Genomic DNA, 66,548 nt, shown 5'->3' with positions numbered 1-66,548 from the left:
ATGATAAACAATGAAGCTCTCACCTCTATTTATATTTTTCCTTCACCCTTCTAGAAGGAAATAAAATATTGAATAATTGAATTCTCTAGAAGTTTCTCCCTTTCCAATAATTAATGTGCTTTTAGGAAATTAAATTACTAGAAGTTTCCCCCTTCGCATAATTAGTGCACTCTCAATTAATCAAATATAAAGTCACCTTTTATTTTAATTTATTTAATGACTTTATAAGAAATTAATTTAATCAATTTCTCCTTATTTCTCCACTTAGCCTTCAGAGAATGTTAAGGGTAAGAACTCCACTGAGATGCTAAAAACATGGGGACATTATAGCTATCCAGCCCCATTGTTTGCCATGGCTAGATTTCAGATGCCATCATCCATACCATATCTATGCTTGTGTGTATATACCATCCTGATGTCTTTTCCTCATCTTTTTTTTGTGTTGTGTTAGGGTTAAGATGATTAAGGTACAAAAATATTGGATGTAGACATAGATTTCATGTCATAGTGAATGCATATTTAACGCCATTGTTGGGACTTCTAGAGATTTGACGTTACAATTGTAGGGAAACGAGTCATCAATACAATTGGAGGGATTTCGAGAAATAAATTTGAGGTAATGAAGAGAATGCATCAGTATTGTAGTTTTTAAACCTTGCTTCCTCTATTCTACCTAGATCGACCTATGCACAAGGTAATTCTTATCTTCTTTTAGATTTTTTCTATAGGATTTACATCGCAAATTAATAGTATATATATTTAAACTTAGATTTTCATTCTAAACTCTTAGTTAATAGTCTAAAATAATCAAAATATAGTTATTTAAATTTAGCTAAGATTACATTTTTTTTATAGAATCTGATATGGCAATGGACACCATCTAAAATAATCAAAATATAGTTATTTTAAAATTAGTTAAGATTGCATATTTTTTACAGAATCTGATACAATAACCAACACCATCTGCTAAAGTTTTTCTATGTTCTTAAAGGTACGTAGACCCTCCTCTTCTCTTCCATAAATATTCAAATGTAATCCTCCTTTTCAAAAATTTGGTAATAAAGAAGAGTTAGATATCACATCTCTTTAAACATTATCAGTAAGTAGAAACAGTGAGATATCTCTTTAATTTTTTGTCATTAAAATTTTCATAGAAAAGGCCATAATGAATCTTAAAACCAAAAAAAGCTCAAAAAATTCCCTCAACCCTTGGATTTATTTTTGTATGCATAATCACATAATCACCTCACAAAAATTATGAAGCATTCTAAGAATCAATATAATAAAAGGTATAAGTAAAATTTTGTTTTTTTATTCAGAGTGGAAGAGTTTGATTGTTTATGAAATTAGGAAAAACAATTTATTCAACATTCAAATAACACTTTCATAGATCTATTAAAAGATAAATACAATATAATAAGTTTTATTTTATTAAATAATATTAAACAATGAAATGTTTTCTTTTTATTATATTAGCCTACATTTTATATTTAATAATTATGAACTTCAAAAGCAATCAAATTTCTATAAGTTCAAATATATTAAAAGATATAATTAATATTCTCATTATTAAATATCCTTGTATTAGCATTAATAAAAAAATCATTTTGTAACATCAAAAGTATTATGTATTCAATTTTTATCTAAAATAAAAATATAATTTAAAAGAATATATATCATATTTATGTGTTTAATTGATTTTATCAATAAAATTTTAAAATATTTAATTATCTATTTAATATTTAATAATACTCATTTTGTCCAAGTGAGTGTTTATGATTATGCAAGGTCTTTGTATGTCAAGAGACATTCTATACAATGGAAGTACAAATGCCCACCACAAGATTATGCCAAAAAAAGTTCTTCATCGATAAAAAAGAATTGGGAGCAGTTACAAACTTTTAAATCATAAAATACCAAAAACATTCATGAAATAATAGCTCACTCAAATAACACAAATCTAAATGAATTTAAAGTAAAGTAGAAATAATAGGTGGTCAAATATTAGAAAGCCAAACGGCATGCCTGGATTAATAGGGCCCAAAATAATAGGCCTTCAAAAATTACTTAAAATAAGAAATAAAACTAATAAAAAAAATTAATAGTACAATTTAGGCCACCTATAAAATAATTTAATAATAAAAATATTAATATTTAATGAAAAATGTGTGTGTGTGTGTGTGTGTGTGTATATATATATATAATTAAATTAAAATTAAATTTTTTTTTAAAAAAATTAAAAACAATATTCAAATTATTGAAACCCACAGCGACTGTAGGGGTTATACCTTGCATGTCGTGGGTGATGACAGATTGTCACTACTGACAATAAAAGTAACTGTCGCCACTGACATATGTCAGTGGCAGTAGTTACTATCACTGTCAATCTTGATAGTTCTACCAAGGTGGTGTGTGCATGTAGTGATGGTGGGTGTACATGGCACTGCCATGGTTTTTATTTTGTTTCCCATTCACATTCCCTCCTTCATGCATGTGTCATTTTGTTTCCACTTTTTCCAAGATTGTTTATGTTTATTTAATGCATTTTATTTTATTGGCTATTCAATTTTTAATAAATGAATATGCCATGCAAAATATTACATGGCGTAGGAGACAAAAAGTTTTTGTGGGGGAGAGGAAGAGTTAGTTTCACTGATTATATAAGAATGTTTCCATTTCATTCTTATGTTGCAAAGAAGAGTGCATTTACAGATAGTACAATAGAGATTAGAATTTTTTTTGGAGAGTTTGAGTAGGATAGAAAAGAGAGACAGTGAGTAGACTATAGATTTTTTGTGAAAGATTACAGGTTGCTGAAGAAGAGAAGAAAATTGCATATTTTGAGATCATGATTCAAGAGTCACATCAAATACAAAAGTAAGTTTCTTCTTAGATTTTTAAAATTTATTTTGGATTATGATTTTTTTTTATTGGTAAGAGGCTAAAGCCAAGATTAATTATTATGTGTTGTGATTAATTATTATCATTATTTATTAAGTGTGAATTGATTCAAACTCAAGACCTCTTCGATAAGAGGCTCACAATTTACCGTTATGTTGTAGGCTCTTGCCTTATTACGATTTTATTTTATTTAGATTGGTATTTTGATATATAAAAGTAGATATATTTATATTATTTGTTAGATTTACATTACTATTTTCATTTATAATAGTCTTTTAGTTTAGATTACTATTTAGATTTTGAATAATATTTAGATTTACAATAGTATTTTGATTTAGATTATTGTTTACATATTATTTTTATTTAACTTTTATGCAATAATTTTTGAAAAGTGGAAGGAAATGCCACCATTTTTCTCATATTATATTGCTAAGTATTTTATTGAAATATTTTTTATGCATAAATTAATTTAATGTTTGAACAATTGTTCAAACATTCTAAAATGGAATTCACAATATTCAAATTAAAAATATTTACTCAATAAGTTGTCCAAACATTATTAAAATTCTTAAATATTATTCAAAAGACACAAAACCTAAAATAAATGAGATACATATATATAATTTAGTATTCATCTATTTTATGCTTAAAGGAAGATATACTAAAAAAAAAAAATTCAAATTTATTTTAAATTTATTGAAAAATATGCATCAAAGAAATTGTTTGAAAAATATTTTATTTTAGAAGATTTTATTTTTTTAACTTAGATCAATATATTTTAATTTTTGTCAACTTTATTTTAAATTTGTTGCAAAAATGTGCATTTAAAAAATTGAAATTTTTTTTATAATACATATTAGAAGACGTGGTAAAAATTTAATTGTTGCATTTTAATGTATGATAAATAGTAAGAGTTTAATTTTTCTTTTGAATTTTTTTGATTGATTAAATGTTAAACAAAATAAATCATTCAAAATAACCCTATCAAAAAAATATTAAAATAATGTTCAAAATGTGTGAAAGCATCAGCCTCACTAAAGTCTTCCTTATTGCTAGCTAGTACTCAAATTTCATTTGTATGTAGCAGAATATGTCAACAAGCATAGTGGTGTATGAGGGAAAATGTCTTTTACATAACATTGTCTATATATTCAAAATTCAAAAGACTTAAGAGATGTGAATAGGATTGTATCTAATGACTACACTTTTTTTAGTGTTTGCAAAAGTAGAAGATACATAAGTTAAATTATACATGCATGTTAGTGCATTGGTTTATTATTATTTCTTTTTGGATGCATTGGTCTGTAGAATAGCCATACCCTCATGATATTGTAAATTATATCAAGTGATCTCAATACAGTGGATCAACAATCCATGAAACTCTATCAAATGATCTCAATACAGTGGATCAACAATCAATGAAACTCTTGGGCCTTCTAGGTACAAGTGCTAGTAAATACATTTAAATTCTATTACATGTAAAAATAAAAGTAAATGTGTGCAAAATTTCCTCTCAGTGGACTAAAAGGGAAAGAGTAAAAAATATATGAATTTGGTTTTTAAGAAACTTATGTGTCAATTTCATGTTGTGCAAATTGAGCTCACACATTAGAATATACTCAACACTATTAAATTCTAAGGTTAATATAAGTGTTAAAATTATATGCATCAAAGGTTATAGTATACATACCAAACATGAAACTCATAGTAGAATATGCATAGACACAAACAAGAAAAGATTTGTTAAGTACAATAGTATTCATGGTAATGAGATAAGTACAAAAGATAAGAAAATGAGTCCAAAATTGCATTGACCATACAATTTATTGTCATGTTACTACACATTAATAAAATGTAACATGTAATTATGATAATCATTCGAATGTGTTTTTCTATTGAAATAAGTAATCATACAAATAAATGCAAATTAAAAAGAAGCTAGAATAAATTTTACTAGAATTTTATTTCTAAAAGCATTTTTATTTTCCAATTTAATATTTCATTACTTTACTACATCTTTGACCGCCATTTGATATACACCTTTTGTGCATATTTTTCTTTGTCCAATATTCTATCATGAATTGCTTGCAAACCCAACATAACTTGATAATTAGGGAGCCTGGATATTCTTGTGTCTTGAAACTTAGTCTTTTATCTTAATCTGGGTAGTTGGTTCATTATACGATCTATGTCTCTAAGCTACTAACTTTTTATTGGTTTCTAGCCATTGTTTTGTAGTGTTTCTTCCTTTGTGTCTTGAAAATTAGTCTTTTATCTTAATCTAGGTATTTGGTTCATTATACAATCTATGTCTCTAAGCTACTAACTTTTTATTGGTTTCTAGCTATTGTTTTGTAGTGTTTCTTCCTGTCTAATTGGTTGGGGTTCAAGTCCTCCTTAAAATCTTTTTGTAAAGACTTTCATGTCCCTTCAAACCCTATTTTTATCCTAATAAAAAATGTACTATCATGAAATTTAAGCTAGGACTTATTTGAGTTCTTGAAATATTAATTATTTCTTCCTAAAAATATATCTATACTAAAAATATTTGTATGAATGCAAATATACATTTTTTACACATAGACAAGGTGAGTAAATATAAGTCTAGATACCTTTTCTAATTATTATCCTTTGTCCAAAGTGCAATCTTGGAATTTAACTCTGGATTTATTGAAAATTTGAAATATTCATTCTCACTTTTAAAAATAAATGTTTGATTAAAATACTCATGTGAATTCAAATATTCATCCTTTACACATGGGAAAAGAGTTTCAATATAAAAGACCTAGGGATTGACTTTATTATAATGTAATGGAAAATAAGATACTCATTATAATAAATAGACCTATATACATCAACATGTGTACTTGAATGTGCACAAATACACACAAATGTATAGTTGTGATCTTATCTATCATAATATTTTAAATAGGAAATGTGTTGAGTTCTACTTCATAAAGATTATCAAACTTTATTACAATAAAAATCAAAATATATTACAATAATTTTTAATTCAATAGTAAATTATACTTGTGTAAATTAACAGTCAATCAAGTTTTAATCTACAAAGTGCAACTTAAATTTGTAATGAAATAACTTTTTCATGAAAAATTGTGATTAATAGTGCAATCTTTTGAAAATAGTTTTGGAGGATGGAATATGAAGAGGAAAAAACTAGTTTAAAATAATCAAAACTATAGGAGGACACATTCTTTTTTATTGCATTGACTCTAGGTGGGAGAAATCTAATTATTGAAAGTCACAATTAGCATTTTGAATATTTGAATAGTTGAAGTATCATTATCTATGTGTTGTGAATGAGATGAACTAAATAAAATTAATAATCTCCTAAAGAATCTACATTGGATGCATTAAATTTTACAATGAGCTAGATTATAAAGTAACATTAAAAATGAAATCATTTAAGGATTGATGTATGAAAGCATAATTTGAGATTTAAAATTGCTTAAAGGTAAGACAATGTTTTCAATTAATGTTTGAAATTGTTATTTGAAATAGTTTTGAAATTATTTTATGTAAACATTATAAAAACACACTTCTCTACTGTACTTAACCAACGTCTTCTAACTTGGACAACTAAAACATCATTACACTAAGACTTTATTTCTAAGTAAAAATATTAAATAGTTGAAATTGACTTACTTTTTCTAAACTTAATTTTTTCCTTAATAGATAATATTTAAGAATAGCTTGTGGTTATCTAGCCAATTATTTAGACAACTTACAAAAGAGAACTTAATTTTTTCTCTATAAAAGAATCTCCTAGATAAATTATCTAAATGACTGACTTATAAGTTATCTAAATAAGTAACTGACTTATAAATTATCTAAATAAATAACTGGCTTATAAATTATGTAAATACATGACTTATAAGTTATCTAAATAAGTAACCAGATAAAAGTATCCCATTATAAATTATCTAAATAACTGACAAGATAGCGACTATCCCCCTTCTGACCTTGCCCCTACCGCATAGGTAAGAATGGGTTGACTTGCTTTCCACATAACCGGACGCAATGACTCTATTTATAAAGGACGAGGAAGGACAATTATAATACATTTCCAAAAGTCCTCTGCTCGAAAGAGAAGTTGTTCGAAATGACGTCGTGGTGACGCTACATCATTAGACTCAAGCCTAATGAGAATACTGTCATTTAATTGCTTGTCGTACGCTGCCTTCTTTGGAATTGAGTGAGAGAAAAACACGTTCATTTATTGGGTTCGGAATATCCTTTAAAAATCAGATGTAGGATGAGAGATGGTCGAAAGAGAGACATTATAATAATGGAAGCATTTGTGTGTTTATCTCGGATTTTAATCAGCTTGCAGAGCAGGTAGATGGTGAGGTTGACCATTATCGCGATCTGCAGTTGGTGGAGAAGATAGCAGCACGTTGCGCTTCACTTGCGGAGGAGATGAGTAATCAAAGTACAAGGTGTTCAAATGCTGCGCGGGCCGAGAAGTTTACAGGGCTAATGTAGTCTGCAAACGCAACCAGAAATCAAAAGCGAGGCTGTTACTGTTCTTGACACGGGATAAGCCAGGCGGGTCTATCGATCCCATCCTATTTCAATTGACCTCCAATGTGCAGAACGGCAAGAAGGAGAAGCCTATAAATGCCAATCAAACCATGAGGCTTTCATCATCAATGTGGCGCTTGAAAGAGAAAGAGAGAGATAAAGATATAAGTAGTGAGAATGTCGCTGGGGAATGGAATTGGGTGTGTCTGGGCTGCGACGCTCGTGGTGTTGAGCATATGGGTCTGGAGCGCAGCCGGGCAACTGGCAGTGAAGGTGGGGAGATGGAATCTTCTGGTAGAGAAGGGCGGGGTGTCGGCCATGCACATGGTCACCACGTACAAGAACACGGTGGTCATGTTCGACAGGACCAACTTCGGGCCCTCGCAGCTGCTGCTAGCGAATGGGACGTGCCGTGACAATCCGCAGGACCAGTACCTGACCCACGACTGCTATGCTCACTCCATCGAGTACAACATCGCCACCAACACCATCAGGCCGCTCATGATCTTCACTGACACCTGGTGCTCCTCTGCTGCTTTCGCTGCCAACGGTACCCTCGTTCAGACTGGCGGGTGGCGGGACGGAGCAACAGATATCCGCTACTTTGTTCCTTGCTCCGACGCCTCCTGCGACTGGGATAACTCTACGCCTGTCAAGCTTCTCAACAACCGCTGGTACGCCGCCAACCAGATCCTTCCCGACAACCGCATCATCGTCGTCGGGGGCACGGGCGTGTTTAACTACGAGTTCGTTCCCAGGAAGGCCGGGGAGGGAACTTACAACCTGCCCTTCCTCACCCAGACCCGAACCAGCTCCTCAGTGGAGAACAACCTATATCCCTTCCTCCACCTCTCCTCCGACGGCAACCTCTTCATCTTCGCCAACAAGGACTCCATTCTCCTCGACTACAAGAACAACGTCGTGCTGAAGACATTCCCCACGATGCCCGGCGACGGCCCGCGGAACTACCCTTCCACGGGGTCCTCCGTGATGCTGCCGCTCTCGGCCTCCGATGGGTTTACCAAGGTGGAAATCCTCGTCTGCGGTGGCTGCCCCGACGATGGCTACGCCGCCGCCAAGGCCGGCAACTTCACGGCCGCCCTGCGCAGCTGTGGAAGAATGGTCATCTCGGACGCCAACCCCTCGTGGAGCATGGAGGACATGCCCGGGCCAAGGACCATGTCGGACATGCTCATTCTCCCCAACGGTGAGATTCTCATCATCAACGGAGCGGCGAGGGGTGTGGCCGGGTGGGACATGGCCGACACACCCGTCTTCACGCCCTACCTCTACAGACACAGCCTCCCTGCCACCCAGAAGCGCTGGTACGTTCTCGCGGCTACCGCTATTGCCCGAATGTACCACTCCACTGCCAATGTCCTGCCTGATGGCAGAGTTATGGCCGGTGGCTCCAACCCCCACTTCGATTACAAATTCACCGGAACGCAATTCCCCACGGAGCTCCGGTTGGACGCCTACAGCCCTTACTATCTGGAGAGCGTCTACGCCGTCCTCCGCCCCAAGATCATCACGGTCTCTGCCCCTGCACCCAACGTCGCCTACGGCGCCACCTTCACCGTCACCTTCTCCGTCGCCTACGGTCTCACCAGCAGCAACGTGGTAAAGTTCAACGTCTACGCCCCGCCCTTCACGACCCATACCACCTCCATGAGCCAGAGGATGCTCTCCCTCTCCACATCCACACCCCTCGCCGCCCCAAACTCCAACACCGTCTATTCCTTCACGGTCACCGCTCCCCCATCGGCCGTCGCTGCTCCTCCCGGGTACTACATGTTCTTCGTCGTCAACGGCGAGATCCCGAGCGCTGGCCAGTGGCTCCACTTCTCCTAGAATTGCCACCATGCACCGAATAGAATGTGGTATTCCATTCTCTAATAACAGTGCAGCTGCGCATAATGCAAAGATAACATGTATGGCAACCTTTTAATAAAACAAATGATGAAGCATGTCGATTCTTTCTGTGAATGTGCTTCATGAGGCTTCCACAATTCCTCTCTGCATGGCGTGCTTGATTTCGAATACATCTGAATACATTAATATACCACGTATACTTTTATATTTCAATTTGGCATCTTACATGTTTTGCATATTTTACCACAACGAACATATATCTGTAATTGTAAAAAGGTGGGTTGATGCAGCAGGTCAATTTCAACTCACATAGAAATTAATAATTCCATAACAGAATATAGAATTCAAAAACTTTCAATTCATCATTCCTTCCAAAAATTGCTTCTATATGGTTCTCAAATTCTATTAAATAACACTAATACAAAAAATAGGAAATTTCAGAAATTTGGCAGATTTCGACAACAAGAGAAATATGCCATTTTTGATAAGTTCTTAAAAACCCCGGAAAGCAATTTTGAAGATTCCTAAATCTACCCTTTAATCTAAAAAGGTGAATTGCCAACTAATCTCCAAAATTTAGAAAGAAATTTCAAAGTTATTACAAACCCAAAAAATCAAAAAAACACCTAAGCTATTTAAAAGTGAAATTCGGAGGTCAAGATGGAATATCTGGCTCTCAAAAAAATAGTCGAAACAACCCCAACAAAGCTAGCTTAGCTGGAATCCACCTCAACTATATATTTTTAAAAAAACCTAGAAAAATCTAAGAAAACTCATATTCAAGTCAAAAGTTATGACTCCCCAAACTCCCTGCATCAATAGGGAACTAATCCTTGTTTCACTAAATTAATTTTTATAACCATGTATTTCTAATTTTAAAATAAATTAATTTTTTAGTCGTTAATTCTTCTTTTGGATTGCCAAGCTTGTATTTTCCTAGGGGTGTATTTGTTTTTTAATTAAAAAAATATTAAAAATATAATATCTTCTTAATTTTTGAAAAAGTTTCGGTCTTTTTTCAACTGCTCCTCTCTTGCATGATCACCCTTAAACATCACACACTAAATCAATTTTGATTTTTTAAGACTTTTAGTTTAGGAATCAAGACTTAGTTTGTGATGATTAAGTTGTCCCTTGTTGGCATCAGCTTGTACATACTATGAACACAACAAGTCATAGTTTTCTAGCTAAATGTCTCTGATAATGGCAGTATTATTATGTATTTTGGCACCGTCATAACCTATGATGCTTTGTGTGATGTCTAGTGTTGGTGGATTCTGCCAGAACTTTCAGCAACCAGTTGGAATCCAAATACTTCACAAGTAACGGTGGTCATTTTCTAGAAACGACAACGAATGGAGAAGCAAGAGATTGTTCCTCACTTGGCCAATTTTCAAGATGAAATTTGCAATAGAACATAAATACAACCAAGCTTAACCGACACACTGGAACCATTGACTAATATTGGGTAGGAGTGGGCCTAGCCACTCTTAGCTAATAGCTTGGGGCCACTGTTATGCATTGGTCTTATGGTATTGGTTAAGAGTGGTTGAGCCTACTCCTAACCACTATTAGTCAATGGTTCGAGTGTGTCGGTTAAGCCACTCGCATAAATACAGGTAGTGTGTAAAATTTCATTCATCCCCAATTTGAACAAAAGAATCAGGGAATACTAAAGCAAGTCTGGCCCCTCCACTGTTTTTTAACTCCTTTTCAAATCCGCAACTCTTTTCATCTATCTGTGTGCTCAATATGCTTTATATACTAATTTGAAAATGTTTGGAAAAAGTTCTAATTTTTTTATTCTTCTAAAATGGCCCATTCATTTGTCTTCCTTGACTTTTAATTCAAACTTGTTTTTTAATTGTAAAAGTCTTGCCCACATTTTGGGGGTGGGTAAACACACTCTTATTTAGAAACGCAATGGTTCTAAATATATTATCTCAGTGATAATATTAGTATACTAAGTTCTATCAAACTTTTAATTAATATTGTTAGTTGTAATTGTTAATAAATATATAATTTTTTCCATTATACAACATAAGGATTTGTAGGTCAATTTCAAAGTATAATATATTATTAAGTTTCTTATGACAAGTAATAAAAATATATAATCTAAATTATTTATGATAAACAATAAAGAAATTATTTTGATAATTCAAATTGTAGTAACTATTTAGTTTTTCTTTCATAATTAAGATGAATAATTTTGTACAAGAGTAAGTAAAAATAATTTAAAATGAAGTAAAAATCAATGAGCTACTAGTTTTATTTTAACGTAAAAATATTATTTTCAATCTTTTTTGGAAGGTTCAACCCTCATCTCTTTTAGATGTTGGGGGCTCATTGTGAGCCTTTCAACTTCACCATTAGATTCTTTTACTATTTTTAAATTGTAAATAAATTATTAGTAAGTTTTGAATTTATTTATATACCATTTTAATTTTTAAATTTGAAAAATAAAAATAATTGAGATAAAATATAAAAAAAATTTCATATATTTATTATTTTTCTTCCTAAATATTGTTAACATGATATTTTTCATATTTTTTGTCTTATTATATTGTTCTTGTATTCTTCATCTTTTATAAATATTATTAATGATTTGACCATGCTATTTATTTAGTTTCTAAATTAAAAAATTACTTGAGAAAGCAATAAATGATTTATTCTTAATTGAATTCAAAATAATGAACAACATTCTAGTTTAATTATTATAGGAAATTATATCTAGTTAAAGGAAAAGTTAACTCACACCAATTCAAATTCAAAGAAATCTTCATACGGTGCTCGAATGTAAGCCTCATGCTTGACCCATTGAATATCACCACAATATAATAATCTAAAACACTTCTCAAATCCTATTCCATTTATAAATTCTTATAAATTAATATTATTCAAGTTCTTGGCATTAGCACCACTATTGTAAATTGAGTTGTTAACACCTCACAGTATGTGTTGTACAATGACAACTACCACCTACTCCCATAACTTCAAACCGTTGCTCAACGAAGGGACTCAAGCTCTCCTAGAGCTCTCGTTCTTAGTTATAGGGGATTTTCATCTTACTAACAATATAATCAATAAAAATAAAGACAGAGGCCTTAGCAACATTTTATTTGATGAATTTAAGCATGAGAAGTAAAAGATTGTATTAATATATGTAATCTTCAAAATTACACAACATAAAGTTAAATGTAGAAGCAATGCATTACAATATGATTGTAAGGTTAAAACAATAGGTCTACACTATGATTACAAAAATCCAAAATTTATATTAAATATAAAATATGACCTTTGGAGTAGAATCAACTAAGAAAATGGTGGGAATTTTAAAATGAGGCTCTTTATGTAATAGAACATAGAAGATATACCCACACATCTCAATTCATGCTTCCTCTAGTCACCTATACAATAACGAGAGTGTCTTAATATAATCTTACCAAAAAATAAAAAGATTGTATAAGGCATGGACTCAATAGCCACTCATGCCTATTTGTATTAAATTAAGCTTATACAAAATGTCTATGTATTATTACACAAACCATTTTCTTGAAAATCCATTAAATCACTATGCCATGGATCTTTGATTAAATATTTAAAAGTATATTTTTTCATTGCCAAGTAGTTTCTTAATATGATGTCTACATTAAATCTATTTTCCAAACTATCACACAACATCAACTACCCCCACCCTATTGACAAAGTTGATGCTTCAACTAATCTTCAACGCCATGCATTCAATGTTAATGTGTTGATCACCATTGTAATATGTAGGCTTCAACATGCATAGTTACTTTGGTCATTGCTTATAATTTTAGATTGCATGTTACCATTGGTTTTTGTAATTAGTTAGCTAGTTTGAATTGATAACCAGAAAATGTAATTGTTGATTTTATATAACAAATGCATGAAGGAAAAAATCCTCTATTCAGTACCTACTTTTAGAGAACACATTTCTTAGACAGAATTATGTCCATGGTATTTGAGTTGTTTGTGTCATAGCCAACAATGATTGTAAAATTTCTTTTAACTAAGGAATTATTTAAAAGATTTCTAATATGAATAAAAATCAAATAGCGTTTGTGTGTTAAGAATTTTTTTTCTCTATTTTCTTTGTTTTGTCTTAATTTGATCCATGTTTTAGATTATAGAAATGGTATCAAAGCATCAAGATTGGGACCTGCCAAAGACAAGAGCATGGGAATTGGATTATTCTAGAGGCATTTTGAATAAATTATCTAGTTTGAAGAACTATGGAAGAAGAAAATTGAGGGAAAATTTAGATGTCTTCTGTAAAGTAGTCAAAAGAAATCAAGGGTCTCTAAAAAGTTTGAAAGAAATATGTTTTCATAGATAGTTGAGATAAAAATAGAAACCAAATTGTTTGATGTGCCCATGGTCAAAATAAAGAAGGTAGAGCACATGGTAGACGATATCCCCATCCACGATTCAAGGAGGAATGTTGAGTTTGGAGTTCCAAATTTAATAGAATTGTCCATATTTGTTGCCATCAAAGAGAATACACCAAAACTAGAGAGTGTGATTAACATTTAAAATTGAAGGTTGTTGAAACAAGAAGATTTTGATTTAAAGCATATCGCAAAAGAAAAAGTAAGTATTGAAAAGGATCCAATGAAGAGTTTTAAATTCTTGGGAGAGAAAAGATCACAAGTAGTATTGGAAAATATGGGTACAAGAAAATGATATCAATACTTTTATTTTTCATGGGAATATTGAAGATTCATAAATATTAAAGGAGATCTATTTCATTTCAAGAATAGTTCCCACTAGTATAGGTAATACATTTGTGTAAATAAATTATTTAATGAACAATAAGAAATCCAAGAGAAAGGGTAAAGAAAGAGAATAAAATTTTGACTTGTGATTTAAAGATGTATTGAATGATGAATTAATGAAATTGGAATAGTCAAATTTAAAATTGTTAAATACTATTAAGAATTTGAGAAAGGATATTTCTAAGAAAGTTTGAAAAAGTAAAAATTTTGAGAAGGATAATTAAAAGAGGATTGGTTAGAATTAGTGCAAGAAAATAAACTAAGTGTAAGAGATATAGGGATTGATTTTGTTATAGTGCAATATAAGAGTAGATAGTTCATTATGAGAAATTGGAGTGTATCAACATGTGCACTTGAGTGTCTAGATGTGCACACGCACATAATTGAAAAAAATTCTATGAATCATATATAAGTTTTATTTTGAAGAGGAAAATTGGTTGAGTTTTATCCAATTGTATTGTAAAGAATGTCAATTTTAATTACAATAGAACAAAAAATACATTAGAATAATTTGTAGTTAAGATCATAATTTTATTGCACTCAAAATTAACACATGTTGAGTGACAACTAATACTTGAATAAATATTATTTTACTTTACATAATGTAACTATACAAACTATAGTTAGTGACCTATATTTGTTAGTGACTTTAAAATATAGGTTGAAAAGAGACTATGATAATATATACTAGATTTCAATCTTCTAAAAGAATATTAGCTCATTGACCAAATTATTTGGTACTTCATGACATCCTTCAAAACCATTTGAAATATACATTTTGCAATTAGTATCATTTTCCCAAAGTGTTGTTATGGAATTTAAGTCTAGATTTATTAAAGGTTTCTGAAATATTCATTCTCATTTTAACAAATTTATGTCTTATTAAAATATTTATAGGAAATAATTGTTCTTTACATATGGGAGAAGAGACAAAATTTAAACTACCTAGGAATTGATTTTCTTACCATATAATAGAAAATAAGACATGTCATCATAATAAATAGACATATATGAATCGACATGTGTACTTGAATGTGTACAGAGATACACAAAAATTTGTAGTTTTGATTATCAACCATATATTGTTTCTATTTTGAATAGGGAAAGATGTTGAATTCAACTTGATTTCATCATTAGGATTGTCAAATTTTAATACAATGAAATTAGACTATATTATAGTAATTTATAGATGATATGCATGTAAACTAGCAATCAATGGGATTATAATCTACATTGTGTAGCTTAAATTTGTAATGAAATAACTTTATCGAGGAAAAATGTGATCAAATAATAGTACAATCTTTTGAAATTAGTGTTTGAGGGTGCAATATAAAAGGCCAAAGAAATGGTTAAAACTAATTGACACTATAGGAGGACACATTCTTTGTTATTGCATAAACTATAGTGGAAAGAAATCTAACGATTGAACGTGATAATTAGGGCTCTCTAAATTTTAATAGTTGAAATATTATCAAATTCAAAGATGAACTAGTTTCAATAAAATTGATAATCTCCTAAAGAATTTTCATTAGATACCTTAAATTTGACGATGAACTAAAGTGGAAGGTAAGTAAAAATGAGATTATTGAGGGCTTCATCTTAGAAAGCATAATACAATCAATGTATAAAATTGGTTAAAGGTAAGACAATGGTTACAGAGATTAATGTTATTTATAACTATTTTCAATCATATTATGAGAATATTGTAAGAATTGAATTGACGCCTTCTAGGCAATTGCTATTGTAATAACCCCAACAAGTTATAACTTCTTCAAACACCAAAATCTTCTCTACTTTAGTTGTTTGATATTTTTGTCAAATAGTTTGCAAGCAAGCTCTGATACCAATGTAATAACCTCAACAAGTTATAACTTCTTCAAACACCAAAATCTTCTCTAGTTCAATTGTTTGACATTTTGTCAAACACTTTTTAAGAAAGCTTTGATAAGAATGTAATATCCTCTTACAAGGAACTAATATGCAAGTGCAATTCTTTTGGTATTTTCAATGCAAATACATGGAAACTAGATATGAAATGCAAAACAATTGACATATAATAATAACTACAATAATGCCAAAATTTGATTCTGAAATATCATAGAAAAATCATATCCTTGTGAAGTAATAGTTACAAGAGGAACCTAATAATAGTAATGCAAAAGAATGGAAATGAATCAAACAAAGATACTGTAGTGCAACATCATGCATGCATATTGTAACAGCCCAAAATCTATTCTCCAATTTAAGCACAAATAGAACTCTTGAATTGAAGCTCTCCTGAATACCAAATTCAATGGATATTTCACCACCTCAAATGGTTGCAACACTCAAGAGTTGACATTCTCCAATGGCTAACTAAAATCAGAAACCTTATTTACTTCTCCCAACTTAATATCAAATACAATTCACAATAATTATATACAATAATCGGATGATAAACAATGAAGCTCTCACCTCTATTTATACTTTTCCTTCACCCTTCTAGAAGGAAATAAAATATTTAATAATTGCATTCTCTAGAAGTTTCTCCCTTTCCAATAATTAATGTATGAAATTAAATTACTAGAAGTTCCCCCCTTCCAATAATTAATGCACTCACTAGAAGCTTCTCTCTTGCAATACAATAATTATTTGTGCTTCTAGAAAATTAAATTACTTAAAGTTTCCCCCTTCCAATAATTTATGCACTCTTAATTAATTAAATTAATTAAATATAAAGTCACCTTTTATTTTAATTTATTTAATGACTTTATAAGAAATTAATTTAATCAATTTCTCCTTATTTCTCCACTTAGCCTTCAGAGAATGTCAAGGCTAAGAACTCCACTGAGATGCTAAAATGATGGGGACGTTATAATTTGCCCTCCCTAAAATTGCTTGTCCTCAAGCAACTTCAAGTCCAGATGCTGCAAAATCTCCTCATTCTCCCATGTTGCATCCTCTACTGGCAAGTTCTTCCATTTCACAAAATACTCCCTTATAGTGCACTACCTCAAGTTCCTTTCCCTAAAATTAATGATAGCCTCTAGCACCAATATTAATTTTCCCTCATCATCAGATGGTGGGAACATTGTAGAAGGAAAAATATGATGCCCTAGTGCCTTCTTGAAGTGTGACACATGAAAAAAAATTTGTCCCTTGCTCTCTACTGGCAAATCTAACTCATAAGCTACCTCTCCCATTTTCCTAATAATCCTGAATGGACTATAGTATTATGGCTTAAGTTTCTCGGCACCACTCTTCTTGAGAGTAGATTGATGGTAAGGCTGCAACATAAGATATACCATATCTCCAACCTCAAAAGTCAACTCTATCATCTTCTAGTCTACATACTGCTTTTGCTGAATTCTATGCCTTGGTTATATTATCCTTGAGAGTCTTAACAATGTCTTGACTCTCCTACAAAAAATCACCTGCATTGGGCACTCTACTGTTACTCAAAAGTATATCTATAAAATTGGGTGCTTCATACCCATACAGGGCCATAAAGAGTGACATCTGAATATACATGTGATAAGTGGTGTTGTAGAAATACTCATAGAGATAAATCCATTTTACCCATACCTTTTTTTGCCCTACTATATAATTTATGAGATATCCCTCCACCCATTTATTCACTATCTTTTTCTGACCATTTGTTTGAGGGTGGTGGCTAGTACTCAGAGTGAGATCTATTGCACACAACCTAAATAGCTCCTACTAAAAATGGCTCATAACCCTATTGTCTCTGTCACTCACAATGCTCTGAGGTAAGTCATGTAGTCTAAATATCTCCTTAAAGAACAACTCTACCACCTATGTGGCAGTGTATGTAGTAGTGATCGGAAAGAAGTGTGCAAACTTCATAAGGTGATCCACAACCACATATATGCAGACCCTATCTTGGGCTCTAGGCAGTCCTATGATGAAGTCCATAGATAAACACTCCCACTTCCTATCAGGAATCAAAAGTGGCTGAAGTAAACCACCTAGATAGGAGTGTTCCTTCTTATTCTACTGGTAGGTGAGACACTCCCTAATATACTTAAGTACTTCTACTTTGAGCCCTTTCCATGTGAAGTTCTCTCTAATTTGCTGGTATGTCTTGTAGAAATCAGGATGTCCTACCATAGGTGAATTACATGAAAATATTTTAGAACCATCCTCCTCATGGTTGAGCCTGGAACCAAAAATATTCACCCTTTGTAAATGATGGGCTGATTCACAAGGGTGTAACTACTATCTTGAATAGTTCCATCTATGAATCTGGTGGTCTATGCATCCTTTGCATATTCTACAAGGATCAAGTGTCTCCAATCCTGCGATATGTATGTCAATAAGCTCAAATGGGGCCTATGTGATAAATCATCAGCAACTACATTCTGTGTCCCTTTAAAATATGTAATATCAAGATCATTAGATAGAAACTTGCTCACCCACTTCTACTGCCTATCATTGAGATCTTGCTACCCTAAAAAGTGTTTTAGGATATTATGGTTGGTTTTGATACAAAATTTGCTAACTACCAAATATTTCCTGAATTTAGCCAAAGCATGTATAATAGCTAACATCTCGTTATCATATATGCTGAAGGTCAGCTTTGGCCCTCTTAATTTCCTACTCTCATAAGTAATAGGGTGCTTCTTCTGCATAAGCATTGCTCCAATGCCCTCTCCAAAAGAATCATAGTGTAGCTCAAAAGGTTTTCTAAAATTTGGTAACACTAACACTAGACAGGAAGTCATCAACTCCTTAAATTTCTCAAAACACTGTTGTGCCTCAGGATTCCACAAGAAAGCTCCCTTTCTCATCAAATCTATCAAGGGAAAATCTATTTTTGAGAAGAAGCAAGCTCCATGAAGTTCATCTATTAACTCATCAATCCTTGTAATGGGGTACCTATTTTTAATTGGCTTCCTATTAAGCACCCTATAATCAATGCACATCCTTAATGTCCCATCCTTCTTCTTCACCAACACCACTGAACAAGTGAAAGGAGACTTACTTGGTCTAATGTGGCCCATAGCAAGTAACCCCTTTATGGTTTTTTCAATTTTATCCTTCAACTTCTTTAGATGCTTATAAGATGTAATCATGATGGGCTTAGCACCCTCCTCTAACTCAATGATGTGCTTAATACCCGTATCTGGTGGTCTACCTAGTGGAATGTAGTGTTTAACTCTAAGCTTCTGAATATCAGGAGGATATTCAATCTTTTGTTGTCCCTCCTGTAATGGCATTAACATGCACTCTGTTGTCCACTCTACCTGATCATGTCGAATCAATATAGCCATCCTCTAGAAAGAGACCATTTTGGAATCATTGTTCCTAATTGCCTTAAGAATATGTGTCTTCCCATTAACTTTAAACTTCATCTCTATCTCCTTGAGATTAAGAGTGTACTCACCAATATTATGCAACCAACTCATCCCAAGGACTATATCTATATTTCCCATGGGAACAACATAGAAATTTTCCTTAAAGGCATAATTATTAACTTCTAATGGGAGTCTAGTGATCTTATGATCACAATTGAGGACATAGCTATCAGCTACCCTCACTATAATTCCCCCAAACTCCTTTGTTTGTATTTCATGCCTCTCCACCAACCTGGCATCAATAAAATTATGAGTGGCACCAGTATCAACCAAAGTTATATCTTGATGTCTAGCAAGTACTCCTCTCATTCAAAATGATCCTTCTTGTTTAATACTAGTGAGATGAGCTTCCCTAAGTTTCCCATCTCCTTCCCCATCCTTGAACTCCATTTTAGACAAGTTTTCAGCCTTGTCTCCATTTTTTTCACCATCTATTTCCTCCATATTAGATTTTGGGTCTAAATTATCTAATTCTAATTCCTCATAGTATGCCCACATAACTCTGTTAGCTATTCCCTTTGGTCTAAGAGGATAGTCATGGTTTGCATCATAAGTTCCCTTATAGTAGAAACATATTTTTTTTTTCTCAAATCATTTAATGTTCCCCTGTCAAAAGGTGCTAGAGTTTTATCTTTAGAAGCATTTTAAAAATCCATCCTCTCTAGTTTTTTATAAAATGGTTTGTTATCCTTACTAGAAGATGCTCCTTTGGATTGAAATTTGTTTTTTGGGACTACATGTTCCATACTTCTTTTCTTTTCCATAGCTTCCTATACTGGTTCTTCTGTAACAAAGGTAGGATGTGTGGGCCTGTCTATTATTTTTGAAAGAGTTCTATGAGCTCTAGGTTATCCCACTATACTCCTATTATCCTCTTGTTCGTGATTCTATCTATCCTATGGATTCATGTGCTCAACCATGGTGGTGAGTGTCTACAAAGCCTAAGCCATCTGCTCTTGTCCTATAACCATTACTCTATAAAATTCCCTTATTTCCTGATCCTCATTTCTATTGTCTCTTGGGGGGCTACTCTTTTGCCTATCACCTAGGGTATCTGGTTGCTTGTAAAAATCTTGTTCCCTATCAAATAAAGCTTTCCTATAAGTGGAAAATCTATGAGAGCCAACCCCAAGTGCCTGCATGTGATTGCTAAACCCGCAAGATAGCAGGATTTAGCTCTGATACCAATGTAATAGCCCCAGTAGGTTATAACTTCTTCAAACATCAAAATTTTCTATAGTTCAGTTGTTCGACATTTTTGTCAAACACTTTGCAAGCAAGCTTTGATACCAATGTAATAATCCCAACAGGTTATAACTTCTTCAAACACCAAAATCTTCTCTAGTTTAGTTATTCAATATTTTTTCAAACACTTTTCAAGAAAGCTCTGATACCAATGTAATATCCTCTTACAAGGAACTAATATGGAAGTACAATTCTTTTGGTATTTTCAATGCAAATACATGGAAACTAGATATTAAATGCAAAACAATTGACATATAATAATGATTATAGTAATGCAAAATTTGATTTTGAATTATCACAACAAAATCATATTCTTATGAAGTAATAATTACAAGAGAAACTTGATAATAGTGATGCCAAAGAATGGAAATGAATCAAACATAGATACTACAATGTGACATCATGCATGTGTATTGTAGTAGCCCAAAATCTATTCTCCAATTTAAGCACAAATAGAACTCCTAAATTGAAGCTTTCTTGAATACCAAATTCAATGGATATTTCACCACCTCAAATGGTTGCAACACTAAAGAGTTGACATTCTCTAATGGTTGGCTAAAATCAGAAACCTTAGTTTCTTCTCCCAACATAATATCAAATGCAATTCACAATAATTGGATACAATAATTATATGATAAACAATGAAGCTCTCACCTCTATTTATATTTTTCCTTCACCCTTCTAGAAGGAAATAAAATATTGAATAATTGAATTCTCTAGAAGTTTCTCCCTTTCCAATAATTAATGTGCTTTTAGGAAATTAAATTACTAGAAGTTTCCCCCTTCGCATAATTAGTGCACTCTCAATTAATCAAATATAAAGTCACCTTTTATTTTAATTTATTTAATGAATTTATAAGAAATTAATTTAATCAATTTCTCCTTATTTCTCCACTTAGCCTTCAGAGAATGTTAAGGGTAAGAACTCCACTGAGATGCTAAAAACATGGGGACATTATAGCTATCCAGCCCCATTGTTTGCCATGGCTAGATTTCAGATGCCATCATCCATACCATATCTATGCTTGTGTGTATATACCATCCTGATGTCTTTTCCTCATCTTTTTTTTGTGTTGTGTTAGGGTTAAGATGATTAAGGTACAAAAATATTGGATGTAGACATAGATTTCATGTCATAGTGAATGCATATTTAACGCCATTGTTGGGACTTCTAGAGATTTGACGTTACAATTGTAGGGAAACGAGTCATCAATACAATTGGAGGGATTTCGAGAAATAAATTTGAGGTAATGAAGAGAATGCATCAGTATTGTAGTTTTTAAACCTTGCTTCCTCTATTCTACCTAGATCGACCTATGCACAAGGTAATTCTTATCTTCTTTTAGATTTTTTCTATAGGATTTACATCGCAAATTAATAGTATATATATTTAAACTTAGATTTTCATTCTAAACTCTTAGTTAATAGTCTAAAATAATCAAAATATAGTTATTTAAATTTAGCTAAGATTACATTTTTTTTATAGAATCTGATATGGCAATGGACACCATCTAAAATAATCAAAATATAGTTATTTTAAAATTAGTTAAGATTGCATATTTTTTACAGAATCTGATACAATAACCAACACCATCTGCTAAAGTTTTTCTATGTTCTTAAAGGTACGTAGACCCTCCTCTTCTCTTCCATAAATATTCAAATGTAATCCTCCTTTTCAAAAATTTGGTAATAAAGAAGAGTTAGATATCACATCTCTTTAAACATTATCAGTAAGTAGAAACAGTGAGATATCTCTTTAATTTTTTGTCATTAAAATTTTCATAGAAAAGGCCATAATGAATCTTAAAACCAAAAAAAGCTCAAAAAATTCCCTCAACCCTTGGATTTATTTTTGTATGCATAATCACATAATCACCTCACAAAAATTATGAAGCATTCTAAGAATCAATATAATAAAAGGTATAAGTAAAATTTTGTTTTTTTATTCAGAGTGGAAGAGTTTGATTGTTTATGAAATTAGGAAAAACAATTTATTCAACATTCAAATAACACTTTCATAGATCTATTAAAAGATAAATACAATATAATAAGTTTTATTTTATTAAATAATATTAAACAATGAAATGTTTTCTTTTTATTATATTAGCCTACATTTTATATTTAATAATTATGAACTTCAAAAGCAATCAAATTTCTATAAGTTCAAATATATTAAAAGATATAATTAATATTCTCATTATTAAATATCCTTGTATTAGCATTAATAAAAAAATCATTTTGTAACATCAAAAGTATTATGTATTCAATTTTTATCTAAAATAAAAATATAATTTAAAAGAATATATATCATATTTATGTGTTTAATTGATTTTATCAATAAAATTTTAAAATATTTAATTATCTATTTAATATTTAATAATACTCATTTTGTCCAAGTGAGTGTTTATGATTATGCAAGGTCTTTGTATGTCAAGAGACATTCTATACAATGGAAGTACAAATGCCCACCACAAGATTATGCCAAAAAAAGTTCTTCATCGATAAAAAAGAATTGGGAGCAGTTACAAACTTTTAAATCATAAAATACCAAAAACATTCATGAAATAATAGCTCACTCAAATAACACAAATCTAAATGAATTTAAAGTAAAGTAGAAATAATAGGTGGTCAAATATTAGAAAGCCAAACGGCATGCCTGGATTAATAGGGCCCAAAATAATAGGCCTTCAAAAATTACTTAAAATAAGAAATAAAACTAATAAAAAAAATTAATAGTACAATTTAGGCCACCTATAAAATAATTTAATAATAAAAATATTAATATTTAATGAAAAATGTGTGTGTGTGTGTATATATATATATAATTAAATTAAAATTAAATTTTTTTTAAAAAAAATTAAAAACAATATTCAAATTATTGAAACCCACAGCGACTGTAGGGGTTATACCTTGCATGTCGTGGGTGATGACAGATTGTCACTACTGACAATAAAAGTAACTGTCGCCACTGACATATGTCAGTGGCAGTAGTTACTATCACTGTCAATCTTGATAGTTCTACCAAGGTGGTGTGTGCATGTAGTGATGGTGGGTGTACATGGCACTGCCATGGTTTTTATTGTGTTTCCCATTCACATTCCCTCCTTCATGCATGTGTCATTTTGTTTCCACTTTTTCCAAGATTGTTTATGTTTATTTAATGCATTTTATTTTATTGGCTATTCAATTTTTAATAAATGAATATGCCATGCAAAATATTACATGGCGTAGGAGACAAAAAGTTTTTGTGGGGGAGAGGAAGAGTTAGTTTCACTGATTATATAAGAATGTTTCCATTTCATTCTTATGTTGCAAAGAAGAGTGCATTTACAGATAGTACAATAGAGATTAGAATTTTTTTTGGAGAGTTTGAGTAGGATAGAAAAGAGAGACAGTGAGTAGACTATAGATTTTTTGTGAAAGATTACAGGTTGCTGAAGAAGAGAAGAAAATTGCATATTTTGAGATCATGATTCAAGAGTCACATCAAATACAAAAGTAAGTTTCTTCTTAGATTTTTAAAATTTATTTTGGATTATGATTTTTTTTTATTGGTAAGAGGCTAAAGCCAAGATTAATTATTATGTGTTGTGATTAATTATTATCATTATTTATTAAGTGTGAATTGATTCAAACTCAAGACCTCTTCGATAAGAGGCTCACAATTTACCGTTATGTTGTAGGCTCTTGCCTTATTACGATTTTATTTTATTTAGATTGGTATTTTGATATATAAAAGTAGATATATTTATATTATTTGTTAGATTTACATTACTATTTTCATTTATAATAGTCTTTTAGTTTAGATTACTATTTAGATTTTGAATAATATTTAGATTTACAATAGTATTTTGATTTAGATTATTGTTTACATATTATTTTTATTTAACTTTTATGCAATAATTTTTGAAAAGTGGAAGGAAATGCCACCATTTTTCTCATATTATATTGCTAAGTATTTTATTGAAATATTTTTTATGCATAAATTAATTTAATGTTTGAACAATTGTTCAAACATTCTAAAATGGAATTCACAATATTCAAATTAAAAATATTTACTCAATAAGTTGTCCAAACATTATTAAAATTCTTAAATATTATTCAAAAGACACAAAACCTAAAATAAATGAGATACATATATATAATTTAGTATTCATCTATTTTATGCTTAAAGGAAGATATACTAAAAAAAAAAAATTCAAATTTATTTTAAATTTATTGAAAAATATGCATCAAAGAAATTGTTTGAAAAATATTTTATTTTAGAAGATTTTATTTTTTTAACTTAGATCAATATATTTTAATTTTTGTCAACTTTATTTTAAATTTGTTGCAAAAATGTGCATTTAAAAAATTGAAATTTTTTTTATAATACATATTAGAAGACGTGGTAAAAATTTAATTGTTGCATTTTAATGTATGATAAATAGTAAGAGTTTAATTTTTCTTTTGAATTTTTTTGATTGATTAAATGTTAAACAAAATAAATCATTCAAAATAACCCTATCAAAAAAATATTAAAATAATGTTCAAAATGTGTGAAAGCATCAGCCTCACTAAAGTCTTCCTTATTGCTAGCTAGTACTCAAATTTCATTTGTATGTAGCAGAATATGTCAACAAGCATAGTGGTGTATGAGGGAAAATGTCTTTTACATAACATTGTCTATATATTCAAAATTCAAAAGACTTAAGAGATGTGAATAGGATTGTATCTAATGACTACACTTTTTTTAGTGTTTGCAAAAGTAGAAGATACATAAGTTAAATTATACATGCATGTTAGTGCATTGGTTTATTATTATTTCTTTTTGGATGCATTGGTCTGTAGAATAGCCATACCCTCATGATATTGTAAATTATATCAAGTGATCTCAATACAGTGGATCAACAATCCATGAAACTCTATCAAATGATCTCAATACAGTGGATCAACAATCAATGAAACTCTTGGGCCTTCTAGGTACAAGTGCTAGTAAATACATTTAAATTCTATTACATGTAAAAATAAAAGTAAATGTGTGCAAAATTTCCTCTCAGTGGACTAAAAGGGAAAGAGTAAAAAATATATGAATTTGGTTTTTAAGAAACTTATGTGTCAATTTCATGTTGTGCAAATTGAGCTCACACATTAGAATATACTCAACACTATTAAATTCTAAGGTTAATATAAGTGTTAAAATTATATGCATCAAAGGTTATAGTATACATACCAAACATGAAACTCATAGTAGAATATGCATAGACACAAACAAGAAAAGATTTGTTAAGTACAATAGTATTCATGGTAATGAGATAAGTACAAAAGATAAGAAAATGAGTCCAAAATTGCATTGACCATACAATTTATTGTCATGTTACTACACATTAATAAAATGTAACATGTAATTATGATAATCATTCGAATGTGTTTTTCTATTGAAATAAGTAATCATACAAATAAATGCAAATTAAAAAGAAGCTAGAATAAATTTTACTAGAATTTTATTTCTAAAAGCATTTTTATTTTCCAATTTAATATTTCATTACTTTACTACATCTTTGACCGCCATTTGATATACACCTTTTGTGCATATTTTTCTTTGTCCAATATTCTATCATGAATTGCTTGCAAACCCAACATAACTTGATAATTAGGGAGCCTGGATATTCTTGTGTCTTGAAACTTAGTCTTTTATCTTAATCTGGGTAGTTGGTTCATTATACGATCTATGTCTCTAAGCTACTAACTTTTTATTGGTTTCTAGCCATTGTTTTGTAGTGTTTCTTCCTTTGTGTCTTGAAAATTAGTCTTTTATCTTAATCTAGGTATTTGGTTCATTATACAATCTATGTCTCTAAGCTACTAACTTTTTATTGGTTTCTAGCTATTGTTTTGTAGTGTTTCTTCCTGTCTAATTGGTTGGGGTTCAAGTCCTCCTTAAAATCTTTTTGTAAAGACTTTCATGTCCCTTCAAACCCTATTTTTATCCTAATAAAAAATGTACTATCATGAAATTTAAGCTAGGACTTATTTGAGTTCTTGAAATATTAATTATTTCTTCCTAAAAATATATCTATACTAAAAATATTTGTATGAATGCAAATATACATTTTTTACACATAGACAAGGTGAGTAAATATAAGTCTAGATACCTTTTCTAATTATTATCCTTTGTCCAAAGTGCAATCTTGGAATTTAACTCTGGATTTATTGAAAATTTGAAATATTCATTCTCACTTTTAAAAATAAATGTTTGATTAAAATACTCATGTGAATTCAAATATTCATCCTTTACACATGGGAAAAGAGTTTCAATATAAAAGACCTAGGGATTGACTTTATTATAATGTAATGGAAAATAAGATACTCATTATAATAAATAGACCTATATACATCAACATGTGTACTTGAATGTGCACAAATACACACAAATGTATAGTTGTGATCTTATCTATCATAATATTTTAAATAGGAAATGTGTTGAGTTCTACTTCATAAAGATTATCAAACTTTATTACAATAAAAATCAAAATATATTACAATAATTTTTAATTCAATAGTAAATTATACTTGTGTAAATTAACAGTCAATCAAGTTTTAATCTACAAAGTGCAACTTAAATTTGTAATGAAATAACTTTTTCATGAAAAATTGTGATTAATAGTGCAATCTTTTGAAAATAGTTTTGGAGGATGGAATATGAAGAGGAAAAAACTAGTTTAAAATAATCAAAACTATAGGAGGACACATTCTTTTTTATTGCATTGACTCTAGGTGGGAGAAATCTAATTATTGAAAGTCACAATTAGCATTTTGAATATTTGAATAGTTGAAGTATCATTATCTATGTGTTGTGAATGAGATGAACTAAATAAAATTAATAATCTCCTAAAGAATCTACATTGGATGCATTAAATTTTACAATGAGCTAGATTATAAAGTAACATTAAAAATGAAATCATTTAAGGATTGATGTATGAAAGCATAATTTGAGATTTAAAATTGCTTAAAGGTAAGACAATGTTTTCAATTAATGTTTGAAATTGTTATTTGAAATAGTTTTGAAATTATTTTATGTAAACATTATAAAAACACACTTCTCTACTGTACTTAACCAACGTCTTCTAACTTGGACAACTAAAACATCATTACACTAAGACTTTATTTCTAAGTAAAAATATTAAATAGTTGAAATTGACTTACTTTTTCTAAACTTAATTTTTTCCTTAATAGATAATATTTAAGAATAGCTTGTGGTTATCTAGCCAATTATTTAGACAACTTACAAAAGAGAACTTAATTTTTTCTCTATAAAAGAATCTCCTAGATAAATTATCTAAATGACTGACTTATAAGTTATCTAAATAAGTAACTGACTTATAAATTATCTAAATAAATAACTGGCTTATAAATTATGTAAATACATGACTTATAAGTTATCTAAATAAGTAACCAGATAAAAGTATCCCATTATAAATTATCTAAATAACTGACAAGATAGCGACTATCCCCCTTCTGACCTTGCCCCTACCGCATAGGTAAGAATGGGTTGACTTGCTTTCCACATAACCGGACGCAATGACTCTATTTATAAAGGACGAGGAAGGACAATTATAATACATTTCCAAAAGTCCTCTGCTCGAAAGAGGTGTTGTTCGAAATGACGTCGTGGTGACGCTACATCATTAGACTCAAGCTTAATGAGAATACTGTCATTTAATTGCTTGTCGTACGCTGCCTTCTTTGGAATTGAGTGAGAGAAAAACACGTTCATTTATTGGGTTCGGAATATCCTTTAAAAATCAGATGTAGGATGAGAGATGGTCGAAAGAGAGACATTATAATAATGGAAGCATTTGTGTGTTTATCTCGGATTTTAATCAGCTTGCAGAGCAGGTAGATGGTGAGGTTGACCATTATCGCGATCTGCAGTTGGTGGAGAAGATAGCAGCACGTTGCGCTTCACTTGCGGAGGAGATGAGTAATCAAAGTACAAGGTGTTCAAATGCTGCGCGGGCCGAGAAGTTTACAGGGCTAATGTAGTCTGCAAACGCAACCAGAAATCAAAAGCGAGGCTGTTACTGTTCTTGACACGGGATAAGCCAGGCGGGTCTATCGATCCCATCCTATTTCAATTGACCTCCAATGTGCAGAACGGCAAGAAGGAGAAGCCTATAAATGCCAATCAAACCATGAGGCTTTCATCATCAATGTGGCGCTTGAAAGAGAAAGAGAGAGATAAAGATATAAGTAGTGAGAATGTCGCTGGGGAATGGAATTGGGTGTGTCTGGGCTGCGACGCTCGTGGTGTTGAGCATATGGGTCTGGAGCGCAGCCGGGCAACTGGCAGTGAAGGTGGGGAGATGGAATCTTCTGGTAGAGAAGGGCGGGGTGTCGGCCATGCACATGGTCACCACGTACAAGAACACGGTGGTCATGTTCGACAGGACCAACTTCGGGCCCTCGCAGCTGCTGCTAGCGAATGGGACGTGCCGTGACAATCCGCAGGACCAGTACCTGACCCACGACTGCTATGCTCACTCCATCGAGTACAACATCGCCACCAACACCATCAGGCCGCTCATGATCTTCACTGACACCTGGTGCTCCTCTGCTGCTTTCGCTGCCAACGGTACCCTCGTTCAGACTGGCGGGTGGCGGGACGGAGCAACAGATATCCGCTACTTTGTTCCTTGCTCCGACGCCTCCTGCGACTGGGATAACTCTACGCCTGTCAAGCTTCTCAACAACCGCTGGTACGCCGCCAACCAGATCCTTCCCGACAACCGCATCATCGTCGTCGGGGGCACGGGCGTGTTTAACTACGAGTTCGTTCCCAGGAAGGCCGGGGAGGGAACTTACAACCTGCCCTTCCTCACCCAGACCCGAACCAGCTCCTCAGTGGAGAACAACCTATATCCCTTCCTCCACCTCTCCTCCGACGGCAACCTCTTCATCTTCGCCAACAAGGACTCCATTCTCCTCGACTACAAGAACAACGTCGTGCTGAAGACATTCCCCACGATGCCCGGCGACGGCCCGCGGAACTACCCTTCCACGGGGTCCTCCGTGATGCTGCCGCTCTCGGCCTCCGATGGGTTTACCAAGGTGGAAATCCTCGTCTGCGGTGGCTGCCCCGACGATGGCTACGCCGCCGCCAAGGCCGGCAACTTCACGGCCGCCCTGCGCAGCTGTGGAAGAATGGTCATCTCGGACGCCAACCCCTCGTGGAGCATGGAGGACATGCCCGGGCCAAGGACCATGTCGGACATGCTCATTCTCCCCAACGGTGAGATTCTCATCATCAACGGAGCGGCGAGGGGTGTGGCCGGGTGGGACATGGCCGACACACCCGTCTTCACGCCCTACCTCTACAGACACAGCCTCCCTGCCACCCAGAAGCGCTGGTACGTTCTCGCGGCTACCGCTATTGCCCGAATGTACCACTCCACTGCCAATGTCCTGCCTGATGGCAGAGTTATGGCCGGTGGCTCCAACCCCCACTTCGATTACAAATTCACCGGAACGCAATTCCCCACGGAGCTCCGGTTGGACGCCTACAGCCCTTACTATCTGGAGAGCGTCTACGCCGTCCTCCGCCCCAAGATCATCACGGTCTCTGCCCCTGCACCCAACGTCGCCTACGGCGCCACCTTCACCGTCACCTTCTCCGTCGCCTACGGTCTCACCAGCAGCAACGTGGTAAAGTTCAACGTCTACGCCCCGCCCTTCACGACCCATACCACCTCCATGAGCCAGAGGATGCTCTCCCTCTCCACATCCACACCCCTCGCCGCCCCAAACTCCAACACCGTCTATTCCTTCACGGTCACCGCTCCCCCATCGGCCGTCGCTGCTCCTCCCGGGTACTACATGTTCTTCGTCGTCAACGGCGAGATCCCGAGCGCTGGCCAGTGGCTCCACTTCTCCTAGAATTGCCACCATGCACCGAATAGAATGTGGTATTCCATTCTCTAATAACAGTGCAGCTGCGCATAATGCAAAGATAACATGTATGGCAACCTTTTAATAAAACAAATGATGAAGCATGTCGATTCTTTCTGTGAATGTGCTTCATGAGGCTTCCACAATTCCTCTCTGCATGGCGTGCTTGATTTCGAATACATCTGAATACATTAATATACCACGTATACTTTTATATTTCAATTTGGCATCTTACATGTTTTGCATATTTTACCACAACGAACATATATCTGTAATTGTAAAAAGGTGGGTTGATGCAGCAGGTCAATTTCAACTCACATAGAAATTAATAATTCCATAACAGAATATAGAATTCAAAAACTTTCAATTCATCATTCCTTCCAAAAATTGCTTCTATATGGTTCTCAAATTCTATTAAATAACACTAATACAAAAAATAGGAAATTTCAGAAATTTGGCAGATTTCGACAACAAGAGAAATATGCCATTTTTGATAAGTTCTTAAAAACCCCGGAAAGCAATTTTGAAGATTCCTAAATCTACCCTTTAATCTAAAAAGGTGAATTGCCAACTAATCTCCAAAATTTAGAAAGAAATTTCAAAGTTATTACAAACCCAAAAAATCAAAAAAACACCTAAGCTATTTAAAAGTGAAATTCGGAGGTCAAGATGGAATATCTGGCTCTCAAAAAAATAGTCGAAACAACCCCAACAAAGCTAGCTTAGCTGGAATCCACCTCAACTATATATTTTTAAAAAAACCTAGAAAAATCTAAGAAAACTCATATTCAAGTCAAAAGTTGTGACTCTCCAAACTCCCTGCATCAATAGGGAACTAATCCTTGTTTCACTAAATTAATTTTTATAACCATGTATTTCTAATTTTAAAATAAATTAATTTTTTAGTCGTTAATTCTTCTTTTGGATTGCCAAGCTTGTATTTTCCTAGGGGTGTATTTGTTTTTTAATTAAAAAAATATTAAAAATATAATATCTTCTTAATTTTTGAAAAAGTTTCGGTCTTTTTTCAACTGCTCCTCTCTTGCATGATCACCCTTAAACATCACACACTAAATCAATTTTGATTTTTTAAGACTTTTAGTTTAGGAATCAAGACTTAGTTTGTGATGATTAAGTTGTCCCTTGTTGGCATCAGCTTGTACATACTATGAACACAACAAGTCATAGTTTTCTAGCTAAATGTCTCTGATAATGGCAGTATTATTATGTATTTTGGCACCGTCATAACCTATGATGCTTTGTGTGATGTCTAGTGTTGGTGGATTCTGCCAGAACTTTCAGCAACCAGTTGGAATCCAAATACTTCACAAGTAACGGTGGTCATTTTCTAGAAACGACAACGAATGGAGAAGCAAGAGATTGTTCCTCACTTGGCCAATTTTCAAGATGAAATTTGCAATAGAACATAAATACAACCAAGCTTAACCGACACACTGGAACCATTGACTAATATTGGGTAGGAGTGGGCCTAGCCACTCTTAGCTAATAGCTTGGGGCCACTGTTATGCATTGGTCTTATGGTATTGGTTAAGAGTGGTTGAGCCTACTCCTAACCACTATTAGTCAATGGTTCGAGTGTGTCGGTTAAGCCACTCGCATAAATACAGGTAGTGTGTAAAATTTCATTCATCCCCAATTTGAACAAAAGAATCAGGGAATACTAAAGCAAGTCTGGCCCCTCCACTGTTTTTTAACTCCTTTTCAAATCCGTAACTCTTTTCATCTATCTGTGTGCTCAATATGCTTTATATACTAATTTGAAAATGTTTGGAAAAAGTTCTAATTTTTTTATTCTTCTAAAATGGCCCATTCATTTGTCTTCCTTGACTTTTAATTCAAACTTGTTTTTTAATTGTAAAAGTCTTGCCCACATTTTGGGGGTGGGTAAACACACTCTTATTTAGAAACGCAATGGTTCTAAATATATTATCTCAGTGATAATATTAGTATACTAAGTTCTATCAAACTTTTAATTAATATTGTTAGTTGTAATTGTTAATAAATATATAATTTTTTCCATTATACAACATAAGGATTTGTAGGTCAATTTCAAAGTATAATATATTATTAAGTTTCTTATGACAAGTAATAAAAATATATAATCTAAATTATTTATGATAAACAATAAAGAAATTATTTTGATAATTCAAATTGTAGTAACTATTTAGTTTTTCTTTCATAATTAAGATGAATAATTTTGTACAAGAGTAAGTAAAAATAATTTAAAATGAAGTAAAAATCAATGAGCTACTAGTTTTATTTTAACGTAAAAATATTATTTTCAATCTTTTTTGGAAGGTTCAACCCTCATCTCTTTTAGATGTTGGGGGCTCATTGTGAGCCTTTCAACTTCACCATTAGATTCTTTTACTATTTTTAAATTGTAAATAAATTATTAGTAAGTTTTGAATTTATTTATATACCATTTTAATTTTTAAATTTGAAAAATAAAAATAATTGAGATAAAATATAAAAAAAATTTCATATATTTATTATTTTTCTTCCTAAATATTGTTAACATGATATTTTTCATATTTTTTGTCTTATTATATTGTTCTTGTATTCTTCATCTTTTATAAATATTATTAATGATTTGACCATGCTATTTATTTAGTTTCTAAATTAAAAAATTACTTGAGAAAGCAATAAATGATTTATTCTTAATTGAATTCAAAATAATGAACAACATTCTAGTTTAATTATTATAGGAAATTATATCTAGTTAAAGGAAAAGTTAACTCACACCAATTCAAATTCAAAGAAATCTTCATACGGTGCTCGAATGTAAGCCTCATGCTTGACCCATTGAATATCACCACAATATAATAATCTAAAACACTTCTCAAATCCTATTCCATTTATAAATTCTTATAAATTAATATTATTCAAGTTCTTGGCATTAGCACCACTATTGTAAATTGAGTTGTTAACACCTCACAGTATGTGTTGTACAATGACAACTACCACCTACTCCCATAACTTCAAACCGTTGCTCAACGAAGGGACTCAAGCTCTCCTAGAGCTCTCGTTCTTAGTTATAGGGGATTTTCATCTTACTAACAATATAATCAATAAAAATAAAGACAGAGGCCTTAGCAACATTTTATTTGATGAATTTAAGCATGAGAAGTAAAAGATTGTATTAATATATGTAATCTTCAAAATTACACAACATAAAGTTAAATGTAGAAGCAATGCATTACAATATGATTGTAAGGTTAAAACAATAGGTCTACACTATGATTACAAAAATCCAAAATTTATATTAAATATAAAATATGACCTTTGGAGTAGAATCAACTAAGAAAATGGTGGGAATTTTAAAATGAGGCTCTTTATGTAATAGAACATAGAAGATATACCCACACATCTCAATTCATGCTTCCTCTAGTCACCTATACAATAACGAGAGTGTCTTAATATAATCTTACCAAAAAATAAAAAGATTGTATAAGGCATGGACTCAATAGCCACTCATGCCTATTTGTATTAAATTAAGCTTATACAAAATGTCTATGTATTATTACACAAACCATTTTCTTGAAAATCCATTAAATCACTATGCCATGGATCTTTGATTAAATATTTAAAAGTATATTTTTTCATTGCCAAGTAGTTTCTTAATATGATGTCTACATTAAATCTATTTTCCAAACTATCACACAACATCAACTACCCCCACCCTATTGACAAAGTTGATGCTTCAACTAATCTTCAACGCCATGCATTCAATGTTAATGTGTTGATCACCATTGTAATATGTAGGCTTCAACATGCATAGTTACTTTGGTCATTGCTTATAATTTTAGATTGCATGTTACCATTGGTTTTTGTAATTAGTTAGCTAGTTTGAATTGATAACCAGAAAATGTAATTGTTGATTTTATATAACAAATGCATGAAGGAAAAAATCCTCTATTCAGTACCTACTTTTAGAGAACACATTTCTTAGACAGAATTATGTCCATGGTATTTGAGTTGTTTGTGTCATAGCCAACAATGATTGTAAAATTTCTTTTAACTAAGGAATTATTTAAAAGATTTCTAATATGAATAAAAATCAAATAGCGTTTGTGTGTTAAGAATTTTTTTTCTCTATTTTCTTTGTTTTGTCTTAATTTGATCCATGTTTTAGATTATAGAAATGGTATCAAAGCATCAAGATTGGGACCTGCCAAAGACAAGAGCATGGGAATTGGATTATTCTAGAGGCATTTTGAATAAATTATCTAGTTTGAAGAACTATGGAAGAAGAAAATTGAGGGAAAATTTAGATGTCTTCTGTAAAGTAGTCAAAAGAAATCAAGGGTCTCTAAAAAGTTTGAAAGAAATATGTTTTCATAGATAGTTGAGATAAAAATAGAAACCAAATTGTTTGATGTGCCCATGGTCAAAATAAAGAAGGTAGAGCACATGGTAGACGATATCCCCATCCACGATTCAAGGAGGAATGTTGAGTTTGGAGTTCCAAATTTAATAGAATTGTCCATATTTGTTGCCATCAAAGAGAATACACCAAAACTAGAGAGTGTGATTAACATTTAAAATTGAAGGTTGTTGAAACAAGAAGATTTTGATTTAAAGCATATCGCAAAAGAAAAAGTAAGTATTGAAAAGGATCCAATGAAGAGTTTTAAATTCTTGGGAGAGAAAAGATCACAAGTAGTATTGGAAAATATGGGTACAAGAAAATGATATCAATACTTTTATTTTTCATGGGAATATTGAAGATTCATAAATATTAAAGGAGATCTATTTCATTTCAAGAATAGTTCCCACTAGTATAGGTAATACATTTGTGTAAATAAATTATTTAATGAACAATAAGAAATCCAAGAGAAAGGGTAAAGAAAGAGAATAAAATTTTGACTTGTGATTTAAAGATGTATTGAATGATGAATTAATGAAATTGGAATAGTCAAATTTAAAATTGTTAAATACTATTAAGAATTTGAGAAAGGATATTTCTAAGAAAGTTTGAAAAAGTAAAAATTTTGAGAAGGATAATTAAAAGAGGATTGGTTAGAATTAGTGCAAGAAAATAAACTAAGTGTAAGAGATATAGGGATTGATTTTGTTATAGTGCAATATAAGAGTAGATAGTTCATTATGAGAAATTGGAGTGTATCAACATGTGCACTTGAGTGTCTAGATGTGCACACGCACATAATTGAAAAAAATTCTATGAATCATATATAAGTTTTATTTTGAAGAGGAAAATTGGTTGAGTTTTATCCAATTGTATTGTAAAGAATGTCAATTTTAATTACAATAGAACAAAAAATACATTAGAATAATTTGTAGTTAAGATCATAATTTTATTGCACTCAAAATTAACACATGTTGAGTGACAACTAATACTTGAATAAATATTATTTTACTTTACATAATGTAACTATACAAACTATAGTTAGTGACCTATATTTGTTAGTGACTTTAAAATATAGGTTGAAAAGAGACTATGATAATATATACTAGATTTCAATCTTCTAAAAGAATATTAGCTCATTGACCAAATTATTTGGTACTTCATGACATCCTTCAAAACCATTTGAAATATACATTTTGCAATTAGTATCATTTTCCCAAAGTGTTGTTATGGAATTTAAGTCTAGATTTATTAAAGGTTTCTGAAATATTCATTCTCATTTTAACAAATTTATGTCTTATTAAAATATTTATAGGAAATAATTGTTCTTTACATATGGGAGAAGAGACAAAATTTAAACTACCTAGGAATTGATTTTCTTACCATATAATAGAAAATAAGACATGTCATCATAATAAATAGACATATATGAATCGACATGTGTACTTGAATGTGTACAGAGATACACAAAAATTTGTAGTTTTGATTATCAACCATATATTGTTTCTATTTTGAATAGGGAAAGATGTTGAATTCAACTTGATTTCATCATTAGGATTGTCAAATTTTAATACAATGAAATTAGACTATATTATAGTAATTTATAGATGATATGCATGTAAACTAGCGATCAATGGGATTATAATCTACATTGTGTAGCTTAAATTTGTAATGAAATAACTTTATCGAGGAAAAATGTGATCAAATAATAGTACAATCTTTTGAAATTAGTGTTTGAGGGTGCAATATAAAAGGCCAAAGAAATGGTTAAAACTAATTGACACTATAGGAGGACACATTCTTTGTTATTGCATAAACTATAGTGGAAAGAAATCTAACGATTGAACGTGATAATTAGGGCTCTCTAAATTTTAATAGTTGAAATATTATCAAATTCAAAGATGAACTAGTTTCAATAAAATTGATAATCTCCTAAAGAATTTTCATTAGATACCTTAAATTTGACGATGAACTAAAGTGGAAGGTAAGTAAAAATGAGATTATTGAGGGCTTCATCTTAGAAAGCATAATACAATCAATGTATAAAATTGGTTAAAGGTAAGACAATGGTTATAGAGATTAATGTTATTTATAACTATTTTCAATCATATTATGAGAATATTGTAAGAATTGAATTGACGCCTTCTAGGCAATTGCTATTGTAATAACCCCAACAAGTTATAACTTCTTCAAACACCAAAATCTTCTCTACTTTAGTTGTTTGATATTTTTGTCAAATAGTTTGCAAGCAAGCTCTGATACCAATGTAATAACCTCAACAAGTTATAACTTCTTCAAACACCAAAATCTTCTCTAGTTCAATTGTTGGACATTTTGTCAAACACTTTTTAAGCAAGCTTTGATAAGAATGTAATATCCTCTTACAAGGAACTAATATGCAAGTGCAATTCTTTTGGTATTTTCAATGCAAATACATGGAAACTAGATATGAAATGCAAAACAATTGACATATAATAATAACTACAATAATGCCAAAATTTGATTCTGAAATATCATAGAAAAATCATATCCTTGTGAAGTAATAGTTACAAGAGGAACCTAATAATAGTAATGCAAAAGAATGGAAATGAATCAAACAAAGATACTGTAGTGCAACATCATGCATGCATATTGTAACAGCCCAAAATCTATTCTCCAATTTAAGCAAAAATATAACTCTTGAATTGAAGCTCTCCTGAATACCAAATTCAATGGATATTTCACCACCTCAAATGGTTGCAACACTCAAGAGTTGACATTCTCCAATGGCTAACTAAAATCAGAAACCTTATTTACTTCTCCCAACTTAATATCAAATACAATTCACAATAATTATATACAATAATCGGATGATAAACAATGAAGCTCTCACCTCTATTTATACTTTTCCTTCACCCTTCTAGAAGGAAATAAAATATTTAATAATTGCATTCTCTAGAAGTTTCTCCCTTTCCAATAATTAATGTATGAAATTAAATTACTAGAAGTTCCCCCCTTCCAATAATTAATGCACTCACTAGAAGCTTCTCTCTTGCAATACAATAATTATTTGTGCTTCTAGAAAATTAAATTACTTAAAGTTTCCCCCTTCCAATAATTTATGCACTCTTAATTAATTAAATTAATTAAATATAAAGTCACCTTTTATTTTAATTTATTTAATGACTTTATAAGAAATTAATTTAATCAATTTCTCCTTATTTCTCCACTTAGTCTTCAGAGAATGTCAAGGCTAAGAACTCCACTGAGATGCTAAAATGATGGGGACGTTATAATTTGCCCTCCCTAAAATTGCTTGTCCTCAAGCAACTTCAAGTCCAGATGCTGCAAAATCTCCTCATTCTCCCATGTTGCATCCTCTACTGGCAAGTTCTTCCATTTCACAAAATACTCCCTTATAGTGCACTACCTCAAGTTCCTTTCCCTAAAATTAATGATAGCCTCTAGCACCAATATTAATTTTCCCTCATCATCAGATGGTGGGAACATTGTAGAAGGAAAAATATGATGCCCTGGTGCCTTCTTGAAGTGTGACACATGAAAAACATTTTGTCCCTTGCTCTCTACTGGCAAATCTAACTCATAAGCTACCTCTCCCATTTTCCTAATAATCCTGAATGGACTATAGTATTATGGCTTAAGTTTCCCGGCACCACTCTTCTTGAGAGTAGATTGATGGTAAGGCTGCAACATAAGATATACCATATCTCCAACCTCAAAAGTCAACTCTATCATCTTCTAGTCTACATACTACTTTTTCTGAATTCTATGCCTTGGTTATATTATCCTTGAGAGTCTTAACAATGTCTTGACTCTCCTATAAAAAATCACCTGCATTGGGCACTCTACTGTTACTCAAAAGTATATCTATAAAATTGGGTGCTTCATACCCATACAGGGCCATAAAGAGTGACATCTGAATAGACATGTGATAAGTGGTGTTGTAGAAATACTCATAGAGATAAATCCATTTTACCCATACCTTTTTTTGCCCTACTATATAATTTATGAGATATCCCTCCACCCATTTATTCACTATCTTTTTCTGACCATTTGTTTGAGGGTGGTGGCTAGTACTCAGAGTGAGATCTATTGCACACAACCTAAATAGCTCCTACTAAAAATGGCTCATAACCCTATTGTCTCTGTCACTCACAATGCTCTGAGGTAAGTCATGTAGTCTAAATATCTCCTTAAAGAACAACTCTACCACCTATGTGGCAGTGTATGTAGTAGCGATCGGAAAGAAGTGTGTAAACTTCATAAGGTGATCCACAACCACATATATGCAGACCCTATCTTGGGCTCTAGGCAGTCCTATGATGAAGTCCATAGATAAACACTCCCACTTCCTATCAGGAATCAAAAGTGGCTGAAGTAAACCACCTAGATAGGAGTGTTCCTTCTTATTCTACTGGTAGGTGGGACACTCCCTAATATACTTAAGTACTTCTACTTTGAGCCCTTTCCATGTGAAGTTCTCTCTAATTTGCTGGTATGTCTTGTAGAAATCAGGATGTCCTACCATAGGTGAATTACATGAAAATATTTTAGAACCATCCTTCTCATGGTTGAGCCTGGAACCAAAATATTCACCCTTTGTAAATGATGGGCTGATTCACAAGGGTGTAACTACTATCTTGAATAGTTCCATCTATGAATCTGGTGGTCTATGCATCCTTTTCATATTCTACAAGGATCAAGTGTCTCCAATCCTGCGATATGTATGTCAATAAGCTCAAATGGGGTCTATGTGATAAATCATCAGCAACTACATTCTGTGTCCCTTTAAAATATGTAATATCAAGATCATTAGATAGAAACTTGCTCACCCACTTCTACTGCCTATCATTGAGATCTTGCTACCCTAAAAAGTGTTTTAGGATATTATGGTTGGTTTTGATACAAAATTTGCTAACTACCAAATATTTCCTGAATTTAGCCAAAGCATGTATAATAGCTAACATCTCGTTATCATATATGCTGAAGGTCAGCTTTGGCCCTCTTAATTTCCTACTCTCATAAGTAATAGGGTGCTTCTTCTGCATAAGCATTGCTCCAATGCCCTCTCCAAAAGAATCATAGTGTAGCTCAAAAGGTTTTCTAAAATTTGGTAACACTAACACTAGACAGGAAGTCATCAACTCCTTAAATTTCTCAAAACATTGTTGTGCCTCAGGATTCCACAAGAAAGCTCCCTTTCTCATCAAATCTATCAAGGGAAAATCTATTTTTGAGAAGAAGCAAGCTCCATGAAGTTCATCTATCAACTCATCAATCCTTGTAATGGGGTACCTATTTTTAATTGGCTTCCTATTAAGCACCCTATAATCAATGCACATCCTTAATGTCCCATCCTTCTTCTTCACCAACACCACTGAACAAGTGAAAGGAGACTTACTTGGTCTAATGTGGCCCATAGCAAGTAACCCCTTTATGGTTTTTTCAATTTTATCCTTCAACTTCTTTAGATTCTTATAAGATGTAATAATGATGGGCTTAGCACCCTCCTCTAACTCAATGATGTGCTTAATACCCGTATCTGGTGGTCTACCTAGTGGAATGTAGTGTTTAACTCTAAGCTTCTGAATATCAGGAGGATATTCAATCTTTTGTTGTCCCTCCTGTAATGGCATTAACATGCACTCTGTTGTCCAATCTACCTGATCATGTCGAATCAATATAGCCATCCTCTAGAAAGAGACCATTTTGGAATCATTGTTCCTAATTGCCTTAAGAATATGTGTCTTCCCATTAACTTTAAACTTCATCTCTATCTCCTTGAGATTAAGAGTGTACTCACCAATATTATGCAACCAACTCATCCCAAGGACTATATCTATATTTCCCATGGGAACAACATAGAAATTTTCCTTAAAGGCATAATTATTAACTTCTAATGGGAGTCTAGTGATCTTATGATCACAATTGAGGACATAGCTATCAGCTACCCTCACTATAATTCCCCCAAACTCCTTTGTTTGTATTTCATGCCTCTCCACCAACCTGGCATCAATAAAATTATGAGTGGCACCAGTATCAACCAAAGTTATATCTTGATGTCTAGAAAGTACTCCTCTCATTCAAAATGATCCTTCTTGTTTAATACTAGTGAGATGAGCTTCCCTAAGTTGCCCATCTCCTTCCCCATCCTTGAACTCCATTTTAGACAAGTTTTCAGCCTTGTCTCCATTTTTTTCACCATCTATTTCCTCCATATTAGATTTTGGGTCTAAATTATCTAATTCTAATTCCTCATAGTATGCCCACATAACTCTGTTAGCTATTCCCTTTGGTCTAAGAGGATAGTCATGGTTTGCATCATAAGTTCCCTTATAGTAGAAACATATTTTTTTTTTCTCAAATCATTTAATGTTCCCCTATCAAAAGGTGCTAGAGTTTTATCTTTAGAAGCATTTTAAAAATCCATCCTCTCTAGTTTTTTATAAAATGGTTTGTTATCCTTACTAGAAGATGCTCCTTTGGATTGAAATTTGTTTTTTGGGACTACATGTTCCATACTTCTTTTCTTTTCCATAGCTTCCTATACTGGTTCTTCTGTAACAAAGGTAGGATGTGTGGGCCTGTCTATTATTTTTGAAAGAGTTCTATGAGCTCTAGGTTATCCCACTATACTCCTATTATCCTCTTGTTCGTGATTCTATCTATCCTATGGATTCATGTGCTCAACCATGGTGGTGAGTGTCTACAAAGCCTAAGCCATCTGCTCTTGTCCTATAACCATTACTCTATAAAATTCCCTTATTTCCTGATCCTCATTTCTATTGTCTCTTGGGGGGCTACTCTTTTGCCTATCACCTAGGGTATCTGGTTGCTTGTAAAAATCTTGTTCCCTATCAAATAAAGCTTTCCTATAAGTGGAAAATCTATGAGAGCCAACCCCAAGTGGCTGCATGTGATTGCTAAACCCGCAAGATAGCAGGATTTAGCTCTGATACCAATGTAATAACCCCAGTAGGTTATAACTTCTTCAAACATCAAAATTTTCTATAGTTCAGTTGTTCGACATTTTTGTCAAACACTTTGCAAGCAAGCTTTGATACCAATGTAATAATCCCAACAGGTTATAACTTCTTCAAACACCAAAATCTTCTCTAGTTTAGTTATTCAATATTTTTTCAAACACTTTTCAAGAAAGCTCTAATACCAATGTAATATCCTCTTACAAGGAACTAATATGGAAGTACAATTCTTTTGGTATTTTCAATGCAAATACATGGAAACTAGATATTAAATGCAAAACAATTGACATATAATAATGATTATAGTAATGCAAAATTTGATTTTGAATTATCACAACAAAATCATATTCTTATGAAGTAATAATTACAAGAGAAACTTGATAATAGTGATGCCAAAGAATGGAAATGAATCAAACATAGATACTACAATGTGACATCATGCATGTGTATTGTAGTAGCCCAAAATCTATTCTCCAATTTAAGCACAAATAGAACTCCTAAATTGAAGCTTTCTTGAATACCAAATTCAATGGATATTTCACCACCTCAAATGGTTGCAACACTAAAGAGTTGACATTCTCTAATGGTTGGCTAAAATCAGAAACCTTAGTTTCTTCTCCCAACATAATATCAAATGCAATTCACAATAATTGGATACAATAATTATATGATAAACAATGAAGCTCTCACCTCTATTTATATTTTTCCTTCACCCTTCTAGAAGGAAATAAAATATTGAATAATTGAATTCTCTAGAAGTTTCTCCCTTTCCAATAATTAATGTGCTTTTAGGAAATTAAATTACTAGAAGTTTCCCCCTTCGCATAATTAGTGCACTCTCAATTAATCAAATATAAAGTCACCTTTTATTTTAATTTATTTAATGACTTTATAAGAAATTAATTTAATCAATTTCTCCTTATTTCTCCACTTAGCCTTTAGAGAATGTTAAGGGTAAGAACTCCACTGAGATGCTAAAAACATGGGGACATTATAGCTATCCAGCCCCATTGTTTGCCATGGCTAGATTTCAGATGCCATCATCCATACCATATCTATGCTTGTGTGTATATACCATCCTGATGTCTTTTCCTCATCTTTTTTTCGTGTTGTGTTAGGGTTAAGATGATTAAGGTACAAAAATATTGGATGTAGACATAGATTTCATGTCATAGTGAATGCATATTTAACGCCATTGTTGGGACTTCTAGAGATTTGACGTTACAATTGTAGGGAAACGAGTCATCAATACAATTGGAGGGATTTCGAGAAATAAATTTGAGGTAATGAAGAGAATGCATCAGTATTGTAGTTTTTAAACCTTGCTTCCTCTATTCTACCTAGATCGACCTATGCACAAGGTAATTCTTATCTTCTTTTAGATTTTTTCTATAGGATTTACATCGCAAATTAATAGTATATATATTTAAACTTAGATTTGCATTCTAAACTCTTAGTTAATAGTCTAAAATAATCAAAATATAGTTATTTAAATTTAGCTAAGATTACATTTTTTTTATAGAATCTGATATGGCAATGGACACCATCTAAAATAATCAAAATATAGTTATTTTAAAATTAGTTAAGATTGCATATTTTTTACAGAATCTGATACAATAACCAACACCATCTGCTAAAGTTTTTCTATGTTCTTAAAGGTACGTAGACCCTCCTCTTCTCTTCCATAAATATTCAAATGTAATCCTCCTTTTCAAAAATTTGGTAATAAAGAAGAGTTAGATATCACATCTCTTTAAACATTATCAGTAAGTAGAAACAATTAGATATCTCTTTAATTTTTTGTCATTAAAATTTTCATAGAAAAGGCCATAATGAATCTTAAAACCAAACAAAGCTCAAAAAATTCCCTCAACCCTTGGATTTATTTTTGTATGCATAATCACATAATCACCTCACAAAAATTATGAAGCATTCTAAGAATCAATATAATAAAAGGTATAAGTAAAATTTTGTTTTTTTATTCAGAGTGGAAGAGTTTGATTGTTTATGAAATTAGGAAAAACAATTTATTCAACATTCAAATAACACTTTCATAGATCTATTAAAAGATAAATACAATATAATAAGTTTTATTTTATTAAATAATATTAAACAATGAAATGTTTTCTTTTTATTATATTAGCCTACATTTTATATTTAATAATTATGAACTTCAAAAGCAATCAAATTTCTATAAGTTCAAATATATTAAAAGATATAATTAATATTCTCATTATTAAATATCCTTGTATTAGCATTAATAAAAAAATCATTTTGTAACATCAAAAGTATTATGTATTCAATTTTTATCTAAAATAAAAATATAATTTAAAATAATATATATCATATTTATGTGTTTAATTGATTTTATCAATAAAATTTTAAAATATTTAATTATCTATTTAATATTTAATAATACTCATTTTGTCCAAGTGAGTGTTTATGATTATGCAAGGTCTTTGTATGTCAAGAGGCATTCTATACAATGGAAGTACAAATGCCCACCACAAGATTATGCCAAAAAAAGTTCTTCATCGATAAAAAAGAATTGGGAGCAGTTACAAACTTTTAAATCATAAAATACCAAAAACATTCATGAAATAATAGCTCACTCAAATAACACAAATCTAAATGAATTTAAAGTAAAGTAGAAATAATAGGTGGTCAAATATTAGAAAGCCAAATGGCATGCCTGGATTAATAGGGCCCAAAATAATAGGCCTTCAAAAATTACTTAAAATAAGAAATAAAACTAATAAAAAAAATTAATAGTACAATTTAGGCCACCTATAAAATAATTTAATAATAAAAATATTAATATTTAATGAAAAATGTGTGTGTGTGTGTGTGTGTGTGTGTATATATATATATATATATATATATATAAAATTAAATTAAAATTAAAATTTTTTTAAAAAAAATTAAAAACAATATTCAAATTATTGAAACCCACAGCGACTGTAGGGGTTATACCTTGCATGTCGTGGGTGATGACAGATTGTCACTACTGACAATAAAAGTAACTGTCGCCACTGACATATGTCAGTGGCAGTAGTTACTATCACTGTCAATAGTGATAGTTCTACCAAGGTGGTGTGTGCATGTAGTGATGGTGGGTGTACATGGCACTGCCATGGTTTTTATTTTGTTTCCCATTCACATTCCCTCCTTCATGCATGTGTTATTTTGTTTCCACTTTTTCCAAGATTGTTTATGTTTATTTAATGCATTTTATTTTATTGGCTATTCAATTTTTAATAAATGAATATGCCATGCAAAATATTACATGGCGTAGGAGACAAAAAGTTTTTGTGGGGGAGAGGAAGAGTTAGTTTCACTGATTATATAAGAATGTTTCCATTTCATTCTTATGTTGCAAAGAAGAGTGCATTTACAGATAGTACAATAGAGATTAGAATTTTTTTTGGAGAGTTTGAGTAGGATAGAAAAGAGAGACAGTGAGTAGACTATAGATTTTTTTTGAAAGATTACAGGTTGCTGAAGAAGAGAAGAAAATTGCATATTTGGAAATCATGATTCAAGAGTCACATCAAATACAAAAGTAAGTTTCTTCTTAGATTTTTAAAATTTATTTTGGATTATGATTGTTTTTTATTGGTAAGAGGCTAAAGCCAAGATTAATTATTATGTGTTGTGATTAATTATTATCATTATTTATTAAGTGTGAATTGATTCAAACTCAAGACCTCTTCGATAAGAGGCTCACAATTTACCGTTATGTTGTAGGCTCTTTCCTTATTACGATTTTATTTTATTTAGATTGGTATTTTGATATATAAAAGTAGATATATTTATATTATTTGTTAGATTTACATTACTATTTTCATTTATAATAGTCTTTTAGTTTAGATTACTATTTAGATTTTGAATAATATTTAGATTTACAATAGTATTTTGATTTAGATTATTGTTTACATATTATTTTTATTTAACTTTTATGCAATAATGTTTGAAAAGTGGAAGGAAATGCCACCATTTTTCTCATATTATATTGCTAAGTATTTTATTGAAATATTTTTTATGCATAAATTAATTTAATGTTTGAAATGTGGAATTCAATGCTACCATTTTCAAAATTTACAATGTAATTTTTTCATAGAATAATAGAATGTAATTTTTATGCATAAATAAATTTAATGTTTGAAATTTCGAAGACAATGTCACTATTTTCAAACATTACAATGAATTTTTTTCATAGAATGTTAGAATTTAATTTTTATGCATAAATAAATTTAATGTTTATGATGTCGAAGGAAATGCCACCATTTTTGAACATTGGAACATTATTTTTTCTAATGCATATTTCAATACTAACTATTTCTTTATACTCTCATTTTGAACTAAATACATGTAATTGAAAAGCTTTTATGTACTCTATTTATGTTAAAGGTGAACGTCATGAATTTTAACAATGGAATGAAAGTGAAATTTTTCTTAGACGATGATGGCTTCTAGGGAGCATGGTTTCCTAGCACCATAATAGGTTGAGTGGAAAATGCTCAAAGGCCAACATTTGTTATTCAATATGATCATTTTATTATAGATGAGTTGACTCGAGAACCTCTTAAAGAGGAGATTTTTCTGATCATGTTAGACCTACACCACCAATTGTTTGACTACTAGGATATATTCCATTAGATTTGGCTGTACATGTCTTTGAGAATGATTGTTGGTGATCCAGTGTGGTTGTTGACAAGTTTTAGTCCCTATTAAGTCAACAATAGCTCTTTTGAAATCTACTTTCCACATTCCCAAACTCTTGAAGCCTATTCCTATGCTCGCTTGCGTCAATCTAATGATTGGGTTAACAAAAGGTGGATATTAAGGTAGTGGTATTAAATATGCTCTTGATTCATTTTGTGTGGAGATCCACATGTGTTTTGGCAATTACTCTACTCTATTAGAAAGTGAATGTTTACTATCTTCTAAAGTGGACTTCCTATTATTTTTGGTATTGGTATTTTGTATCGTAAAATGGTACATCATGTACTTATCTATTTTGTAATAAAATGATTTAATAAATAAGATTATTTATTTCCATGATGTAATAATTTTTTGTGAATGTTTATCTTGATGTTGTATATTTCATAATAAAGCTCTACACTTCCATAAATCTTTTAATTTTTTTTTTTTTAAAACATTCTTCATGCTCTTTTTTGTTCTTTATTAATATATATTTTAACAATCTAATAAACTTTCTTCAAATTTTCTCTTCATTTATGGATACTCTATGCATACATTTTGATGCTTATATAATCTTATTGATCTACTTGCACAATAACTTTCTCCAATTTTTTTTCTACATTCTAATAGTATGGTTCATTTGTTGTGTATTTCTCATTTATATACAAACATATGTTACTTTTCCAAGGTTTTTTATCTTCATTCAAGCATACATTATATTAAAAAAATTAATTCACATTTAATAATATTTATTGGTGAAATATTTGTCATCTATATATAGATAAATGTTACTTCATTAATGGTTTTTTTCTACTAGCTATGTTGAGACCTAGGTTCAATTTTGAGACGGAGGAGGAAAGGAGAGAATACCAAAGAGAGTATCATAGAGAATATCATAGACATCAACAAGAACAAGAAATAGAACCTGAAAGAGAACAACAAAGAGTAGCAAAAAATCAAGGGCATAGGAGAAGATATACTAGAAGAAGTGCAGAAATAATGGTTGAACAATTGGAAACTAAAAATCAAGATCTGGAAAATGCAGAAAGAAACCATCGTCGATTTACTTTTGAGAGGTTTCTTCCTCAAAATGCAGAAAGCTACCAAGTTCAACATCCTCAAGCCCAACCAAGTCACATATATGACCATCCTCCAAATACAAACAATCAACTAAATATTAAGAATGTATGCTTGTCATCCATATAACATGTACTAGAAACACCACAACATGGAAGTGACATACATGTTGATTTAGAATTGAAAAATGATAGAGAAAAAATGCCCAATTCAAAAGGTATGCTTCAAAATAATAGAGAAAACATGTCAAACCCAAATTGTATGCCTTGATTCAAATCTAGAAGATTCCAAATACAATTTAGTTATCAGATCTATTTTGAAAACACCAAATATGTGTTATGTTTGTTAGGAGTCATATGCAGGAATGAAATTATATCGCACCAGTGAGTGTCCAACATGTAATAGGTATCATCAAGATACAAGAATTCATAGGTTTTCATCTTCAAATAATATGGATCCAAGATGTCAACCACAAGAGTTTGCAAATTTAACTCAGGTTGAAGAGATGTTGATTACACGTGTAAACCTATATTGTGACTTACACATGCAACTACCAGTCAATATAAGTATAAAGTGTTAAACTAACCACCAGCATTTAGCTTCAAGATTTGTGACATGGCTTAACCACCTCATGTGTGTTCTATAAGTCTAGTGGGTAGTATCAGGCATTAATAGGTTGATTTTTTGGTGCAATGACAACTCTAGCTTGTAACAAGTGGTATCAGAGCTTGGTCATAGGTTTGAATCCCCTTGGGTAACACTGAGCAAGGAATTTTTGGACCAACCACCCGTCTTCCCCATTAGGATTCATAAGTCTAAGTGTATTCTATAAGTCTTCTTACACACAATTGGTATTAGAGCTTCAAATCCTTGAAGAAAAAGTTTAACAACTTCGAGAGATCCATCGAAAATTTGTTCAGAAAAGAAAGTCTGAGATTTGATGGCACAAACATGAAAGCTAGAAGGATAAAATGAAGACTCATCTCTTGTGCATGGGTCCAGGATATTGGCTTGTAACCAAGGCATCTTAAAACATTGCAGAAGAAGACAATCTTGAAATTTGTACTAAGGAACAAAGAGAAGTATTCATGTGCAACATAATGTCAAGAGAAGCAATACTATTTGCTCTACCTGAAAGTGAGTAGAACAAGGGAAAACAACTCAAAACCTCTCATGAAATTTGCAAAACCTTAGAAGCTAATTATGAGGGTGATACACATGTAAAAAGGGTTAGATTACAAAATTTGTATTTTGCATTCCAAGATGCTAAGATGATGGAAGATGAATCTATGGGGACCTATATTGGAAGAATATCTGAGATTGTTCTAGGAATCACATCTCTTGGTGGAAAGGAATCTAATGATGAAGTAATATGGAAGATCTTAAAAATTCTAACACCACCTTTCAAGACAATAACATAGATGATTTGGGTAATGTTACCTTAAACAACTAATTTCACCAAAGAAACATTGCTTGGTAGATTGGAAGCTAAAAAATTCAATCTAAAATAATATGGAGAAGTAGCAAAAGTTGAGGAAAATATGGTAAGAATATCTTTAAATGTTGGACATGTAATGAATATGGTCATTATGCATCTAAGTGTCCTAAAAGAGAATGAAAGTATAAGGAAAGATTTAAATCTAGAAGACCTAGAAATTGCTTATATGGTAATGAAGAAGAAGAAGAAGAAGAATCTAATATAGAAAAAAGTGAAGATGAATTAGGATTCATAGCTATAAAGGAGGATGATCTTGACAAAGAAATCAGAGAAGAAAGTGTGTTGATCTCACAAGTTGAAAGAAAAGATTGGATCATTGATAGTGGTTGTTCACATCACATGACTGGTGATATGAGCAAATTTTTCAAATTCCAAACCCATGAGAAAGGAATTGTCAGAGTAGGGAACAACATAGCTTGCCACATTACAGGAATTGGTTCTATCACATTAGATGGTAAAACAAATACTAATGATGTTTATTTTGTTGATGGACTGAAACATAACTTATTAAGTGTTGCATAGCTTATGGACAAAGGTTACCAATTACAGTCACTAGTAAATTTGGATTCAATTTTTGATGAATTTTGGTCAAAATTTTGACCAAGTAGTTCGTGGCAATTTTTCTTGTCAAAATTTTGGCCAACCTGTAGGTTGGTGGAAATTTTGACCAATACATTAAATGTCAAAAAAAAAAAAAATTTGCTAGCTCAGATTTCTCATTGTTGGTAGAAATTTCCACCAATGTTTGGTTGAATTTTGTTTAGAATTGGTGGAAATTTTGACCAATTCTTGGTAGAAAACTATGAAGAATTGGTCAAAATTTCCAACAATGTTTTGTCAAATTTATTTTATAATTGATGGAAATTTTGACCAATTCTTGGTAGAAAACTATCAAGAATTGGTCCAAATTTCCACCAATGTTTGGTCAATTTTTTTTTAATGCTATATCAAGCAATTGTTTCTTATCCAAGCCATTTAATTTGCAAAATTTTAAATCTCTACAAAGATAAAGTTGGAGCAGGAGAATTTTTCTTCTCAAAGGTGCCTTTGATTGTAAAGCATCCATTCCATTATTTGTTCAACAAACAAGACATATCTAGTTCAACAAATAATGGAATGGATGCTTTACAATCAGAGGACACCTTTGAGAAGAAAAATTATCCTACTCCAACTTTATCTTTGTAGAGATTTAAAAGGTTTCAAATTAAATGGCTTGGATAAGAAACAATTACTTGATATAGCATGGAAAAAATGGACATTTATGCATAGGGCACCATCAATTATGTAAGTGATGCAAATGCAGCCAAATTTTTTGGGGTCAAAGCCACCAATTAATATAAGGTTTATAATCTCCATGAGGTTGACATTGTGGTTGTAAGGGCTACAGAGAGGGCACTTCTTCATTGTCTGCTTCATCACTAATTAACTTGCACCATAGACTGGCGGTCTTCATCTTTGTTGTGGGCTCATATCTCCTATGTGAGTGCTGATGTAGAAGTTGAAGCGGAAAAAATAAGTGAAAGTGTGTTGAATAAGGTTTCTAATCTCGACTTGGTCAACATTTTTGATTTAAGGGCTATGGACTAGGAAACTCTTCAATGTCCAATTAGGGGTAGCATTGTGTCCTCTTTAACTATTACATGTATAGCCCCAGGAGGAAATAGGTTGTTGGCTATTTCTTCTAGCCTTGTACTTTCTTCTTTACCATTTTTTCTTAAACATAACTCTACATCCATCCCCAGTTTCAAGGGATTTGGCAATGCATCTATTTGCTACAAAAAACAATACCCATTTCTTGTTTTAGTTTCTGATAGGTCTTGCTTAACTCTTTCATTTAGAGAGAAGGTTTTTGTCATTGCAACAGTGCATAAAACATCTCAAGGTAAAACTGAAGATGAAAATGAGTACAAGCATATGGTTGACTTACCTCAAACAAGCTTCACCCTTAGAGCAATTCAGCTATTTGTTCGAAGATTTATAAGAGTATTTAAAGTCTATGTGTTGTCAATATTCATATATATTTTCCATTTACAAGTATTTATTCATTTTTATCACTCATGTACCAATATTATTAATAGTCTTGTGTTATTAATAAATATTCAAATTTTATTTTAGTTACAATTATTTATTTCCTAGAGAGGATTAATTATTTTAAATATAATTATTTACTTTTGAGGAAGTTTCTCCTCTTGTAAGCACAGGAAGATCATCCTTCCAATGATGGTTGATCCAATGTTGCATTGTTTTGTTGTTATCCTTTGGGAAAATTAATGAGGAAAACACAGTGGCAATATTATTTTCTAACAAGGAGAAGGCTCCATTTGAAGAAGACATCAAAAGGAAAGATCAATTGGGAGAATAACATACTATTTTCAAAAACCAACAATGAAAAGTGGTGACTCAAATCTTATGAAGGGCGGTGACCCTTTCACTTGCAAATTATAAAGGGGAGATCATTCCAAGAAAACATTAATACATCATCACTCATCAATGCATCATCCAATCAAGTAATTTATTAATCAGGAAAGGTTGAATCAAAAAATTTATCAAGTGACAAAGATCAGTTCAACAAAGTGTATAAACAAGTAGTCAAATCATCATCATTCAATTCACATCTTCGAACCAAAACACAATCATTTAAGCATCACCCTATCAAGCCCACAATCATTCATTAAATTATTGAAAGGAGAGGATGAGACATAATAAGAGGCATAGATTATAAATTTAGAACTCCAATCTAAGTATGAATATTGTGTGAAATGTATATTACATGAAAAATCTATTTGTGACTATCTTGATTAAATTATGATAAAGCATGATTGTTCATACATAGAGTCTAGATGCATAGAAATAAATGTGGAGAGATAACCTACATAATTCTATTTTAATATATTGCATTGCTAATTCAAGAATATTTTATTATAAGATCTTTTTGATTGTTGTAATTAGCCTGGTGAAGGAAAATGAGGGGATCACAAACTGGGGGAATGATGATGAGGTCACATGTTAAGAATGTCACTTCATGGTATATATCTAAGAAGGAGTCCCATGGGACCAAAAGTGGACAAAAGGTTTGCCTTTGGGCTTAGAAAGGAGTGACTATCTAGGCACCCGATTATGAATGTTCCTCATAACCTCTATCATGGTAAATAAATATATAGAGATGTTCATTGGAGGTAAAATAGAAGTAACAAAGATAGGAAATGGTGATAGGATACAACACTAGGTACACCACCTCATTTAGCTGGCATTGGCCACATGATGCAAAGGGGGATGACATATCCACTGTTGGACCTATGGTAGGGGGTCAATAGGTTACCTCATCCAGTCATCCTAGCTTGTAACTTTTATGATTGAGAGATTGAGACATCTTAAATTTGATCCAAGAAAAGCTAATGATTTGCTCTGCATTATCAATGAATGTTTAATTCTAACTCAAGAATATATAGTTATGAATTATGTTTACAAATGATTTCTAACATTCTTGCAGGATCTCAATTAAAGAAAAAATATCATCTTGAAACCCTACTTGCCTCGAAATAAAGATTGTAATATAGGACAAAATTTGGCTTCTCATTATTTGGGGACATTACAACTTTATGAGGATGTAAAGAAATGTGCAAGGTTGTAGGTCCTACAAGTCCTAAGGTTGGAAGTCCCAAGTCAAAAAAGCCCAATATTGACTTTGCAAAAAGAAAATTTAAAGATAAAATGAGCCCCTATCTATCTTAAATCCATCATCCTAGAACCTGCTATCATCTCCACTAGCACCTCAAGGACTAAAATTTTTAATTCGCACACATCAAGCTTTTCACTACTACTCACTTGTGAAGGCCATTTATCATTGAAAGATTCATTGGGTGATTTTAAAGGCCTGCCTTATTTTAATTAATTTTTTTCGTTATCTTTCTCAACCATTAGGCTCTAAAACTTCAACAATGTTACAAACACAAAAATGAGATCCTACGAGGAAGCATGGCATTCTACAGGAAAAAAAATGTTACGTAATAATGTCATAAACAATCATATGGAAACTGTAATTGTATAAAAAGAAATCTTAAAAACATACCAAGAAAAAAAATTTGTCAATGCAAATATGCCCACTAAATGTTTAAAGGGAGATTAGATCGCTTTAAGGAAAAGGAGAAGAAGATAGAGATAGTATTCCTCCACAATACTCTTTGGTGAATCCATCTTTTAATATTTTTCCTTGGAATCATAAGCATTTAAATGGCATGGGTTCATATACAATAAACCATTATAGTCTTGGTTCTCAACCCTCTCTTTAATATAGTAGTTGGCAGAAAAGCAAACATGAAACAACAGGGAGCACAGTCACAAATTCTGCCACATATATACAGTTGCTAGATAGTAGGTCCTAAATAATAAATAATGATTTCAATAATTTCCTTATAGTAGTTAATAGATTTTTGAGCATTTTTAGGTCTCCTAACTCATATTGGCAAACTATGGTTGACCCCTTGATCATTCTAACTTGCTCCCATCTCCACTTTCAACTCTAGGACTAAAACCAAAATATGCAGCTTGATGAATGGAAAATGTCATTTGCAGCCCCCATCAAATGGTTTTTTATTGCTCACCACTAAGGGAGACTCTTTATTGAAGGAGTCCTCTCTAGTTGATGACACCCTTTGTCAAGAGAATTGCTTGATTAGAAAGATTTACTAGATGACTTTGCGGAATTCTGTCTCAAACTTTTCATTTCTAGCCATTTTTCATTTGTGCATGTAGTTATGAAAAATTCATGACCCATTCAAGTGATCTCTTGAAGGCATATTTCTAATCAACTTTCTTTCATCTCATTGTTTTAAACTTTATTCTCATTCTTTTCTGCTCTACCCTTCTTTTTCGTCTTTGCTTCCCCATCCTCTCACCACTTTTTTGAATTCTCCTCTATTCTTATTCATCTTCTAAATTTCCTTTCATACTTTTTTCATTTTTCTCCTTTTTCTTTCTCCAACTTTAATTTCTAAAAATTCTAGATGATGCAGCCATCACATGAGATCTTATATGGAAGAATGGCTTTTTGCAATAAAAAAATGGAATTTAACATAAAACTATGATAAAATTGTACATTGAAGCCTTAACTGCCTAAAATACTAGCTTGAACACATACTAGGAAAAAAAAAAATTTCCATGCAAATATGCCGACTAGAAGACAAAGAGAGATTAGAAGGATTTGGGAAGGAGTAGAAGATGGAGATGGAGGAGTCATTCTCTCTTCATCTTCCATAATATTTAGTGACTCAATCTTCTTATATCCATCATTGGGACCTTGAGTATTTAGATGGTATAGGAATAAATCCATTTATGGTCACTCATTCTAGTCTTGGTTCTCAATCATCTCTTTAAACTATCAGTTGGAATAAGGAGAAACACAAGGCAACACAAAGTAGAATTAGATCTTTATCATGGGTAAATAGTTTCTAGATGGCATGTCCTAAACTATGATTTACAAATGTTTTCTTTTAGTAATGAATAGATTTTTGAGCTTTTTTAGTCTTCTTCCTCATTTTAGCTAGAAATAGTTGTTCCCATTACAATTCTAACCTGTTCCCATCTCCACTTGTAGCTCCAAAACTGGAAAATGTAATTTGTAGCTCCAACCAAATATAAAGCAGGCCTTTCAAATCACCCAATGAATCCTCCAATGATAAATGGCTGATTATTGTATATGAACCCCCTAGACTTGGACTTGTAACACATTAGGGGGATGTACAAATGAAAATCTATGCCTAGAAATGAATGTCCTGAACTTGAATTCCCCAAATCATCTAGTATTCTTAGCAGCAAGGCTCGTACAAAAGGTTGTTGTCATAGCTCTTACCATGGTAATGTTATTCACAATTTTTAAATTATATTTTAGCACAAACTGGTGTGTGACTTACCTATTGGCTAAAGGCCTACTTAGGAGTCCTCTACACCAACTAAATTAGTTTCTCTATAAAATTGGATTTGATTTTTTCTTCAATTTTAGATGGCAAAGTCATTCATAGAACTATTTATGAAAGCTCCATTCATGTCAAGTTGAGGGCCTAGAGCTGTGCAATAACCAAAAAAGATTTGAAAACATCTTTTAAAGGAGAAAATGAATTATAATGTTCCAAAAAATGAGTGAAAAATAAAATAGAACTAATCTATAAAGTATAAACTAACCTGAATTAGACAAAAGAGACTAAGAAAACCCCATTATACTCATATTTCTAGTTAGAAACATTTACAAATTTGGTATCAACTAGAAAACTATATTATCAAAACAAGGTAAAAATGGGTAGGAAAGTAGCGAATACATAGTAGGAAAGAAGAAAATTCAACAGAAAACAATATGATGACTAACTACTTTAAAGAATAAAAACTTTAATTTATTTGCACACCAAATATGATAAGTGCTCATTGATTAGCACCCAACATTATCTAATATCATTCTAGACTCAACCTAAACATCATAAATTTTGAAAGTGTAAACGAGTATAAAGGCAATCCTAACAACTAGTGGTGAGCAGAGCATGTAAAAATTTGTTAGTATGGATAATCATGCATTTCAAACAAAAATCATACTCATGCTATATTCAATTCCCAAGCTTACCACATAATTCAAAAATATTGAAAGATTTCATTGGAGAAAGGAAACATTGTTCATTTACTTGTAAGGACAACTGCCCTTCAAAACACATAGAAAGTGCACTTTTCAAGTTTAACCAATTACTATGGAGGAAAGCCAAATCATTATCAACATGGGCTAGTTAAGTCAAAGCATACGAAATGAAAGATTAGATATTAAACAAAATGCACCATAACTGGGATGAGAGAAACCTTAGCAAAAATACTTAATTTCTTCTAATAGCTTCCAACAATGCATCTTTTTCTTTGTAAGAAGGGAGGCTTTTTTAGAATTTTAGCATCTTTTGGCCTTCAGACATTTCTTGTATAACAAAATGATTTAATTCATCTTTCCACAATATAACCTTGTCATATATTGTTGTCATATTATTCCATGTTCCAAGTTATGCATATGTGCAGTATCATAGTGTGCCAAAAAGTGGCGATGTAAAAAACATGCAGTTTTGAAATGACTAAAACCGTTTAAAAATGTGCTTTTACTTTTTTCCCACCCATCCTAGTACCAAACCAAAAATGTAATACATTGCCTGATCGGGTATTAGATTTGAGAATAGGTATTCAATTTAAGAACAAGTATCTGATTCGAGAATGGATATCTGATTTGAGAATGGGATCCGATTTGGGAATGGGTATGCAATTTATGTTCTCAAATTATTGCACCAAATTCAAATGTAAAGGGAGTGAGGACCAATTTTTAAGTTGTATCAAGTCCTAGTATAATATAGTTATAGCATAATTGGGGGGGACCAATTATTATATATATTTACTAAGATTTATTATATACTATTAAATAATTATTATTATTTATTATATAATTATTTATATATAGTTATTACTTATTATATATTATTATATAATTATATATCATATATATTATATGTATTACTATTATTTTATATATAGTTATTACTTATTATGTATTATTATATAATTATATATCATATATATTATATATATTACTAACCTAAGTTAACAAACTACATGATGATGTATGTTCCTAGGGGTCCCCTTAGGGACATGCATGTCTTCCAATAAGTCCAAATGGGTCATGGGATACCCTAATGATATATCATATATATTATATATATTAGCAACCTAGGTTAATAAACTATATGATGATATATGTTCCTATATGTCTCACTAGGAATATACATGTGTTCCAATGAGTCCAAATGGGTCATGGCATACCCTATGATCCATTTTGACCCATTATATGACAACATATCTTCTTAAGGATTAAAGGATGCCTAAGGATATATATCTTGTATCTAAATGGGTAGAAAGGGGTTATGGAGTATCCTATGACCCCTTTCAACTTAATACATGATAACATATGTTCCTAGGGGTCCTAAGACCCTTGTAGACATATATGTTGTGTCCCAATGGGTTGAAAGGGTTCATAGAGTATCTTATGACCCTTTCAAACCATTACATGACATGTTCCTAAGGGTCATAGAACCTTTGGGAACGTATGTTGTCATTTAATGGGCCAAAAGGGGTCATACAATATCTAATGACTCCTTTTGACCCATTGGAACACAATGTATGGCCCTAGGGTATTAGGATGCCTAAGAATATATGTTATCATGTAATGGGTCAAAATTTGACCCATTGGAGCACAACACACATGATGATAAGAGTCCTAGGACTCCTAGCAACATATGCTCTCATGTAATGTGTCAAAAGGGGTCATAGAATAGCCTATGACCCCTTTCTACGTGTTGGAATATAAAAGGCATGTCACTAGGGGCCCTAGGATACCGAGGGACATAAGTTGTCATGTATTTTATTGAAATGGGTCATAGGTTATCCTATAACCCCTTTCAACCCATTTAAACACATGTTTGTCCCTAGAGGTCATAGGACCCACAAGAACATGTTTTGTCATGTAAAGGTCGAAATGGGTCTTAGGATATCATTTAACCCAATTCAACCCATTGGAACACAACATGTATGTCCCTAGGGATCCTACAAATCCCGTGAATGTATTTTATCATTTAATAGGTTGAAATGTGTCATGGCATGCCCTATGACCCCTTTTTAACCATTATAACACAACATGTATGTCCCTAAGTGTCCTAGGTCCACTAAAAACATACATCATGTGTTTGAATGGGCCTAAAGGGGTCATACGGTTCCCTATGACCCCTTTTGACCCATTAAATGATAACATATGTTGATAGAGGTCATATAACCCTTAAAAAAATATATCATGTTTTCAAATGAGTCGAAAGGGGTCATAGAGTACCCCGTGGCCCTTATCAATACATTAGATGACAATATATGTTCTTAGGGGTCTTAGAAACCCTAGGGACATAAATCATGTGTTTGAATGGGTTAAAAGGAGTCATAGGGTAACCTATGACATATTTTGATGCATTAAATGACAACATGTGTCTCTAGGGGTCCTAGAGACATATTATAATCTTTCATATGGGTCGAAAGGGGTCATAGGATAACCTATGACCCCTTTCGACACATTTCGTTACAAGATATGTTTCTAGGGGTCCTAGGAACCCTAGAGATATATTATAATCATTTATATGGGTTGAAAGGGATATAGGATAACTTATAACCCCTTTCGACATATTTCATTACAACATATGTCTCTAGGGGTCATGAGACCCCTAGTACATATTACATTCATTTCTACCATTTAAAGGCAGTCATTGTAAAACCTATGACCCCTTTCAAGACATTTCAATTCAACATATGTCTTTAGGGGTCCCAAGACCCCTAGGGACATATTAGAATTATTAATATGTGTTGAAAGGGTTTATAGGATAACCTGTGACCCCTTTCGACATGTTTCATTACAACATATTTCTCTAGGGCTCCTACCACCCTTAGGAACATATTATAATCATTTATATGGGTCGAAAAGGGTCATAGGATAACCTATGACCCCTTTTGACATAATTCATGACAAAATATGTCTCTAGGGGTCCCAGGAACGTAGGAACATATTATAATGATTTATATGAGTTGAAAGCAGTCATAAGATAACCTATGACACCTTTCGACACATCTCATGACAACATATGTCTCTAGGGGTCCCAGGACCCCTAGGGACATATTACAATCTTTTATATGGGTCGAAAGGGGTCATAGGATAACCTATGACTCCTTTCAACACATTTCATTATAACATGTCTTTAGTGGTCCCAAGACCCCTAGGGACCCTCTAGGGACACATTTTAATCATTTATTTGAGTCAAAAGGGGTCATAGGATAACCTATGACCCCTTTTGACATATTTCATGACAACATATGTCTCTAACGACCCCTACAGACATATTATAATAATTTATATGGGACAAAAGGGGTCATAGGAAAACCTATGACCCCTTTTGAAAAATTTCAGGACAACATGTCTCTATGGGTCCTAGGACCCCTAGAGACATATTATAATCATTTTTGTGGTTTGAAAGGGGTCATAGTATAAACTATGACCCCTTTCGACACATTTCATGACAAAATATGTCGCTAGAGGTATTAGGACTGCTAGGGACATATTATAATTTTTTATATGGTTCGAAAGAAGTCATAGTATAATTTTATGACCCCTTTCAACATGTTTCATGAAAGAATATGCACCTAGGTGTCTTAGGACTCCTAGGAATATATTATAATCATTTATATAGGTCAAAATGGGTCATGGGATAACCTATGACCCCTTTCAACATATTTCATTACAACATATATTTTTTAGGAGAATAGAACATTTAGGAATATATTATAATCATTTATATGGCTCAAAAGGGGTCACAACAAAACCTATGACCCCTTTAGGTACATTTCATTACAACATATGTCTCTAGGGATCTTAGGACCCCTAGCGACAGATTATAATGATTTATATGGGTTAAAAGTGGTCATAGGATAACTTATGATGTCTTTCAACATATTTCATGACAACATATGTCTCTAGGGGTCCCAAGACCTCTAGGGACATATTATAATCCTCGTCATGAGGATATATTGTTTTTTTCGTTGTGGGAGCTACGAGCGTGGGATCGTCGCGAGGTCAGGCTCGTTGGATCCGACTCAGGGAAACCTTGGATTGTCATGATTTTCAGCTACTTTTGCAAGATATTTATTTTATGGTTCAGATTCTCGTTTTTCCCTTTTGGCTGTAAGGTAGGGCTTTCCTGTTTTATTGTTTCTACTCCGTTTCAGCTTTTTTTTTTGGTAGTCGTTTGTTTGGAGGCTGAGAACTAGTGTTCCCCTCCCTTTCTGTATGTTAGTTCTACCTGGTTGGGCAGGTATGAACATTTCCCTATTTTTTGGGATGAGGGTTTGGAGTTTTGCACCGTTATGCTGGCCATTTTTGCATACGGTGTCCGATTTCATTTATTTTTTAATTTTTGGGGTTTTTGAACCCAAAGGCCAAATGGGTTTTAATTTTGAAATTTTCTAAAATTTTGGAGTTTTTACCTCGTTTTGCGTGCTGCCCTATTTTTGCGGATTTTCTTGGCACAATGTGGGTCGTGGACCTAGATGATCTATTTGGATATCAGTCAGACCACTTCCACACTTTTATGTTGCATTAGGATGTGTGTCGCACCCATAATTCTAACTTTGTGTTCAGTTGAGTGATTTATTACTTGTTATGGTTTCTTTTGAACCTTTGCCTTTCGTTCGTGAACGCTAGGATTCGTGTAGAATCCATACTCTCAGATTGAGGTTGGTTGAGTGAGTTCATGAAGTTTGGTCTTGTTGCATCATTGGGATTCGTGTAGAATCCATACTCTCGGATTGAAGCCGATTGAGTGATTTAATGATGTATGGTTTTATTAGCTTTGGGATTCATGTAGAATCCATCCTTCCCATGTTGCCTTCAGTTGGGTGTTTTCTTTGCATTGTGTTCTCATTCCTGTCCTTGTGTGATGATCTTTGTGATGGTGGTGTGCCACACACGAGTACGTATGCGTACATTTGTTGGGTGACTTGCGAGGCCCGATCTTCCTTGGATTTGCTAGAAGTTATGATCATTGGGGTTGGGATGGGAGTATGCATGCCCACGAGCACTTGTCATAGGATGAGCTTGGGTAGGGTAGGGTAGCATATGGAGGGGGCTTCTATCTCGCAGCCTGGTGACCTTAGTCCCATAGGGTTGGCAGAGGAAGTTTTAAATAAGTGATAATTAAAGAAAATGTGTGATTGTTAATAAAACTTAAGATAAGTAAAATGTGTGAGCACCCGATTAAGTTCGAGGACACAATGTGTGAGCACCCATTTAAGTTTGAGGACACACGATCCGAGCTTGGGCTTTTTGATGCCAAGCGATTCTCCAGGATGTCAGCCCCTACATAGTAGCCTATTGAGTGTCTGACCAGGACCTTTACTCCTTGCATTGTCTTAGGTTCTTGGTTCAGCCATCATATTGTCTGGCGTGAGTGTTAGCCTTGGATGTTGTGCTTTACGTGTGTTTGTGGTTGGATCATTAGCTCCATCAGCACGGCCGGTGTGGACCTACGGGTGCCACGTGGTTGGGAGGCATAGCTACCTTCACCACTACTAGGGACTGGTGTACAGAGACAGTCTCTTATCGTAGTGCGACCATTGCTGGATGTTTTCACTTGGTACTTGGGGTTCCGGAGTATGCTTTCTTGTTATTTATGCTTTCATTGGGATGCTTGTATATCATGTTTAGATGATGTTATTTTATTTGACGCATTCCCTTATTATGATGTTTAGCATATGATTAGATGATGTTATTTGATTTAGTAGTATATCTGTTGCTTATTGTTGTTCAGCATGTAATAGGAGATGTTATCTACTGTAGGATTATCTTATGCTTTTCTACTAGCATGTTAGATTTCCTTATGCTTATATTGTTGCATGATTTTAGTAGTGACGTCCCTATTACGACAGTACCGATGACGTAGTTGGTGGCTTGGGATGTTACGCGCAGGGGATGGTTAGGATCCACGATGGTCTTATGATGCTATTGACGGTTGGGAGGAACTGTGTACTTAGTTTGGTTGTTCAGTTCACTCCGATGTTTATTTCAGTGTGTTCTTTGTTGGTATAGTTTAGATGGATAGATGTTCTCCTTTCTGTGTTGTTCTTGCACTCGAGTGTTCATTCCTCGAGCCTTTGTGGATCCGGTACTCCCTAGTGTGGAGGTTCTTTGCTCTAATTTTGGTCTTTTTTGCTTCTGGGAGTGTTTTCGTGTTTCTATGGGCGACATTTGTTCAGCATGGTATGACACTTTAAAAAGTATCGTACGCCCATGCAAACTATGTCGTACGACACTGTAAAGTATCGCACGCCTTCTTGAGAAATGTCTTACAACACTGGAACAGTGTCGCACGCCTTCTCGAGAAATGTCATACGATGCTGAAAAGTGTCGCATGCCTTCTTGAGAAATGTAGTATGACACTGGAAGAGTGTCGCACACAGAAAGGGAGAAGTGTCGCCCTCCCTTAGTGAAAAGTGTCGCACGCCTTTTGGCTAAAACTTGTGCATGTCAACAGCAGGCACTTTTTGTAGTTTTTTGATCTTTTTGAGAGTTGATTTGGATACCGTTTTGGGCATTCTTCAAGCCTATGTTGTTGCATTTTGAATTCAGGAGGTTTCTTTTGAATTTCAATTTTTGGGTTTTTGTTGTAGTCGTTCGGGGTTTAAAATATATCATTTAAGTATATACTTAAGATATATTTTAATATATGTGACAAATCTTTTGAGATAGGTTTCAAACCTCTCAGAGATAAGTTATGGATTCTAGGAAATTTCAGGGCTATAGAAATCCAGACTTAGCAAATTTTCAAGGCTTCAAGATTTCAGGCTTAGCCAAATTTCGAGATTTTGCATTTTACCCCAGCTTGGAGTTTTGTTGATGAGTGGTCATTTCTTGTGCCCTCATCTTGTGGTGGTGGCTTTTGGCTTTTGTTTGGGTGTGTCAGTTAGGTAGTGGCGTTCGGAGATTCGTTAGTTGTCGGGATTGTGTTGAAGTCTTCCATTGCGATCTTTGTGATCCCTGTATGATGTTGTCTTGTGCATTCATACTAGTAAATATATATATATATATATATATATATATATATATATATATATATATATATATATATCTTGGCTTGATTTGAATCCTTGTTTCCAGGGATCTTTGGGCAGGGCATTACACATCACATGAGATCTTATATGGAAGAATGGCTTTTTGCAATAAAAAAATGGAATTTAACATAAAACTATGATAAAATTGTACATTGAAGCCTTAACTGCCTAAAATACTAGCTTGAACACATACTAGGCAAAACAAATTGTCCATGCAAATATGCCGACTAGAAGGCAAAGAGAGATTAGAAGGATTTGGGAAGGAGTAGAAGATGGAGATGGAGGAGTCATTCTCTCTTCATCTTCCATAATATTTAGTGACTCAATCTTCTTATACCCATCATTGGGACCTTGAGTATTTAGATGGTATAGGAATAAATCCATTTATGGTCACTCATTCTAGTCTTGGTTCTCAATCATCTCTTTAAACTATCAGTTGGAATAAGGAGAAACAGAAGGCAACACAGAGTACAATTAGATCTTTATTGTGGGTAAATAGTTTCTAGATGGCATGTCCTAAACTATGATTTACAAATGTTTTCTTTTAGTAATGAATAGATTTTTGAGATTTTTTTAGTCTTCTTAATCATTTTAGCTAGAAATAGTTGTTCCCATTACAATTCTAACCTGTTCCCATCTCCACTTGTAGCTCCAAAACTGGAAAATGTAATTTGTAGCTCCAACCAAACATAAAGCGGGCCTTTAAAATCACCCAATGAATCCTCCAATGATAAATGGCTGATTATTGTATATGAACCCCCTAGACTTGGACTTGTAACACATTAGGGGGATGTACAAATGAAAATCTATGCCTAGAAATGAATGTCCTGAACTTGAATTCCCCAAATCATCCAGTATTCTTAGGAGCAAGGCTCATCCAAAAGGTTGTTGTCATAGCTCTTACCATGGTAATGTTATTCACAATTTTAAAATTATATTTTTGCACAAACTAGTGTGTGACTTACCTATTGGCTAAAGGCCTACTTAGGAGTCCTCTACACCAACTAAATTAGTTTCTCTATAAAATTGGATTTGATTTTTGCTTCAATTTTAGATGGCAAAGTCATTCATAGAAATATTTATGAAAGCTCCATTCATGTTAAGCCAAGGGCCTAGAGCTGTGCAATAACCAATGAAGATTTGAAAACATCTTTTAAAGGGGAAAATGAATTAAAATGATCCAAAAAATGAGTAAAAAATAAAATAGAACTAATCTATAAAGTATAAACTAACCTAAATTAGACAAAAGAGACTAAGAAAACCCCATTATACTCATATTGCTAGTTAGCAACATTTAAAAATTTGGTATCAACTAGAAAACTATATTATCAAAAAAAGGTAAAAATGGGTAGGAAAGTAGCAAATACATAGTAGGAAAGAAGAAAATTCAACAAAAAACAATATGATGACTAACTACTTTAAAGAATAAAAGCTTTAATTTATTTGCACACCAGATATGATAAGTGCTCATTGATTAGCACCCAACATTATCTAATTTCATTCTAGACTCAACCTAAACATCATAAATTTTTAAAGTGTAAACAAGTATAAAGGCAATCCTAACAACTAGTGGTGAGCAGAGCATGTAAAAATTTGTTAGTATGGATAATCATGCATTTCAAACAAAAATCATACTCATGCTCAATTCAATTCCCAAGCTTACCACATAATTAAAAAATATTGAAAGATTTCATTGGAGAAAGGAAACATTGTTCATTTACTTGTAAGGACAGCTACCCTTCAAAACACATAAAAAGTGCACTTTTCAAGGTTAACCAATTACTATGGAGGAAAGCCAAATCATTATCAACATGGGCTAGATAAATCAAAGCATACAAAATTAAAGATTAGATATTAAACAAAATGCACCATAACTGGGATGAGAGTAACCTTAGCAAACATACTTAGTTTCTTGTAATAGCTTCCAACAATGCATCTTTTTCTTTGTAAGAAGGGAGGCTTTTTTGGAATTTTAGCATCTTTTGGCCTTTACACATTTCTTGTATAAAAAAATGATTTAATTCATCTTTCCACAATATAACCTTGTCATATATCATTGTCATATTATTTCATGTTCCAAGTTATGGGTATGTGTAGTATCATAGTGTGCCAAAAAGTGGCGATGTAAAAAACATGTAATTTTGAAATGCCTAAAAGCGTTTAAAAATGTGCTTTTACTTTCTTCACACCCATCCTAGTACCAAACCAAAAATGTAATATATTGCCTGATCGAGTATTAGATTTGAGAATAGGTATTCGATTTAAGAATAAGTATCTGATTCGAGAATGGATATCTGATTTGAGAATGGGATCTGATTTGGGAATGGGTATCCAATTTATGTTCTCAAATTATGGCGCCAAATTGAAATGTAAAGGGAGTGAGGACCAATTTTTAAGTTGTATCAAGTCCTAGTATAATATAGTTATAGCATAATTGGGGGGTACCAATTATTATATATATTTACTAAGATTTATTATATAGTATTAAATAATAATAATTATTTATTATATAATTATTTATTATATAATTATTTATTATATAATTATTTATATATAGTTATTACTTATTATATATAAACATATTATTTATTATATAATTATTTTATATATAGTTATTACTTATTATATATTATTATATTATTATATATCATATATATTATATATATTACTAACCTAAGTTAACAAACTATATGATGATGTATGTTCCTAGGGGTCCCCTTAGGGACATGCATGTCTCCCAATAAGTCCAAATGGATCATGGGATACCCTAATTATATATCATATATATTATTATTATATATTATATATATTAGCAACCTAGGTTAATAAACTATATGATGATATATGTTCCTATAAGTCTCACTAGGCATACACATGTGTTCCAATGAGTCCAAATGGGTCATGGCATACCCTATGATCCATTTTGACCCATTATATGACAACATATCTTCTTAACAATTTAAGGATGCCTAACGATATATATCTTGTATCTAAATGGGTAGAAAGGGGTTATGGAGTATCCTATGACCCCTTTCAACTTAATACATGATAACATATGTTCCTAGGGGTCCTAGGACCCTTGTAGACATATATTTTGTGTCCCAATGGGTTGAAAGGGTTCATAGAGTATCTTATGACCCTTTCAAACCATTACATGACACGTTCCTAAGGGTCATAGAACCCTTGGGAACATATTTTGTCATTTAATGGGCCGAAAGGGGTCATACAATATCTAATGACTCCTTTTGACCCATTGGAACACAACATGTATGGCCCTAGGATATTATGATGCCTAAGAATATATGTTATCATGTAATGGGTCAAAATTTGACCCATTGGAGCACAACACACATGATGATAAGAGTCCTAGGACCCCTAGCAACATATGCTCTCATCTAATGTGTCAAAAGGGGTCATAGAATAGCCTATGACCCCTTTCTACCTGTTGGAATATAAAATGCATGTCACTAGGGGCCCTAGGATACTGAGGGACATAAGTTGTCATGTATTTTATTGAAATGGGTCATAGGTTATCCTATGACCCCTTTCAAC

The 66,548-nt window shown here is 32.4% G+C and overlaps 2 pseudogenes; both read left to right on the top strand.

The window, feature by feature from the left end:
• Positions 1-7,620: 7,620 nt before the first annotated feature.
• On the top strand, positions 7,621-9,294 carry LOC149547036 (aldehyde oxidase GLOX pseudogene; annotated as a pseudogene).
• Positions 9,295-28,957: 19,663 nt separating this feature from the next.
• LOC149547035 (aldehyde oxidase GLOX pseudogene) lies at positions 28,958-30,631 on the top strand (annotated as a pseudogene).
• Positions 30,632-66,548: the final 35,917 nt, after the last annotated feature.

The sequence above is a fragment of the Cupressus sempervirens genome, chromosome 7 (assembly GCF_028749045.1).
Source record: "Cupressus sempervirens isolate cs-2001-9-10 chromosome 7, ASM2874904v1, whole genome shotgun sequence".
Taxonomy (NCBI): Eukaryota; Viridiplantae; Streptophyta; class Pinopsida; order Cupressales; family Cupressaceae; genus Cupressus; species Cupressus sempervirens.
The sequence above is the reverse complement of the archived record's forward strand: the minus strand, read 5'-3'. Positions and strand labels throughout refer to the sequence as shown.